Source organism: Protopterus annectens, chromosome 7.part0 (genome assembly GCF_019279795.1).
Source record: "Protopterus annectens isolate FY-2018-M chromosome 7.part0, PAN1.0, whole genome shotgun sequence".
NCBI lineage: Eukaryota > Metazoa > Chordata > Ceratodontiformes > Protopteridae > Protopterus > Protopterus annectens.
The window spans coordinates 213,106,930-213,179,018 of record NC_056739.1 but is presented as its reverse complement, the minus strand read 5'-3'; the positions used below and the strand labels follow the sequence as shown (position 1 = coordinate 213,179,018).

Below are 72,089 nucleotides of genomic sequence, written 5' to 3'. Positions count from 1 at the left end.
CTGCACTTGCCTATAATCTCTTGATGCGAGGTATTAGGATGTTTGCAGTAATCCTGGACACTTGGACATGTCTCTGTTGATTTCACCTTTCCTTTCGTCTCATACTTAACAGATTTGTTTAGATTTTTCATTCAGTGGGTGGCATATGTTTTGTGTGTCCTCATATCAATACGGCAGTCTGCTACTTCCTTTCCATGCATCCAGAAGCACACTAATGAGGGCTGCCTTCGCTGGCTTGTTAACACCAAACACAAATTCCCTGTTCTAGTGCCTTCTATTCCCTGCTACCCTTCCTTTGCTGGTAGCAGAACTGCACAGAGGGATTACCACTCTCCCCAGTGATAGGTGAACTGAAACCCAAGCCTTGCTTTTCTCCTCCCGTTGCGAGTTTCTGGAACACCCTTACCACTACTCAGGCTCACCTTTATCTATCTGTGCTTTTGAGCTGAGCACATTTGCTGGTTGTAAAATATGGAGGTAATGTGCCAAGGTATACAGCATTTCCGGGTAATTTACAATATGGTACATGGTCTTGTTTGTGTTAGAAACCACTAGGACAATATATTGCTGCTAGTCCACATTAGTATTTTAGCATGTGTATTATAAACAATTGCCCACTTATGATACTCTTTCCCCCTTGTACTAGAAAACAATCACTTGCTATTCTAAGTATTTTGTCTGCAATTTAAACCTAAGACTACCTGTTTAATTATCTCTCAATATCCCTACTTCCAAGATCAATAAAATTGAGTTGATAATGTAGGTTTATGCAGTCTTTGTTCTTAACTAGTGTGACACCACCATCCTGTTTGCTCTCCTCCTTCCTGTTCATTGGCGTTAAGCAGATCTTCTACATGCATTTTTCTGTACTGATGGCTTTGAGTGTCAACTGCCTGTACAAAGGTACAGAATTCTCAGTGGAGCTTCAAAAGCTATCCTGTCTTGGGTGGTGGACACTTCTAATAATGAAACTGTACTAATCTCAGAGGCTAAAATAAAAAAAAAGTAGAACTTTAAGGTCTTTGGGTATTCTGGTATCGCAAACTGTAGGATATTCTACAAACTGAACATTCAAAGTACGTGGATAACCATGTGTCCATTTTTTCTGGATAATTTCCACCTATCGTGCCCAAGTAAAGGTGGGTGGCAATGACCGACGCATTCTGTGACCACTTACCCAGCTTTTATATATTTATCTTAGCAGGTAGGTAATTTTGAACTCTAGGGCCCAGTTTCAGTAGTAAAATCAATGGTGCTCATCAACCCAGCTTGTGGCTGAAAGTGGTCATTGTACTGTCTCACTTAACCAGTTAAAATATAATCAATAAATAAATTAGTACAATAAAATAAAAATGCAGTTAGTACAAGAAAATGAAAATACAAGTAGTAAGAGTTAAAACTGAATGATTTTACATAGTGACAGTTGAGCAACGTAATACTAAGAAATATAAAAACAGAAACTACAATGATTAGCATAAGATAGTTATCCACATAAATTCCACTGTAATCATATTAACATTGCTCGGTTGTGAAACTTTAGAAGTTAATCCATCAGTAGAGAGTCAAAGTAGTTACTTAGCACAGCTGTTTATGTAAATCTTTGTACAACTCATGATATCAAGCTCATGTGATATGGTAAAGATGACTCAGAGGAATTACAGGAAGAGAGCAAGGTGAATGAAGAATGTAGCACTGGATTATGGATCCAGTGCATCTGCATTCCATCAGTGTTGCAGGTAGAAAGATTTAAGTTCTTTAAAGAAGGTGGGTAAAGAGAAAACAAAGCACCCTAGGAAGAGAGCTCCAGATGAAGGACCTAAAGAGGAAAAAACTTTTTGCCATAGATCAGAGAGGTGTAATAAAGTTTGTAGCACAGCAGTCGGAGGATCTAAGAAACACTGAGAATTCTTTAATGGTGAGTAAGTAATGCAAAACTTTGCAGTGACCCAAGTGTTACTGCTGACATTGACATTATAAATTAGTCTGGTAATAAGAAAATTGATTCTGAGATCCACAGGAAGCAATTTTTTGCCTATTGTATTGCTGATAATGCTTTCCTGTAAGATTTATCATAGGATCATAGGAGGTTACTAGGCTAATGGACAGAGAACCTTTGTAAGGCTAGCAATTCATGCCCCAATTTTCCCAATTATCAGTGCTCACCGGCTAGAATGGCTTTGGTATATGCCCTAACTTTAGGGCTTCTACAAACTGACCTTGTCCATAAGGGTCACGGGTGACGAGCTAAGGGTGAATTTGCAATCCATCCAATGGTCCAAAATGCATTTGAATGGGCTTGGGGAAGAGTTCTGTTTCACGTAAATGGAGGAGTCTGTTCCAGAGAAGGGGTAATCTCTGAGACGCATACCTGTCCCTCCATGTTTTGTTTATGTCACAAATGAGGTTTAGATCCTTGGATCAGGTAAGTCTGTTGCTGTTTGTTTTGTGAATGTGCAGCAGATTCATCATGGCTGGATCAGAGAATTCCTTGTATGTTAGGCATAGATCACCCCTCAATAATCTGTAGGAGATCGAGCACAGGACTTTGAGGTGGCCTGAATAGGACATATTATTTACACCCTGTATTCTTTTAGTGAGGAACATCTGTGGTCACTTCAGTTGTAGCAAATGCTTGGTCAGGTACATGTCGAAGGGTGCATTGTACTTAATTATTAGTCTAATGTAGTCTAATGAAGGCTAAGTATAGTGGGAATATGATCTCCTTAGATCTGGATGCCAAGCCCTTACTCATAAGTTGCGTCACATAGAACAGTTTTCTCACCACCATGGACATATGGTCATCAAAGTTCAGGTATTGTCAACCTGAGTTCCTAAGTCCCATATCACAGGGTCCACTCTTAGGGTATAATTATGCATTGAGTTTTCGGCCATGGTTCTGGCACCAGTTATTTGTCTGTGTCAGACCTTCCTGGGGATAGCTACATCTTTGAGGATTTAAGGATTGCACTCGGCTTGCAGTCATCAACAAATTTGGTCAGCCAAAGGATCTCTATATTTGCAGTGTCTTCAGAGACATATAGTCCAAACAGGAGAGGTCCAGTACCAAGCCCTGTGAGACACCACTAGTACCAAGTATCTTGGTGGAGGTGGATTCCCCCACCCTAACTTCATATGTCCTATCTGTGAGCCATTTGGCTATCCTTCGGCTGGCATAGGGATTTATGCCTACATTTGTGAGTTTGTCTGTAACACCCAAGTAAGGAATTGTGTCAAATGTTTTGCCAGGTAAAGGCAGACAGTATATACCATGTTGCTCTTGTCCATGGCTCTAGTGACCTTCTTGAAGAAGTCCACCAAATTTAATAGGCATGACCTGCCCTTGACAAAACCAAACTGGGATGACTCCATTGTTTGAAGATTTCTTATGTCTTTGTTTATCAGGTCCACAGTAATTCTTTCTATGGACTTGCCAATAAGACTTTCCAAACTTGTGGGTCTGTAGTTTCTTGGGTCTATTGATGGTCCCCCTTTGTGGACAGGGATGACTGTTGTAGTCCTCCATTCCCTATAGATGAAGACTGTCTGGTGGCTGTGGTTGGATAGAGATTCAAGTGGGCCATTTTTGAAGGTCATGTTTCCAGCTATTTAAGAGACATCCAGGGACATTATCAGGACCCACTGATGTAGTGTATTCAGGTCTGGAGAATGCAGTGAGGACCTGTTTAGTGATAATTAGGGGAGAATTGGTAGAAGATATTTGTGGCACATGTCTTACTTAGATTGCCACTTCCTGCATACTGAAGCACCCCAGGGCCATCTAGTTGGTAACTGCAAACCCTGTCTGTGCCTGTTACTAAGGTATGTAGCTGCATTTACTGTGTGTACAAATGTAATTTCCACAAATGTTACTGTGTGCGTAAGGTAATGCTGGATACCCACTGGAGCCCTGGCTTATTTCACCTGTACAGAACTAACAGTACATGGCTGAACACCAGTATAACATCACATAAGTTCACACCCACAATACTGTAGAGCATGCATTCATCCTGCTTAATGCTTGCTTCCTCCTCCTCAGCATGTTTGGAGGAATGCTCCAGTATAACCCTGCAAGAGGCCGCAGGATGTTTTTAGCCTTTTGTGGTGAGGAGACAAGTTGTGAGCAGCAGAGAAGGCATATCAACATCATTTGATAATAGGGAGATGAAACAGCACAGATGTACAGCTACCCTAGTGAGGGGCATAGTATAAGATGATGCAGGTGAAGTTATGACATCTAGTCCAGACGTGGGCTCCAGTGAGCAAACAATGATTGTGTCTTGTCATACGGAAAGAACATGATGATTACAACCTTAATATCAGTCTATTCTGTCAATGCAAGGTTGAGCCACACTGTATATCAACTTTCTTGTATCCACCACACAGGAGGAAAGGTGGCATGAGTCTCAGTTGCCATATGCAGAGCTGGCTTGGGATGCAATGACACACACCTGTGTGCAAAGTCTAGATGAGGAGTCATGTCACAGGAGATGGAGATGAGGGGTTTGAAGTGATGAGTACACAGCGCCATAGAACATTTCCTTCTGTGATAGAGGTGAGGATGCCACAATGTGACTGTGACCTGTGGCCATTATGATGGCTTGTTGCACTAGGACTTGTGATTCCACTCTAAACAGATGATTTGTGGCTGCTGGACCATGAAGAGTGCTGTTGATAGATATTATGTTGTGGCCTCATATAATGATCAGTTGCAAAGTATTGTACAGGTACAGGTGAGAGTTGTGAATATCATGATTAAACTCTCCACATGGACAGTCCTGGTGCTTGTACTTTACCATACCTTGACCTTGGGTAGCAGTGACAGTAAACCCACATCCAATGCAATGTACTCATATACTGCTATGGCTGCCAGGAGAGTATTGCTACAGAGGATCACCTCCTCATGTGGAGGTGGAATGTTCAGATTGTTTAGCATCAGGTACATCTATGGTTAAGATCACCCCTTCACCCTATAATGTGGGTGGATGCCCACCAAGGACAGATATAGTGTTATTCTGCCAGTAACTTGTGACTTAATGTCATTATTAGCCCTCACCATAGTACCAATATCAGCCTATTATTATGCCCCAACCTTTACAGTTTTCACCCCTACAGTGGTTCCCCCCCTGAATCCACAACAAAAAACATAACAGATTGAGCATGGGGTACATGTGCCAAAACCATGATCCCATGGTATGCATGCTATGATGATGTACAGTACATTACCAACCTATCTCTACTGCCATCCAGACATGGATGGATACCCAATATCCTTATAACAATACATAGGTTAAATATATGCTTTAGCCACTCTGTTTGTATATGCAGTGCTAATACACAGGTGTCTGCTGAATGTGATATTAGCTTTATGCTCATTAAATGAGATGCTTCAGGTGGACAGTTCCATCTTCAAAACAATGATTACAGAACCATTACTTATTTGGCTCTGTCAGAGTCTTGCTCCCAAATGACCACCTCTAAAGGCCAACCTCTCCTCTGTTGTGGAATATGCCTTTGAATTGATATTGTACAACATGTTTGTAATGTGCTTATGACATTGTTTTAATCTGTGATTGTGGTCTGTAACACCATTTGTGTCATGGACCCACTGTCAGCCACATCTGAATACTTAAGATTTAGTCAACACCCCTTCTCTTCAACTAGAACCATACATAACTAGTGCCTGGTGTAAAATATTAGGGAGCACAGATGGCAGTTGCAAATGAGGTGGAAGTGTTGTACCAGTGTTCATAAGAAGATGCAGGTGATATCATGGCTTCTTTAATGAATGCTCCTACTGTATCATATTGCTCACCATGACTGTATTAAAATAGTAACTGTTGCATTCACTTCCATACATTTCAATCTTCAGCTCTAAGAAGACTGCTTTCTATTCGGTCTCAACATTTTTGAATTTTCAGCTTTGAGAAGATTCTTTTTAACTTTGGGTTGACTTGGCGAATGACAGATAAAACAGCTATGGCTCTGTCCCCAAATAGTGTCATCCATGATTCTAGTGCCTGCAGCAGGACTTAATTGAAACTGAACATCCTCTGATGTCCACCTCATTTACTGGCCATGTAGACACTTGTGAGCACATGACACATATAAATGTAAACTACTAGAACTGATAGCAAAACAGTTATTCTAAGGGGTACTCTAGTTATGCCATGTAAGCAACATGTGGGCAGCAATGGGGTACACTATTCACTATATACAGTGACAGATATGGGAATACTTGAAGTAGTCATACATATCATATCCTCTTTCCCCACCTCCTGCACACAGATGTTGTCCCTCTGCACGACCATTTGTTTGCTCCATACATATCACACCCTCTTTCCCCACTTCCTAAACAACAGATGTTGTCCCTCTGCACGACCCTTTGTTTGCTGCATACATATCACACCCTTTTTCCCCACCTCTTGCACACAGATGATGTCCCTCTACACCACCCTTTGTTTGCTCCATACATATCACACCCTCTTTTCTCACCTCCTGTACACAGATGCTGTCCCTCTGCACGACCCTTTGTTTGCTCCATACATATCACATCCTCTTTCCCCACCTCCTGCACACAGATGTTGTCCTTATGCACGACCCTTTGTTTGCTCCATACATATCACACCCTCTTTCCCCACCTCCTGCACACAGATGTTGTCCCTCTGCATGACCCTTTGTTTGCTCCATACATATCACACCCTCTTGCCCCACCTCCTGCACACAGATGTTGTCCCTCTGCATGACCCTTTGTTTGCTCCATACATATCACACCCTCTTTCACCACCACCTGCACACAGACGTTGTCCCTCTGCACAACTGTTTGTTTGCTCCATACATATCACACCCTCTTTCCCCACCTCCTGCACACAAATGTTGTCCTTATGCACGACCCTTTGTTTGCTCCATACATATCACACCCTCTTTCCCCACCTCCTGCACACAGATGTTGTCCCTCTGCACAACCCTTTGTTTGCTCCATACATATCACACCCTCTTTCCCCACTTCCTGCACACAGATGTTGTCCTTCTGCACGACCCTTTGTTTGCTCCATACATATCACACCCTCTTTCCCCACCTCTTACACACTGATGTTGTCCTTCTGCACAACCCTTTGTTTGATCCATACATATCACACCCTCTTTCCCCATCTCCTGCACACAGATGTTGTCCCTCTGCATGACCCTTTGTTTGCTCCATACATATCACACCCTCTTGCCCCACCTCCTGCACACAGATGTTGTCCCTCTACACCACCCTTTGTTTGCTCCATACATATCACACCCTCTTTTCTCACCTCCTGTACACAGATGTTGTCCCTCTGCATGACCCTTTGTTTGCTCCATACATATCACACCCTCTTTCACCACCTCCTGCACACAGATGTTGTCCCTCTGCATGACCCTTTGTTTGCTCCATACATATCACACCCTCTTTCCCCACCTCCTGCACACAGATGTTGTCCCTCTGCACGACCCTTTGTTTGCTCCATACATATCACACCCTCTTTCCTCACTTCCTGCACACAGATGTTGTCCTTCTGCACGACCCTTTGTTTGCTCCATACATATCACACCCTCTTTCCCCACCTCTTGCACACAGATGTTGTCCCTCTGCACAACCCTTTGTTTGCTCCATACATATCACACCCTCTTTCCCCACCTCCTGCACACAGATGTTGTCCCTCTGCATGACCCTTTGTTTGCTCCATACATATCACACCCTCTTGCCCCACCTCCTGCACACAGATGTTGTCCCTCTGCATGACCCTTTGTTTGCTCCATACATATCACACCCTCTTGCCCCACCTCCTGCACACAGATGTTGTCCCTCTGCATGACCCTTTGTTTGCTCCATACATATCACACCCTCTTTCACCACCTCCTGCACACAGATGTTGTCCCTCTGCATGACCCTTTGTTTGCTCCATACATATCACACCCTCTTTCCCCACCTCCTGCACACAGATGTTGTCCCTCTACACCACCCTTTGTTTGTTCTTTTTCTGACTTTCCTTTTCCTTCCATTTTATATATATTGCAAGTGAGGAGTGGGCAGGATAGTACTGCAGCTGCAAATAGGGTTGCCAACTGTCCCTCTTCATACAGGATAATACCAACTGAGGCAGTTGTGTCCTGTGGGGAAAAAAACATAAAAAATGGAATGTGTCCTCAGACTTTAGTACAGAAATTGTCCTAACTTTCTTTTAATAGTTGCTTGCAGCAATTAGTTTTTATATGAAATGTTTAAATGTTACATGAAAAGAACAAACTGCTCAAATACCGCAAAAATAAAAGTGAAGTCCATATTCTTTCTATTGATTGTGGAAATGGCTTGTTCTGCAAAATCACATTTCCATAAACAAATGTCAACTTTTGGCATATGAAAAGGCTGTAGCCATTGCAGCAAATACTGTGCAACTATGTAGTTTTCTGTGCTGCCGTGTGCTAACCTTTAAAGGAATGTACTAATATATGCAGCTTCACTATTACATGCCATACTTTATATTTCCGATGCCTCGGTCTGTTTGTTTGCCTTTTCTTTTCTTGCTAGATAGTACACTTTGGAGACTGCATGTTTTATGACTAGGCTATTGCACTTCAGAGTACAATTTTCACTGCACAGTTGCATAGTTGTGCTGCTGTTTAACTACTCTGAAACATGCCTAGCTGCACTTAAGCTCTGATTCTACTTATCTCTGTAGCTCAGGTCTCCCTGTGCTGCTATGCAGTGCTGCTAGTACAGAACGACTATATTATCACTACAACCCCTGACCACCGTATGTTGCAAGAATTTAATTTTATACTGGATAAAAGCTATGAATGTGAGAACAGTATCATTAACCAGTGCTCAAATGAAACCGCTTTTGGACGCCTTAGACTCGCATATTGTACAGATGTCAGGGCACTGGGTACACTACACCCTCTAGGGATCATGATTCACACACTCAGTGATTAATTACAGAGTTAATACTTTGCCCACTCTTAGAGGTAATGATTCACACAGGTTCAGTTCAATGATTCACATATTGGCAGAGGCAATAACTTATAAATTCATGTAGTTCATCTTCAGGGGTAAAGTGCAGCGATGAAATACGAAGCTCAAAAATAAATAAATTTGATATTTATTATTTTCAGCTGTTTGCTAATATATATACTGAATTAGATAAGTCACTTTCTGATAATTTTTGCTCACCAAAATGACTTGGAATTATAGTTACTTAAAATACAGTATGGACCTGATGGCCAGATGGCAAGAAAGACATTTATTACAAACTCAAGTCTACTACATATATCACAATTAAATAAGACATTAGGACTGAATTTTAAGTTTAATATAATAGTGCAAAACTAGCTGCATATTCTTTTTTTTTTTTTTTTTTTATAAAGAATATATGAGTACATACACAGATGCTGTTAAGTATAAATGAATTGCATGCAGTGTAATTATTAGCCAGGAAAGACATGAGAAGAAACTATCAAATCTGTAAGATGTCACACATAAGCAGCTGTAAAATCTGATGATCATAAAATAGCACACAGACATTGAAGTGAAGCTGCATCTGATTTATTTCAGTTTGGTAATATGTGCCCCTTCTGTGGCATCTACTATTTAATCTACTTTGACATTAAGTTGAACATTACCTTGTTACAAACTGTCTTCCTGCTCATGAAATACATTTTTTCACACCATAATATCCATGAGCTACTCGTCCCCTGATGATGTGAGTGTAGAGTCCAGCTGACACATTTTGAGCAACAGAAAGCTGCTGTAACTTGTTATGCAAATACACCAAAGCCCTATATTGGTAAGGCAAAAGAAGTTCTAACCTTCAGATGTAATAACTCTTGCATAGGAGTGGACTGTCCTCATTTCAGTATAGTGAAATAAGTGAAAACCTAATAGTGAGGGGGTAGTTTGTCGGTTGATGATGTCCAAACACTGTTCCTGATAGGACATCACATGTTCTGAGCATGACAATGCAAAGCCAAGTTCATTTCCCAGTATTGATGGTGATAATTCACCTCATGGTGACCATCGACCAGATGTGACCACTGAGTCAACCATGATGACATTACTATCTAATGGTTGGTATAAAATGTCTAGATGTAATGTATTCCATTTGTATAGCCTAATAATAATGCTAAATATATGACAGCAAGGGTGAACTTAAACTGGTTCCAACAAACTATTGCCAGGTTATATTGCATGTTTTATAGGTTTTGATGCTATGAAATTTATTCTGTGCATGTCCTCGCATGCAACTATATATGTGATGTCCATAGTCTATAGTTCATGTGTGTATGTGCTATGTTGTATGTATAACAAAAGCATTAAGTTTAAATAAACCAAAGATGAATGGATGTAATGATGTGATTTATAGTGTTAGTTTGTCTTTAAGAATCTCGTAAGACTGTGGTGTATACAGGATGTCATGTGATTCTGTCTAGCTTAAATAAGTGATTTCATGTCAGTAGAGAGAGTGCTTGCTAACTTCATAGATCCTGTTGTCAGTGTCTGTTTTTGAAGTTGTAAGATGTGTACAAAGTGTTACTGAATCCACAGAATAGCATGGGGGCCACTTAGGTGATAATGTAATTAATAAATAAAAATGACACAATACTGAATACCATATTAAATATAAGTAGATGTGTGGGCATTACTTAGGCAGCACACTTAGCTTGTGGATGTTGTTTATAGTACATGACTATGATGCAGATTCTTGCCTCAGTAAGCAAAAAGTGTTACATTGGTAGCCCTTCATTTAATGTCTTTATATGACTAATAACATTGGTTTATAATAAGATGCTTTTGTGAATCTGAAAATAATGAAAATTGTATTATATGAAACGCCATATCTTCATTTCCATTCGAATGGTACTAATTCTTACTGCATTCCTAACATTGCACTCAATAATAGCAAGCATTAGATGCTAACTTAAACTTACATTACTGGATTGTTTTACAGATGATTATTTTGCGTGTTTCTGAATACCAGCACTGCTGTGTTCTTGTAACATTCCACCTATTTGCCTCTCAGAAAAGGCTAATAGATCAGAAGGCCTCACAAATAAAACTATTGTTTAGAAGCCATTCTTGCTTCTCAGTTATCTGCTGAGGAAGAAGGAAATGACCAATATTTTACTGCCTCCCCTACCTCATGGAATGTAGAGTGGAAAAGGTGTTTTGGGTCAGTATCACATTACCTCTGTGGTAAGGGGTTCAGTATCTAACAAAAATTACTTGGGGCAACAGAATCAAACATTCACAATGGAATTCATGATTGATGTCACTGAACATTGCGTGTAGGGCATAAAAACAAAAAAAAAGGTTGTTCTTGTCATCAATATGCACTGGATCCCTGGATCTCCCATCAAGCTCTGGATACTGGACTGTGTCTGTGGAGAAAGTTTCCTTAAGGTACATGGAGGTTGAGAAGGAGCACCTGTAGCAGCTTGTGGGACTTCTGTAGGAGGGGAAGCTGCCAGAAAAATGCATAAATCCAGATAAGTAAAACACCTAATGAAAGAGACCATTTACAAATATACAGCAATGCAGTCACACATCTTTCCCACAGTTCACTTGCCTTCAGATGCCGACATTTCAAGCGGCATGGTAGGACACACAGACATTTGCTAACATTGTATTATTACAATGGAAAAAGAAATGTATTTTAGTGTACTTAATCCTCCATCTTGGTCTCTGTATACCCAGTTCTTGGATGATATTTTTATCATTTGGAAAGGTTCTGTACAGGAAGTTAAGGAATTTATATTTTATTTAAACATGACCATCCCCTTTCTGAAGTTTACTTTTTCTAATCATGACACCTACATATATTATTTAGATGTGGCAATTTGGATAGATTCCTGTGGGCAAAGAAGAGTTAGTACCATTTTTAGGAAGCCCACATATTCAAATAGTTTATTACATTATTTCAGTTATCACCCTGAACATCAGACGAAAGGTATAGTGAAAGGGCAATATGTGAGGTTGGCTCAGATGGTGTCAGAAGAAGAACAATTTCATGTGGAGTGTTTTAAGTTAAAACAAATGTTTATGTCAAGGGGCCATCCAGAGATATTAGGGATTATATATTCCATTGTTGAGGAAAAAATCACATTCCCAGAGGTTGACTAACAAGGAAATAATGGTGGATGATTTCTCTAGATCTTTTGTTACTACCCATACTGGTGCCCATTTAGATATTGTTTAGATTTTAAAGAAAAATTGGGAGTATTTTTTCTTGTTTTAACAATCTTACAGATATTTTGGGGGAATTTCCTGTTATTGTTTTCAGAAAAGGGAGATCTTTTAAAGATATTTTTGACAAAACTGACAGAGCCACTTTGAATGTTAATAAGAGGAGTGAGGGGACCTACACATGTAGATTTTACCCCCAATGCAAACACATATTTGAAAATAGTAATGTGATCATTAAAAAGAACAAAATAATTAAGGAACACTATACATGTAATTCAGGGGGGCTGTATGCCAGCATTGCAGTGGATTTTATATAGAGAAAACAAAAAGGTGACATAGGGATTGGATTTATGAACATCGTTTAGGAATTAAAAATAAAAATAAGAATATTTCCGTGTGTGTGTGTGTGTGTGTGTGTGTGTGTGTGTGTGTGTGTGTGTGTGTGTGTGTGTGTGTGTATATATATGTGTATATATATATATATATATATATATATATAAATATATATATATATACACATACACACATACATACACACACACACACACACACACACACACACATATATATATATATATATATATATATATATATATATATATATATATGGTTTCACTTCAGAATCCTGAAATATCACAATCCTGATCTTCATAATCTGGAACTCAAAATCCTAAAAATTCAAAATCCTTAAAACTCAAAACCCTGAATCACAAAATACTGAACATATACAGGACACAAACAATGACAATATTCCAGTACAAGGACACAGAGAAACACATACAAGACAAAGGATAGCACTTTTCACCAAGTATGAGCCCCCACCCACACCCCCCAGCCCCTGCTAATTAAATTTATAAACTCCAAGATTGCAGTCCACAGAACAAATGGCAAACATACCATCACACGTGTTCATGACTGCCGGTTGTAATCTTAGTAACATTCCCTTTTAACTTGCTATACTACAACATAACTCATTATAGTGTAGTGAAGTGTAATCTTGGAGTTGATATAGTTAAGTAGCAGGGGGTGCAGGGAGTGTTGCCCCCTTTCTTATATTTGGTGGAATGTAATCTGGTTTGTGTTCTCTATAGTCAGTATATGTATCCTGTGTTAATTCAGTCTTTTGGGATTCAGGATTCTGAGTTTTCAGGATTATTGGCTTCCAGATTATGAAGTTTTATGAAATTCAGGATTGTGATATTTCAGGATTCTGAAGTGAAACCATATATATATATATATATATATATATATATATATATATATATACACACACACACACACACACACACATACATACATACATATTTTGCAGTTTCAGGATCATCAGTTCAAGTTTTTTGTTATAGGTATGTTCATATAAAAGTGGCATGGAGGGGCCCTTAGAAGCTTGTGAACTGCGGTGGCAAATAAAGTTAAGTGCCATGATCTTCCTGGGCTTGAATGACCATTTATCTATATCCAGGAATTTAAGATTACAGTCCTTCATTGTTCAAGTATAAAATAAAATGTTTATAGATATTGGGGGGCAAAACAAGGGGGTGGATATTTCATCCTATTTTATTTTATTTTCCATTTTATTTCATTCTATTTTATTTCTGCTTAACTGTTTGTTTCTTGTGATTGTTTTTTAGACATCATGTGATCATTTGTAAGGATATTTTAATTGGTTATGGATTGCATGTTCTTTTACTCTGAAGAAGTCCATTGTCCATTCAGATGAAAGTGCTTAATCTAATAAAAGTAATTCAGTGTGTCCACATTGGTTGCTGTGCTGCTTTCCAGTGCTGTGTTTCAAATGATGACTTTTCTTCCAATTCACAATGAATTTCCTTCATGCAGACTTACTGCTACCTATGATGAGTACACAGAGGCTGTGTGCACCTTAAAGCAACACTTTGTTTTTTTTTCCACCCTGTGAATGCCACTATTTGAGTTTTTTCTACAACAGTGCACATGTGTTATTCATTGTAGGGGTGAGAGCTGATCAAGGCATAGCTTAATTTAATCAGCCATAAGGATTATTTTCCATTTTATAGTGATAATCCCTCCCCTGCTGCCCAACATGTAAGCATGCAGATGTAAAGGCTATCTATCTATACCTTCCTGTAGGAGTGTGCATATTCCATCTGTGCTTAATGAAGGCCATAACAAGGATGCAATTGGCATCAACACACACTTGAGTGTCCCTGGCCCCTACACTGTGTTATGCCTTTCTCTGTCCAGTAGATACCAGCATTATACCAGGCTAGACCTCCACCCTCTCATTAGAATTCATGTGTCAGCATTGGCCATTCACTAACAGTCTCATTCATCACTTCCTGCAATGTCCAAGTCTCTAGATGATTATTCAGTTTCCTGGGATACTGAGCTTCATTCCATTGTATTTTGTGGCAGCTTAAATGTCATTTTAAGTACAACACACACAACTTGAGTACATCATTCAGTAAAAGCAGAAATATTTTTAGTGGGATGCAGACCTGTCTACACCTCAAGGACCTGTATCACATGCACCTCATTAAGCACTACAACCAAATCCAAAGTTTCCATACTTTGGCTAAAGAAGATATTATCCTACAGAGTGTAATGGAAAAATTATGAGACACCTTTTTGACTAAATTTGGGTTCCTTAAATTACCTGTATTTCCACTGGTCTCATTGCCTGGTGTATAAAGAGATTCTTGTTCAAAAAACAAGGATATTATAAAAAGCTGTACATGATGGTAATGAACCTCTGAACTGAGCCAAAGTAGCAGTAACTGTGATTTAATGCATTTTAAGAATTATGCATGGCTGACTGCAAATCCATGTGATCAGACTGCATTAAATTTAAATGTATGTCTCTGAGCAGCTTGTTGTCTGGCATGTGGTTGAGCATTAATACATGCCATGAGGGGTCCATGTCCATGAATGAGTGTGGGCCATGCACATGGCCTGCCAGAGTAAGTGTTAATATTTTCTTTTTATTTTTCCAAGAGAGATACTGGAAGCCATTTTGGTGGATTACTTACTGGTGTGCAATGTGTCTTTAGTTGATCTTTAGCTCCCTGATCCTGATTCCCTAATGACAAAGCCCCTCTGCGGTTATCATATCTGAAAGATGCCCCCTCCCATACCTAAATATTCTAACTCTTTATTTTGGCAACCATGGGAAAATAACTTACCCTAAAAAGGTAAAAAATGGTTTGATTTCAGGGTAAAGCTGATTAATGCAAAGACAATAGACTTCTAGTAAATTATGGGAGTTGTTTTCTGAAAGTTTGAATTCTAAGTTAAAGTTCAATAAATGGTAGCCATTCCTTTCAAACATCATTGTCAGAGGATTTCATACTACTACAGTGGAAGCAACTATGGTAATGTTTTCTCAGAGAGACAATAAACTTATACGTTATAGACCAATTAGTCAGATTTCAGTAATATTATTGAAATATTTATGAAAATTATAATGTCTCTGTCTTTAAATATATTATCAGTATCAGTCAGCATAATTACATTCAAAGAAGATCACATCCTACCATTTTGATTGCATTTTATGCCAATGTATTATAAGCAATGGGTTTATATATACTGTATCTTTCACAAGCATTTAACTCTGTTCTTTCTAATGATTTACTACTTTCTTTGGGTAAGTTTGATGCTAACAGTTAAAGTGTAAACTGAATTATGAACTGGGTGTCCAGTCATGCACTTTGACAACCAGTGGTAGAAAATATTCAAAATTATATAATCTGCAGTCACATGAAGCTATCTATTAAAATCCATATTTTTTATCTTATATCAGAAGAAAAATGTCAAATGGGGAATATGGATATCAGAATTTACTAGCAATTATAAATCTGTACCTTTCCCATTATATACTGTCACATAATACAGTGTTTCCTAATCACTATGTACTTTTTCATTTTACTAATTACATTTTCTGTAAATAAGCTCAACTACAACTCCTCATACAAATTTGCTCCCTTTACCCCTCTGTCTCCTATCTTAATGTCAATTTTTCAATAATTTTAGCTCAGTTACTCTCCAATACTTCACTTTCCTGTTGTAAATGTAACTATATTTTTAAACGCACTCAATGTCACTGCTTTTTCTGATTCTTGTAAATATGTAAATACAATTTTTGTATCATGTTGCTTTATTGTGTAAATTTGCTGTACTTTCTGACTCTCATTTTAACTTGAGCGTATCACTTTATAACTTTAGCTAAACCTGCAATTGGTCAATCTTAAGTAATGCCCTACTCTGGTAACCAAACTTAAATACCTCATCAGAGATGCTGTCAATGTCCAACATTTCTTGGATGATTTTATTTTTTAAAGAAATAATAATGTGAGCTTTAATACAAGTAGACACTCTTTAAAACATTTCAGTAAATTCCATAGAAAATACCCTAATGTTTTCTAAGAACTAGTAAAAAAACTTTAAGTATGTAGATACATAAGTAGAATGTGATTTGTTTTCATCATACCACTGTCATCCTCAAAAAATGTTTTAGAAAAATAAGCAATTGTTCAGTTATACAGGACGGCAGGTATTCCTACCTGTTTATAACAGTGTGTTTAAAGCAATCATCATATTTTATGCTTTTACTTTTTTATCAAACTGCAGTGTAAACTGAATTTTGTGAAATGGACTAGGTTTCCTCACCCAGACTAAGCATGTAATATGTCCCAAGGGAATTCCTACTCTAATCTAAACATAATATTTAGCTTTGTGATTACTTGATTGAAGACATCTGCAGACTAAAATCTATTTAAGCCTAACTACTTATTATACAGCTAGAACTTCTTATTGTAACAATTGTTAATATCTGTTATGTACTTCACAGATGATAAAGACTCTAGTTGTCTATTGATGTACTATGTTCTTCATCTGTAACTATCTAACTATGTTTGTAATGTTTAATTCCTATGTTGATCAAATTGTTAATTGCTATGTAAAGCCAATGTAACTACTGTCTGTATATTTTAACTGTGGAGCTTTTCTTCCGGGCCTCCACTGAAAATGGACCTACGTCCAGTCGGACACTCCCGGTCAACAAATGTAAATAAATAAATAAATTTAGCTATAATTTCATAATGAAAATATGTGGCAACTCTAGTTACTTGTGTACCAAATGACTTAAAAACATTTATTGTATAATATTAGAATATTAAGGGGATGTTTAAAATCATTCATAATGTAAACCTATGAATTACCTTCAATAAGTATGGTACTAGTTACAAAGGCTGTATTGTGTATGGTAATAGGTGCTTCCATAATTTTAAATCAGAATTTTTTATCACAGATGGAGGTATTCTAGAACTGCCTGTCACTCTTATGTGAATTAAGAAGATGTTGAGGCTTGGGTGTTCGTTTGAGTAGTTTATTGTATACAAATACATCAGGATGTATAGCAGGAACATTAAAATTCAACAAACTGACTGACTACGTACTTGCATGCTCTCACTATGGCTGCTAACTCAAAATGGCACCGTTGCCTGCACGTGCTCAGTACTTATATGCATGTGCTGACTCATTGGAAAGCTTCTTTAATGTAAATCACACACTCTGATCTACACTAACTACTGCTGTGCTTGAGAAATTTGACTAATTGTCAGCTTTTGAGAGAGAAATTGGTAATATGTGTATTAAGATACAAGATTCTTGATGTTTCAGATAGAAACTGTATCTGTTCAGCCAACTTACAATGAAGAAAAGCATGTAAGATTTTCCTTTTCTTTACACTGAGCAGTGTGCAGGTGATGGCAACTGCTGTTTTGTGCAGTCTGCTTGGGCTCTGCTATGTCCCGTATGTCCAGTAGGGGTGATGAGTGGGGGTACACCTTGTTTAACTATTGTAAGCATTTCATTTGGTACATTAAACACTTTACTTAGTGTGCCTTCAAGAACTCTTATTAATGGAAGCCAAAGGGTATACTGTGAATTTAGGGATACGCCACTAGCATCAATTTTTTAATGAAAACTAATTCAATCAGATGAAGCAATGACGTGCTAAAACTGTAGGCTAAGGCAACTGTACAATGCTGCACAGGCACACCTCCGTTAAGCACAGATCGTGCATAATTGTCCTTAATTTTGTATTATGGTTTGTAGCAATTCAAGTTGTATAGCAACATAATAAAGAACAGTAGGCATTCAGATGTCAGAGCCCTAACATTTATCCCTGTCTTGATTTCCTGTTAATAATATAACTCTTACCCATCCCTGTTATGTTCTTGTACAATAGTATTTGTGCATTCACCCCATCACATGACTCACTGTTCAGACACTCAGCTCCGTCATGACTCTTGTCCATCTCTCACAACTGTCCATTCTAGAATGTGAGTAGTTAAACTTTTCCATCTATGGGCATTCATATCTTTCATTTCCCTTAAATACAGGAAGCATGTTTTTCATTTTAACTCTCAGAACTTCTCCCCAAATAAGGTAAGATAGAACACAGCTACAAAAAATACTGGATTCATTACCACATGTTTATTTAAAAAATTAAGCATGCCACAAAAACTGTTACAGAATAATATGAATTATCTGTAATTATACAAACCAAATAAATTCTGATACAAATTAAGTCCAAATCATTTTATTTTAGAACACCATACCGTGTCTTTGATGACAAACTGCATTTAACAAAAACAACTAGGTTGTGATAATGGCATCACCTGACTTCTAAGTCACCTTTTGGCAGTGATATTTTATGAAGTCATTGGTCTGCAGTTTGGCTTTAAGTGTTTTTTAAACAGTCTAGTGCAGCATTTAATCTTGTTGTTGCTTGAAGATTCCTTTCAAAATTTAGAATATGAAAATGTGACCTTTGACTAATGTTCCAGTGTCAATCTTTCAATTTCACTTAAGGAACCAGGTTGCTTGAGGATTATGATCTATAAATACTGAAGTATTTTGTGTTGTCCGCTGTGTTCAGTCACCATTTAAGGTGATTAGGATTGTGTTGTTAGTATTGCTGTCCTCATTTTCGACATAAGAATACCATGAAGATCGCATTCAGTGTATCTTGAGTTACTGGCTTTTATGTGGACTTAAGTCCATATTTTAGTATAGGCATTTCAATATGGCTGCAGTCTTGTGTTTTGATTGCATTAAGTACAATGGTCACTTTTGTTTAAAATTCAAAATGTTGCCTACTATGCTCCATGAGAAAAACAGGCTGGTTTGTGATTTGACATTAGTATAACAAAACCTAGGCATGCATTTGTTTACTATGTTGCCCTTGAAGACTTCAGAAAGCTGATTACACCTGTTCAAATCTTTAAAATATTTTAATTGCAAAAAATGAACAGTTCATTGTGGACTTCACAGCCCCTTTGACAAAACAAATCAAAATAATTATGAATAAAAATACTACAGCCCATCTTTGGTAGCATAGCTTGGATCTACCCAGCAATCATTAAATGGAAAGACAGGTCTTTCAGTGGCTGATGTTTTCCCAGATTAAAATCTAATTTGTATTGGTTGCTTTCAAAATGTACGTATCATGCAGAAAATCTATACAGTATTTATATATTTTCTACTTCTCCTTTCTGCAAACATAATTACTTTAACTTGTTACTTATATTTTTAATACCAAAGTTACTCATTTGCTAGTCTGGCTGTGCAGTTGTTTAATTTGCAATAATTGATTTGATAATCCTGTGCTTTGATGTCCTTCAAGATGTAATGACAAAAGTAGAAATCCAGAAGTGATGTAATCAAAATGTAATATCAAAAATTATTGATTTTTCTATAATATGCTGAAACTTTTGGAATACCTTAACACTGCAGTGTGGATACGGAGATTATAAATGTAAGAGTGAATATATTGTCATTTAGTAAGGCATTTAATATAGTCATTGAAACAACAGGAAATTGGAGGGCATCGTAAGACTATAAGATAAACACCTCAAGTATTCCTGCTGACTATGTTAAGAAGGAAGTTGTTGAATATGTTTGGTAAATTGCATATGTTGAGGAGGCTTGGATATTATGTTTACTGAGGATGATACCAAATTGCGTGATAACTTTCTTATACAAGATGGGTTTGCGAAACCTATAGTACCCTAAATAGTGAAAATGAGTTACAATGGGAAACTTAGTAAGCCACACTCACACAATATCCTGGGCAAACCAGAGAGCACAAGTACTCTCAGGGTATTTTAGAAAGCCCGCATGATGTGTATACCAGGTTCAATACCTATGCAGAAAAGCAAAATTAGTAAAGAAGCACAGGGTACCCTGAGTGAGTACAAAATTCTGTGTATTGTGGTAAGTAGGGTAAGAGAAGCATACTGAGATTTGTCACAATAAGGGAACACTTTTATAGAAATATAATAGCAAAATTAGTAAAGAAGCACAGGGTACCCTGAGTGAGTAAAACATTCTGTTTATCATGGATAGTTATGGTAAGAGAGGTGTACTGAGATTGTCATACTGAGATTTGTCATAATAAGAGAACACTTTTATAGTAATATAATAGCAAAATTAGTAAAGAAGCACAGGGTACCATGAGTGAGTACAACATTCTATGTATTATAGGTAAATATGGTAAGAAAGGTATACTGAGACTGTCAAACTGAGATTTGTCATAATAAGGGAAGACTTTTATAGAAATATAATAACAGAAGAATAACCAGCTGGTCAGCCGATCACATGCACTGTAACACTTCTGATTACGTCTTTCTAAGTGGATGAAAGCGCTGACTAGCTGGTTGTTCTTCTATTACTGGATTTTGTTTCTACCAATTCCAGAAACTTGCTTGCGTTTTTTTTGGATTTTTACAGAAATACATTAAAACATCTGTGCAGCTGTAGCAGAGTCAAGTTGTGGCTCAAATCTGGGTCTTCTTTACTGAGGTACTAGATTAACTAAACTTGCTATCAGCAAGGCATTTCCAACAAAGACTGTTGATTTATACACAAAATCTGACATTTGATAACTGCAGCCATAGTTCAGGAATTGCCTACAAGACTGGATGATAATTTTCGTGTGTGCCCCTGACAACTTTGAGCCAGGAAGATGGATGCTGGGAGTAACACCATGTTGAATGTGACCAGAGCACTGAGTTGCATACAGTAATGTGTTTAATTTCATGTTTAATGTTGCATATCTTCCATTTGATGTGTGTGCATGAATCAAAAGATACAGGGTAACTGTTTGTAGTTATTTCAACTTGTTGGTGTTGTGTTCACTGTCTGGTCCATGATATGGTAATGCAGCAAGGCTGTCTAACTGCAGATAATATGGTGGAAGGGAATAGACTTTCCCTGTGAAGGCAGTATTGTAGAAAGGAGACTTTGCATATCATTCAGAAGAAAGACACCAAGTCCTAAAATTATTTGGTTAGTGAGGAGATTTTATTGTTAGAAAATCTAAAATGTTCTGCTTTATGGCCACAAAATTCAGATTGAGCAAGTGTATCATTCTGGAAGAATCAAATATCTGTTCAGCATTCTTTTTTTAATTTAATCTTGTTTAGATATTTTTACAACCAGACACAAAGACCAGTCAGTTCCCATATATTTATTACAATGCATGACCACTTCGGTCATCTTCTCCATCTTTCTTAATAATGATTGCAGACCGTGTTGCTGTTTCTAAGATGGAGTCCGATATCTTCCATGACATCACAGTGGAAGTGATCATGCAGCATGTTCTAGAACACCATATGTCATGCTGTTTGCACTGAGCGTGGTAGCATTGACTTGATTTATGGAGACACTAGTGTATGGTCTACAAGCATTTCATACCAAAAGCAAAATGGCAGTATCTTCCCAGTGTCTGCTTTGTACCCTTCTGTTGGAACCCCATAATACAGCATGAAAGTGCTCACTCTGGCAATGTGTCTAAAGCTAATCTTGGGTGTGAGGCACAAAGTATAAACTCCTAGGTGAGGAAAGGACAAATACAAATTTGGGTGGATTTCTTAACATCTGTGTCTCTTACAAATAGTAAGAACTTCGTGTACCTTATAAAGTAATACTGTGCTATAGCAGTTTACAAATCTTTGACATTCCAAATATTCTTTCTTTCATCAATGAACCAGGCAACTTTTGATGTCATTGTTGGGCTTGGTTTTCTGTCTTAACAAGTTAAGATACATCATCAAACTGGGACACACTTTGACTCGTAAATTCAGAAATTAAACACTCATAGACTGAAGGAAAAATTACTTAATGTCCATGTTTCTAGGTCGAAGCAGTGTGATCATGTATAAAGTCTGTTGAACAAGTAATTTAAGAAAAAGGTAAAATGTCAGTTGCAAAAGGCTTTGAATTATCTGGATGTTCAGTTCAAGTAACTTTAACTTTGATCACAGGATATTTCCTAGCATCCATATATATTAGACAAGGGAACAAAGATCAAAGGTATGGGAAACAAATTTCTTCTCTGCCAGTGAGAAAAACAGTCCAACATGAAAGAAGACAATTCACATCTTGGATAGGGGAGATTTTGCACTGTGATCAAGAATAATGTCATCATCATCTTCAATGACAACTGAAAAAAAAGGACAAAAAAAAACAAAAGTTATTCTTAATTCATTTGCTCTCTGCAGCACATACAGTTTCATTCCCACCCTTACAACTGCCATGTATATCATCCCTTTTTCATTTTTTTCCACAGCATGTTCCATCATTAAAAAGTCTGATGTATCACTGGAAGATCCCTAGATAGTTTAGCCTTTTTATTTCTGTATCAACAGTTTCTTCATATGTAAGTGAGAGCTAAAGAAATCCTCATCTTCTCAAAATATAGCTGTGTGCATGTACCTTCATGTGCAGGGACATTAATGGAACATATGCTCAGACCTTATTAATCTGGGCATTGAAAATCCGATAACCCTGGACCCCAATCAGTTTGGATTTGCCTATGGAAGGTCCTACACATTGACCTCATTAATTTCTTTGAAAAAATCTTTAAAGCAGTGGATAGAGGTTATGCATCATATACAGCATATATTTACCTGGATAAGACCTTTGGCACTATTCCCCATGTACACATCATTGAAAGACTTGTAAATACTTTTGCTATGTGGTGGATAGCCAACGGGTAAGTCTGATAGATTTCATGTTGTTAAGAGTTGCAGGACCCACTTCAAAAAGCATAAAACAAGTTATCAATGGTATACTACAGGACTCATTGCTTGGCTTTCTCCTATTTGGCAACTTATTTCTCAGATCTTTAAGCCAACACTCCTGGACTGTGGCTATCTAAGTTTGCAGATAACTGTAAATTAGGAGTTACCATTCAGTTCTATACTGACTCACAGTTGCTCCAACAGGAGTTAAACAATGTTAACAACTGGGACAACATCATTCTTAAATCTAAAAAATGTAAAATATCTAATTTTGGTAAACAAAATATGTTCCTATACATATAGGTGACACACCCTCCAATCACAAACCATCATTCTTGGTAATTCCTAATCTTTTGATCATAGTGTCACTGCAGTAGGTAGGAAGGGCTTGTATTTAGCTCACCTAATTTCCGAAGGTATCTCCTCTAGCTCCAAAGGCATCCTAATTCTTGAGAGACCTCATTGGTTCCTAACTAAAAGAACAGTGACCTCAAAAATCTTTATCATGACAGACTGGTAGTCGTCTATCGCTATTCAATTGCTGGCAGGATCAGGCACAATGATGTTGTCGTTGTGTCTTTCGGCTTTTCCTGGTTAGGGGTTGCCACAGCAGAACTCCGGTCTGCTATTGATTGGCAGTAGATTTTTACGTGCCGAGTTGCCGGCCCTGACACACAACCTTCAACGAAGGTATGCCCATTCACGCATGTCACCACACAGAAGACGCTATAGCTGAGAATCGAACAGGACAACATCTTACTGTGAGGTGACAACACTACCGCAGCACCACCACCACAGTTATAAGATCAGGCACAATGATGATCTTTATATATTAAGGGCCAGATCCATCACAAGGTGTCCTCGGCATCTGACTAGAGCCTGGTGCTGGCTGGGGGACCTAATCATACAACACTGATTAATCTTATACTTTTCATCTTTTTTTCTAATTAAAAAAAGAATATTCCTACTCTTGGTGTCTTGCTCTAATTTCCTGCTCTTTGTGCCACCTCCAGTCTCATTGGCTCAAAGCCAATGAAAGAGACTGGAGATAGCACTTAAAGCAAATGAGACTTCCAGGAATTGGTGTGAGTTTTGAGTGGAGTGCAGCACACTCATATTGAAGTGGAGATGGAGGTTTATGTTTTTGCATCAAACACCAACCTGTAGTAACATAACAGGCCAAAGATGTGCTACATTAAGATTGAATTAAACAAGATGATGTGAACTAGGGAACATTCTGCAGGTGGACTGTTGTAAAGTTAAACTTGTTTTTTTTTTCTTTAACAGTTGACCCCTTTTTTTAATCTTCAGAATCAGTAATGCATTACTGATTTTGTGTGTGTGTGTGTGTGTGTGTGTGTGTGTGTGTGTGTGTGTGTGTGTGTGTGTGTGTGTGTGTAATGCCCCAGTTAGTTAATTGGCTTCCTCAAAATCAAATCCTATACCTTAGGTACAGAAAGCAAGAGCCTTTATCAAACTGCTAGATCCCCATTAACTTTTTTCCCATTTGATAAATCACTTTGGATTACTGTCAGTCACTGTGGATTACAGTCAAGTCACAGTTATTGTGGTTCACAAAATACATGTTGATACAAAACCCGTTCTGTCAACTAATAAAGTGACATAAAGTACTCTGCTCTTATTTGTCCACAGTTTTGCAGAACATGTTTGATTTTTGTCTCATAATGATGCCCTGTCTCCGAGTAAGTCACTTAACCAGACAGTGCTTTGGGACAAATGGAAATTTAGGATAGGCTCCTCAGTGGTCTTCTGGACTGCAAACCTAGTAACTATCCATGAACCAGAGTAGTTATGGTGTAAAGGAAGGTCACTGATTGTAGTAAACAGGAGCATTATCATATGAGCCATGTTATTTAGGTGTTTTGTTTGTTTATTATTTAGCTGTGAATAAATTGGAATGAATGAAGTCTATGAATTTAATGTTATTATTTTAACTATGAATGCATTTTAATTTAGCTCATTTTTGCAGGTGCAAGTGTGAATTGCACTGTTTGGGCCACAACAGTTTGTCTAGCACATAGTGCAAATGTGTAAGGTTGAATTGTTAAAGAGCTCCTTCCTGCAGTACATGGTTTGATCCCCTAAGCCTTCATTTGTGTTCTGTGTGGCTCTGCCAAGATACCTCAGCAAACAGTACTCCTGGGTTGCTCCTGAACGTGTGTCCGGTGGGCTGTCCCAGGCTTTTAGCCAATGTGTTATACATTTGCCTTTTTAATTCCTGCACTCTTCACAGATATGCTAATTAGTCATTTTATTGTATGCTATTTGAGTATGAATTCCAGCACATCTCTTATAGTTTAATGAGTTGCCAGACATTTTCACTAAATGTGAGATTTAAGGGAAGTTTACTGTTTCAATTATTTTCAATATGAGAGACTTTTATTCATTAAAATGTCTGTCAATGTTTCTTTCTATAAAAATTGAAATAAAGGTTTTAAAAGAAATCCAGATCTCCAAGAAAATTGTAAAAGTAAAGAAGAAATTACTATATACACTGACTGTTTGAACAGCGTTTATGGTAATTAGGGAAAGACAGACAAGTAATAGGTTAGTGGCATGGCTAGCAGGGGGCCTGATTCATTACCATGCATAAGGCCCCATTTGTCCACAATTCAGTACTGTTGACTGGTGTCATATGCTGCAGCAACAGAGCATGATTAGCCATTCAAGTAGGCCAGACCTGTACTGAGTAATGTCCAAGGGAATAGCTATTCTTGATGACAGAGAAGACAAGCATGTAACCTTCCCATAAGAAGTATGCTATATGCAAAAACATTTAAATGTGGGTTGTTAAACAAAAGCGACCACAGAGTTTATATTAGTAATTGTTTTGCTTTATTCATTTCTATAGTCTAAACTTGTTGCATTTTAATATATTTTTCAGTACCTTCTTTAAATGCAGTTCATCCAAAGCTACAAATAACTAAACATTGCTACAGATATTTTGCTATGTGTGTTTTATTTAACAAGAAACGATCATATGTGATAAGCATAGGATATGGATTATCACTAGGAAAAAAATATTTACTGCGGTGATGGGTGCTAATAAAAATGTCTCTGATGTATCTTCCAACAATGGACTTTTTGAGCTAATTAAATATGTATTACGTTGTTTGTTGATTTTGTTTTTTACCTTTTTGTGTACACATAGATTGATTTTATACATACATATATATATACTTACACATACATAAATCAATCATGTACGGTCTTCAGTATGGGGTAGGTATTGAGTCTTGTTTCTCCATGATGGGTACATGGCTTCTGAGCCACAGAAAACAGAAAACAAGCTTCACATATTGTAGAATAATTTAAAGGGACAGGGAGAAAATTCTCAACTGTAAAATGAATATTATAGCTTTCATAGAAATAAACAAATTATTCTATGTTATGATACTGGAGTTTTCAAATGCAATATTATAACGTCTATATTAAACTCCGTGCAAGAACTGGGCAGAGGAAGTGATCACTGAACTGAAGAGAGAACATGGTTTAGGCTAGAAAATCATTAAGCCATTCTTCATGTGAGAAGGATTATGGTCGAGGCCTGATGGCATTTCAACAGGCATAAGGAGCAGATGTCACTAACTACTAAAGGTGACCTGTATAATCATAATTTCCTTTGTACCAAGAATGAACATATTGTCACTTGTTATAAGATCCACTTACCAAAATTTTTAATGATAGCTAGTCACAAAGGACAACTGTTGAAATTCCAGCCACTATTAAGCCTCAATACAGTGACATAAAAATGTGAATATGAGTAATGTATACAAAGTCCAAGCATAAAATGTCCCAGAGTATTCCCTTACTTCCATGGACTGCAAACTCAGATTTGGAATGTAAGCAGTATACAGTTTTCACTTTGTTCTGTATCACTCAGCCCATGTCATGTTACCATGTTGTTTTGTTTTAACACCCTGGAGGTTTGAAAGGTGCCCTTTAGAACTGAGTATACATTATCAGAACAGAGATCTTGATAATTATTCAGCTCTGCAATTTCACGTAACACATTAACATACTTATAAAGCTATTGTACACACAACACCATCCAGCGTAACAGCCAACAGCAACTAAAAGTCAGACCACTGCTGAAATATCCAAAAGCAGGTTTAATAGTAGAACAACTGAAGAAGTGGTGTTTGAGACCACAAAAGCACTAACTATATTCACTGTTTTTACCAGTTGTTCTACTATTAAACCTGCTTTGGGATATTTCAGCAGTGGTCTGACTTTTTGTTACTGTTGGCTGTTATTTCTTCATAACAATAAGGGATGTACACAGTGGCTATAACTCTGTAGATAAAAGTACTTCATGTCTATAACAGTAAATGTCTTTCTCTTCACTGTTGGAGTATTCGATGTTACTATAACAGTAAATGTCTTTCTCTTCACTGTTGGAGTATTCGATGTTACTATAACAGTAAATGTCTTTCTCTTCACTGTTGGAGTATTCGATGTTACTATAACAGTAAATGTCTTTATCTTCACTGTTGGAGTATTCGATCCATCCCTCCGTCTCCCTTTATCTTTTGGGTTTTGATTTGTTCACCATCCTGGCCAAGGATCCCCATTTTCCAACTGTTTTTTCTCCCCTTGGATGTGCATAGCCTTTTTTTGTCCTATGTAGACTGTTCTCCACTGAAGAAATTAAATTCCGGGTAAGTGAATCCATACATCATATTTATGCCCTATGTCCTGTGCAGGAGCATACATGTGATGTACGGTGCATACAGGATCGAAAGGCTTTGGTATACTGGCCATATGTTGGGCTATCCTTGCCAGGAGATCCCTGAAGTAAAGAATACCACAACAGTGAAGAGGAGGACATCTACTATTATGGTAAGATTTTACAAAACTGTACTTTATCAGGGTACTGTATGCCCCCCCAAAATGACAACCAAGCCTTCTTTGCAGGTTTTTTCATGTACTTTTTTATTTTAATTAATCTTTATTTGTTAACAAGGTAAGCCACTGGCCAAATGTTTCCCTTTTTAGGGGTGACCCATGAACACTGTCTGGTTAAGTGACTTGCTCCATCACACAATGTGCTAATGGAGGTAGGAGCCAAACCCTGTACCCTTTACTATGTGAAACTGCTCATTAACAGCTCAGAACCTTAATCCTCTGTGCTAATTTCCAGATCTTACAATCTTTGTAAGATGGGACTTAATATTACCACAGATTCAGTACTTGAGAGAGCTGACTCAAAGGCAGAACAACACATTTGTGATGAATATTCTGAAAGCTAGCTTGCAGCATAACAAAGGGTGATTCTTGGAAGTTAATAAGATTCTTGGAAGTTAATAAACCATAGTGATGCAGGCTATACTACTTCTATATCTAGTAAATCATCACATTTCATTTATTTTTGTTAATCGGGTAAGCCCACCAGACAAAAGCACCCCTTTACAGGATTAATCTGGAAACATGGTCTGGTTAATTGACTTGCTCAAAGTCATACAGTAGGCAAATGGAGGTTGAGGGAATCAAACTCTGGACTACAGTAAGCAGCACATTAACAGTTCATAGCATTATTTGAATCCAAGCAGTATATGCTAATCCTACTCCAAGGATGTTAACAGGCTGCACTATTTCTTACCCTCATTCACCTGTTGAAGTGCACAAGATAGGGATGCCCCATTTCCTGTTTCTGTTTATCTCTTCTTATGTTTGAGCTCCAAATCCAATTGATTAGGGAGATGCCTAATTTCAGAGGTAGAGACTTGTACTGTACATAAGTTAGAGTACTCAGGTTTGCTGTTGATTGCTCTGTCCTTTCCAGCTAGGATGTCTTAGTAGTAGAAAGCCTTTCTGACACCTTTTACAAACTTTCAGGCTTGTATCAACATATCCTTGGCAGGCCAGTTTCTAACTAGAAAGCAACAGATCACCATCAATTATTAAATGGTTTGTCTCCCCCCACCAACCACCACCATTATTCCACAAGTACTAAGACATAAGGCTGCACCCAGACAGATGCACACTTCAACTGCGACATAAACCCTATGGCAAGAACTTTATTGTCTGATAAATGCCTTAGTTGAATAGGTAGGATACATGTAGTAAAAATGATATACTATCCAAAATGGCATGTACATTATGCCACACTTAATACCAGCACTCCTCATTGGCTGGGCTAACCTAGTAATGCGATTTGTATGACATGGTAAAAGACACAAAAATAGCTCAAAGGGCTCATACAGTTCCCATTAAGCTTTGGAGCAGAATACTGCCAGACTTACAAGCACATTTTACATTGCAAAATGCTGTCTACTTCTGCACTGGATCCCCCTTTCTGCATGGGTATCGGAAACGCACACTTTAGGTAGTACCTCACTTAAAGCAGTGAGGTCATAAGGATAAGCATTCTAGCTCATTGTAAATCATGGTCCTGCATCCTTTCTACCTTCTGTACTCTAGTTATGCTCAGAAATATCTAGCGCAGTCCCTTTATCTGCAGAGCAGACACTTCAATCCTACAGGATCTGTGTTTTAATACCGATGACAAACCCCTCTGGTGGCCATTGTGCGAACTATAGGTATACTATAATTATTGCAGTTAATCCAAAAAAGTAGAAACCTTTTACACATTTTCCTTCACTGAGTATTTCAAGAAATTATTCATTTCCCTACCCTCAGATTGCTGGAGGTGTTTAATGTCACATGATCACATCTCAGCCTCTCAGAAAAGGGACCTATATCATGTTATCGTAAAATCAAAATGTCGAATGACACAACAATGAAAGTGCCAAAATGATGAGGGTCCATTTTTGAGATCACAGTACAGTGAAGATTGGGATATTTGCCCTTTCCTCACTGTAGTGGGATCTCGGAGTTGGAATATACATTTAGCAGGGGTATGGGGTGCCCAGCCCCCCACAATGCTGAATTTGAGTTTCGGCATTTTCGCTCTTGTGAGCGTTTGACATTTTGTGTCTTCAGTGCTATGATATAGACACCAGAACTGTAGCTCAAACAAACCTGATCTTTATCATTTAATTGTATAAGAATTTATCTAAATTAGGACATTTTTTTAGTGGGGGGGGCAAAGATTCATGAATTTGTAACTTGCTCTTAGAACCACACATCAAAGAACTTAAATTAATTCTGATAGCAAAGTCTTTGTATGGTAACAGTGACTTGGTAATTGCAGTGGAGATAAGTGGGATACAAGCGATACTCCCAGCTATTGAATCACTAACTACCATCTAAAAGTTTCCATGATGGTAAATGGACGCTGCACAGAAGTAAGATATTAGGTTGTTGATGGTAAATGGACTCTGTACAGAAGTAAGATATTAGGTTGTAGTAATAATGGTGTGTAATGCAGCTGTGGTGGTCTCAGAGCCAACTGTTTTCATAAATTTTGGGGCTGTGTAATGGACCAGCCTCTGTGGAGTTTTACGGTCATAACTGCCTTTGAGATGCCTGTTGCTGGTCTTTCATTCCAACCTGATACCTAGATTGTCTGGGAATTTCCGGTGATTAATATATTACCAAGGCTTAAGTTTACTATGGTTGCCAATTTTTATTAGACTCTATATCCTACATGAATGGGAACCCCCCCCCCCCCAGAGATGTCTCAATGATCATTACAAGGACTTCTTTTTTTTCTGAAGTCAGAGTTAAACTGAGTGTGCCAGTTTTAGAATCACCCAAAGAATACTCTTAAGTCTGTATGTTTTATCAGACTTTGGAAAGACTACCTGCCATTCTTTTTTCAGAAGTACCTCCATAACTGATGTGTTGTGTATACCTGATTTTGAAATCAGCTTCTTACTCTTACTTACTTTACAGGGTGACATGATGAGCTCTTAATTATTATATTTAACCAAACAGAACTATTTCTTCAAGTGGAGGCTATAATTTTTGAGAGCCTTTCTCCCTAAATTTTGCTACTGTGTCATATTGTTATTGCTCCTGGGGTATCTAGCTGATGTTAGCATTCCTCATTCTTATTTTACAAAATAAACAGCAATTCCACTGGCATGCTAACTGCTTTAGGCTTACAATTCCCTTAAGGAAGTATTTGTCAATGTACTTTTAGAGAGAAGCATATCCAAAAAGTGGTGATACTTGCAGGAAAAACAAACAACTCAAGGAGCTTATGAAGTAGGCTTCATATTACTGCAGTTTTAAGCAAACCTCTGTGTAGCCAACACCTTTATTAGTATCCCTACACTTTGCTTAATCTGAAATTTCAGTTAGAAGCCTTCTTACAATAAATTCTTAGTTTTTTTGTGTCTAATACACATGGTTGTAAAAAGGAACCTGTATTTCCAGCACTTGATGAGGCAAACGATCCATGCGTTGCACTTAAGTTCCTTTCCTCCTTACAACTTGATGAGGCAAACGATCCATGTGTTGCACTTAAGTTCCTTTCCTCCTTACAACTTGATGAGGCAAACAATCCATGCATTGCACTTAAGTTCCTTTCCTCCTTTCCCTCAATTTCTTAGTCTGTTCATTTGTCTTTATACATATCATCTCCACATTTCCATCTCCTGAGGTAAGGAGTTTGTATAGTGTCTCTATCCATTCTTAAATATTCTCAAAATTATGTATAGTAGCTCACTTATTATTTTTACAGGCTGGTTAACTGGCCAGTGATCCCTTTCAAATGCAAAGTTTATACACAAAAGTATTCAATAGCAGCAAACAGTGCTCTTTGCAATACATTCCACAGTCACTGTTTAGTTGAAACAAACATTTTTTTCTTGGATAAATGGACATAGAAACTTTTGTACCCATAACCTGTGCCACACAGAGCACTATACATCAACAAAATAAAATCTGACAGTAAAAATGTAATTACATATCTAAACATTTAATATATTAATATAATTTATGTATTTTAATTTATTTTTACCTCCCCAGCTCCAACCGTTAGCTTCCGCTCAGTAAGTCTCACCTCATTCATTCCCCATCAATGACATTATGGTCTCTGACTTTGGTGAGATTCAATAGCTGTGAGTCATCATCTAGACAGCCATGAAGGCTGCTTGATCCTGGCTGTCCATGGACTATCACCTTCCGTGCAACCTTCTGCCACAGATTATCATGGTCAGCTGTCCAAGAGCTCATGACAGAGTTGCTATCACTGTCAGGCCTTCTGTGCAGCCTTAAAGGTTATCAAATGACTTACCACTACTCTGATCAGCCAGAGGGCAGAAGGCCTCAACACAGACAGTTTGGAATTTCCATTAATTCCTAAGCCTGCTCCCACTTTTGCTGACATTAACACCTTTGTCACCACAGATATATTCTGTACCTTCTGGATACTGTCATCAGCTTGGCTGTGCCAAAACCACACTTTAGTCCAATCCACTTTCAGTGCCTTGGAAACCTTTGCTTTCATGGTTGTAGTCCAATCACAAGAACTACCTCTCCCTCCCCACTTGCCTAAGATGGGTGATGGCTCCTAACTCCCATCCCACCTATACCCCCTTCAGATCCAGTGTTCCAAGTTATTATGAGCTTGGGTCATATGGGTTGCATTCAGACCTTTGTCCCTGTACACCACAGAGCTAAGCTGGGTGATGCATTTCTAATATGAAACTCCCAATGAAGACTGCAGAAAATCAAGTGGTCTGCCTTTCACATTCTTAGTGGCCTTATAGTGGAACATACATAGGTTGTACAGCAGAATGTTTAAGCCCTCTTGGACCTGTAGATAAATAGGGAGGCTGATTCATTTAATGGGTGTCTCTTTTAATAAATTTAGCTTTAAACATGAGTTTTTCTAAGGTTAGAAAATCAGGATGATTTAAGTTCCCTACCACATATATAAAGTTTGACATGCTTGTGGGACTGTAGTTTTCTAGCAAGAACACAGTTAATATAGATCTGTAGAAGCCACAACTTTTTTTTAATAGAAATTCACCTGGACTATATAACACTTCACAGTACTAATACGAAATTAGGTGTTTTATGTGCAGATCCGCTACTATGTTTAGAATTAATCCCCCTCTGTCTATGTTGCCAGAAAGATTTGTGGCCACAGTTAATTCAGATTCCAGATGAGAAAGAAACCAATGGGAATACATTGGCTTCAAGTTCTGCACTGTTGATTGAATAGATACCCACATATTTACTTCTAAAAAAAATATAGGCCATCTGTTGCGGAGTAGGTACAATTATAGGCTCTCCAAACCTGATGGAGTGGCTGGTTCTCCCCACGACCAAGAAGTAAAAAAGAAAGGAAAAGGCTTCTTTATTTGACATGATCTGGTTTTGTTTTCCAGCAGGTATTCTGTAGGCGTACAGCTGACCAGAGTAGAATGCACATGTTCTCTAAACCAAGTAATAACATCATGAAACCATCCACCTTTCAGCTTTATGTTGTCCAGTTTAAATAACCTTAAACAAGGGTGTGAGGTGGAAAAGAGTTCTAATGACTGGGGGTAAAGCTGTGGTTCCTGACTGGCTGATAGGTGAGGCCAAATCACTAATTAGAATAAGAGTCATGGATTGGCAAATAGTCAGGCAACAGAGTTATTTAAACAACTAGAACTGTAAAGGGAAGAAACATTGTATCAGATCAAGTATGATAGATGAAAGCACTCATCACCTTAAATAAACTGGGCAACTTAAAGCTCAAAGGAAGATTGCTTCATGTTTTTATTACTTGATTTTGAGAACATTTACATTCTACTCTAGATAACTATCCACCTGCAAAATACCTACAGGAATACAATAATGGATCACTTCAAATAAAGAGGTTTTTCCTTTTCTTTTCACATATGTATTTCTGGGGAATGCAGAGCAATCCTCACTAAGGAGAACGACAAATCCATCCATTGAAATCATCGCACTACTGGCTAGTGCCTATATGGTAACCCAGACTGCCGGCCTACTAAGAATTCGTTGCATTTTACGAATCATACGACTTGTATTAATAAAGGCTGCCATAAGGACTTTGTTTGGACAAAGGGAATTTTGATGGTTACTAATGATGATAAAATCAGTAGCGCAACAGATGGAATTTATTGCCCTGAAGGAAGAGGGTTGGTTGCTGTTTGTGAAAGGATTCAGGGAATACAGTTGTTGAACTCCTCTTTGCCTAAAATATTATTCTGAAGAACATGTTTTATTTTTAACTTGAATTTTCCATTGACATTGCATTTCAAGTGTCACACCAAAATATGGATTATCTGCAAACAAGGCTGAGCAAAGGAAAGACTTGTGATTCAAGATGTAGTGGTTATGTAAACCTGGAAACTTTGAGTTGCAGTTTGCTTGCATGATTTGAAAGATTGTAAATTACCCCGAGGCCTTTCCAAATGACCTTTTTCTTTCTTGCTAACAGCACAGAAAACTTTAGGTGCAATAAGTTATTGCTTTGCTAAACAATTAAGGAAAATGTGCATCTGCATTTGGGAAAATGTACATCTGCATATGCTTTTGTGAGAAGCAGACAGTATGCATTACATTTCTAAGAGAGGCTTGAAAACCTTTCATTAAACTGCTTAATTAAAAGCCAACAAACAAATACAAATGGTGCAGTCCTTGTGTGTTACATACATTTGACCTTTCAGGACAACCCTGTTAATGTACATATTAAATGACAGAACCAAAGAGAACATTCAGATCTCTAATATTCAATGGTATGCAGTACATATTTCACCCAAATGAGCCAAAATGGAAGTTTTGGATTGCATTATTTACACATGTATTTTTACACAAAGGATATGTTGAATAAAAGGTGCACTCATATTGACTTTTGAAGTATTACAGAACTGACAGGACAGGCATCACATTTTTTTTTTGGATATGTCCAAATCGTTCTCAGTTTCTTCAAGATCTGCAAGATATAAACTTGTACTGGGATATGAGTAGAGAACAGCCCAAGAATATTTCTTGTTACCCTATACAGAGTATCTCCAAGAACCAGTCTGTATTAACACTTTGATGAAATTGGTTCTTTTGGTTTCTAAAAAAAAAAGTTGTCGGTATAAAATGGAAGACTTATCAGACTCCCCAAATTAAGTACCTATTAGAAATAAGGAGTTCTTTAAACATAATGGAGAATGAGAGAAAAGAAGGAAAGAATAATATATTTATTAGAAATAAGTGAAATCTGTTTACAAACAATATTCACTGGACAAATGCTAAATAAGATACATTTTTGGTATAACAGTTAACACACACACCTTTAGTGCTGGAGGACCAGTACACTGTGGGTTCTGCTCTCACTCCAGGTCATTGGATTGTTGACACTACACTGCAGCATTAGTGGGTGTTGCATTCCTGAGTGTGCTGTCCTTCAAATAAGATGTTAAACCAAAGTCCCATCTTTTTGAGTTGGTGGTAGCTCAGGTGGATGTAAAAGATCCCGTGGCATATATCAAAAACTTAAAGGAAGTTCCCTGATGCCTGGGACAAATTTCTCTCTAGTAATATAAATACCACATTGGCCCCCTGAAAAGAGGCCACTAGCCTTTATGACTAACCTGGGTGACAAAGGCAAAGGATCAATAAAAATAAATGACAGAAGAATTTCAACATAGTTAAACATAATTCAGTGAAGAAAAAATGTTTTCTTTTTTTTTTGTGTGTACACCCAGTTACTCTGCTTTTACAGCTTTTACAGTATAATGCATTGGTAGTGTAACTCCAAACATATTCTGTATTGATGCTAAGAGCCATTACTGTTTTTTTTTTATGGTCTTTGAAATCAAATGAATCCCTCTTTAAAGCTATGCAAATAAATGCAGTCATTATGTAGGAAAAAGCTCAAGATAGAGGACTCTTGAAAGCTATGAAGAAATCCTTTACTTGATGAAGCTATGCATATCATATTTAAAATGATAATGCATTATTACTTGCATCATCACTGTGTAAAATCCCAGAAGTCTGTATTAACACACTTAATCATCTTAGTATGTGCTTTAAAATGATTAAATAAAACGCTAAATTACCTGAATATGTCTTGCAGTTGCATTACAGATTAAGTACACGTCTTCCTGATGTAATGAAAATACAGTTATTTTCATTCTTTGAGATAATCTTTTAGTCCTTGTGATAGTCATTTATATGGTTCTATTTAATTACATCAGATGACCCAAATGTCGACATGCCTAAGATCGACTCAAGATTGTCAACATCACATACATCAACATTCTACTACATATGGGCTGAGCAGCAGTCTAGGCACATGTAAATTAAAAAAAACACACAAAGAGGAAAACATTTTTGGCAGGTGGAAATTGCCCCTTCACTGCCTGCTAATTAGACAGAGTAAATCCAAGATCTCAGTACTCTCGGAAGGTAGATATTCCCCAATCCTGAGAATCATCCTATCTCTCACACCAGCTGACACCTGTTGACCATCTGCTTAGTCGACCAAATTCGGTTGATTAAACAAATGTCACCAAAAACATGGTTTGACAAAAGGAACAGATATATAAATAAATAAATGAGATAATACCTTCACTGTAACTAGCAGCATTGTAAGAATTACAAAGATGCTTTATTTTTTGTGTGAAATGATGCTGTTTACTATAATATATTTACATTATTAAAATGTTTACTGAGCTAGTTAATATTTAAAGATTTCTTAATCTTAAGGTGGCACATAAGTCTTTGATTTGGCAGGGAAGAGCCCTGAGTGCACTAGATTGTACTGGATGAAAGAGGTAAATCTGACATGGCTGGTCAGGGCTACCAATCTATCCTGCCCACTACCATGAGATCATCTAGACTTGAGAGTCAGTAGGGAAAAAAAATTAAGCCCATACACTAATGTAAAATATCAACAGTCAGCATTAAATGCTTCTTAACAGGATAACTGACTGCTCAGATACAAAACTACCACAGTAGGAAACAGAAGAGAAGTCTACAGTCCTGGTTATTATTATTTTTTTTTGGGGGGGGGGTGATACCACTTTTACTTTCAAGTTAGAACAGCCTGGTTAAATCAGCTTTTAGCTGATATTTAAGAACTCTTGCTTCCTTAGCCTTTAGGAAAAGCTAAGCAGGTTATGCAGAAACAGTATACCCCACTTCTAAGAAACTGTTCCACACTTGCTTATAGAGGCTTCAATAAAAGCTAGACAAGGTCAGCAACCATAGGGAATGCTGCTGTTGAGGTCTGTTTTGTTGTGTTCATTATGGAAGACCTTTGTTGTGGGCATAAATATAATGGTAACAAAATTTTTAGATGGCAGTAAACAAAAATGGTCAACATGAATAGGATAAAAAAAATAAATATAAAAGTAAATATTCTCTCCTGGACAGAGTTCAGGAAGAGACTTCTGAAAAGCTGAAACTTCTGGAACCTTCTAATGGAAGTCTTATTGTTCTACACGGGAATCAGGGAAGATACCCAGTTTTAAAGGATGAGGGCAAAGAAAGCAAAATATAACCTGCTTGGGGTGGGGTGGAGAATTTGCTAGTGTTTGACTTCTTAAGTCCTTCTCAAAACATCACAACTCAAGCATTACTGGGTTGGTGTTAACTAATCTTAGATTCATGAAAATGTGTTGCATGTTTATTACTTTGTCCCTTTTCTTTGAGCTTGTGTGATCTTGGAGTTTGTGTGTATGTATGAGCATATATACATAGTGTGTGTGTGTGTGTGTGTGTGTGTGTGTGTGTGTGTGTGTGTGTGTGTGTGTGTGTGTGTGTGTGTGTGTGTGTGTGGATCTACTTTTAAATGTTGAAATCACAAATGATAGAATTTCACTTGTTTGAGACCAGGAAGCCGAACATGTAAACTGCTGAAAGTGTAAATGATCACAGCTTGAAATGTCAAATGTTTTCTTATGTGTATGTGTGTAAGTAGTGTGCTGTTTCTTTAAAAGTTTGTTTGTCAGGAAGGAAGATGGCAGACATTCAGTGTAACGTTGGTGGAAGTTTGGTTGCATGGAATACAACAATGGTAGGCAGAGAAAAGTAAGGAAATGATTTTATAGAGAGATAAATTAGTGATTTTGTATATTTAGTTCATGTTATTATTTTGTATTCAAGCATTAGTTGCTCATTGGGGATGTTAAAACTGTTACAGCATTTTTGTACCTGCTATTTTCCCACAATGTACTGCGATCTCAGAGGTGGTATATTTAACTTGCAGGGGATGTGGAAGGGTGCAGGGGTGGAGCAGCCCCCCCCCCTGCAAAAATGGGTAATCTCCAGGTGTAGTACCTCGCAGTCAGTTCTGTGCAGCTTTGGGCGTGGACTGGGTGTGGCTTACATGATTGGCAGGGGAAAGCCGAGTATGAGTGACAGTCATGCTAATTAACACAGACTTAAAACATTACATTAACTAAGTACCGTCACACGCATATGAAACTGCAAAAAATTATAAAACAGTCCCATAACATAATAACACGTTTGAATCAAACAGAATAGCCACCAAAAAAAATAAAGCGGTCCCAGTCACACATTTGACGTTAACATTATAAGCACAATCACATCTGTTTAATACACCCCTCATCATATGAAACCGCAAACATAATAAAACAGTCCAGGTCACACGTTTGACTGTAACATAATAACATGCTTGAATCAAACAGAATAGCCACAACAATAATAAAGCGATCCCAATCACACATTTGACTGTAACATAATAAGCATAATCACACCTATCTGATACACCCCTCAGTACTACAAAAAATATGTTTAACTGATGCCGGTATAATTCTATCATGCCCATCAACAGAATAATGCTTTTACGCATTATTATCACCTTCTTAATCTCTGGACAGCACAATGCACTCTTTAGTTATAAAAGGATGGATGCCATTGCAAACCTCTTCGGTAATTTCAGCTTAAACTACATGGACATGAACAGAATGGATGACAGCTACCTGTTCTGCATAACATCTTCTCTGCCGTCTGCCATTGGCTTCCTCCACTCTTTGCAATGGTTTTCAATTAATGGTACAATTGTGTGCATTGTTATGGTTTGACTCATCATACTAATACGGCAGGAGCAAAATTAATACTCATGTGGGTGCGGGCTGGAGGCATGTTTGGGGCGGGATTTGCTACTGCGCATCCTGCGAGGTACTACACTTGGAGATTACCCAAAAATGTAAAAAAAGAAGTTGTTTTGGGTTGTGGGTTTGTGTGTTTGTACTTTTCGATATTCTGATCTTCGGCATTGTAACATTTCAGTGTTATGCATGCATTTGGGATTTCGACATATGAAAGTAGATATGCGTCTGTGTGTGTGTGTGTGTGTGTGTGTGTGTGTGTGTGTGTGTGTGTGTGTATATATATATATATATATAATATATATATGTATTTATACACACACATGTATGTATGTGTATATAAACACATGCGTGTGCACACAACTATAGATATAGTTTAGGAATTTATGGCTTATTCACACTTCTGGCAATACTGGAGGTTTACACCCTGGAAAAAAAATTACCACCCTGGTGAGTGTTGCTGGTTTTGTGGCCTCACAAAGTCTTAGATATTTTGGGCTTGTTTAATTTTTTAAATGGCATCCAATATTTCATACAGTAGCTCTTCTTTACAAAGTTTTAGCTATTTTGCCTTAATTAATTGCATTTTGATTAAATTGCATGCAGTAGCTCTTTACAAAGCTTTAGAAATTTTGAGCTTGATTATGTTTTGATTAAATAACATGTAGTATTTTATACAGTAGCCGCTCTTTATCCATCTTTCTCCTCTCCCTGTCCTCCTTCGTTGCATAGATTTTCATAGACTGCAACTGATATCACTGCCAACTTATCAGTAGTTGACATGTATGCTATTTTAATGCATCTGAAATACAACCATGTACTTCAGTTTTCTGAAAAGTGAAAAGTACGTTTCCAGCCATCCATGTACCACCCCTTTTGCCCACTTTTAGGTATGGGTTGGGATGTCACATCAACAGTGACAATTTCCTACAGCCAATGGTCATATCTAGGTGACTAGCACTGATGGTCATTCACTGCACATCTCCTCCTATGCCCACCAAGTATGCTCCCTTTTTTCTTTTATTTTATATTTTTATTCTTGATTTTCTAAAGAAAGCACCAATATGAACAAATACAAAAAAATAAAGCTTCAAAGCAATTTTAGCAACTGTGGCATTAATTGATTTGCAAAAAAACACATCACAGTAGATCTATTAGTTGTATATACAACTAAATTCTTAGTACACACTAACAACTTTCACACATTTTAAGCTTCTTTAAGTTGTAGGTGAAATAGAAATGATTTGTCATTATGCATTCTGAGGTGGCAGCCTTTTTAATTATTATTCAACTTAAATTCTTATACTTTTGATAACTTTTATATCATACATGGGGATAATACATCAAGTAGGGCTATTCTTACAGGTTTAAACACTCATTTTCTCTTCAGATCTGATTTGTAAGTAACTTAAATGTTTCTATTTTCAAGACAGGAGTGATTTTATTGTTTTTTCATAGTCAAACAGTTGGTTTCTACATGGAAATATATTCAAGTGTTCTACTCTTATGCTATGTAATCCATTGTTGACAGTACACAATGTTGCCCTAATCTGAAATTGCTCAGAAAACCAAGAACTGTTTGTGTCATTCAAGCATGAAATACCTTCTTATATTCTTGTCACTTGTTTCCATACAATAGTTACCCTCCGACAAGTCCAAAACAAATGTAGCAAGTCTGGCTTTTGAGATTTTCATACCCAGCATGTGCCATCTTTTATCCTTTCCTCCTCGTGAAACCTTTTAGGGGTCAAATACCACCTAAGAAGCAGTAACATATATTAACCTCCCAACATTGTCCATTTTTATAGATCTGTCTGTAAACCATATATCCCTCCAAGATGATTTTATCTTCTGAAGTTCCTTCCACCTGATGTGTGTCTCCATCTGATCTGCCATCTTTCTTCTATTAAATCTTTGTAGATTGTGACTCCTTGCCACATTTTAGTTCTTACCCATTTTTTTCATGGTAAATTCCATTATTCTTCCCAATAAGTAAAGTTCTTTAGTGATTTCACATAGCTTTTGAAATGACTTTAATTGGTTGGATATTAAACTTGTACTATTTGGTAGTGTTAGGAAATATTGTATTAAACATTCATTAAACTTTGATTATTTAGGCTTATACATATACTCCTAATTCCAGATTTAGCTCAGGGTATTCACTCTTTCTCTGATTTTTTTTGTATACGACTTTCTGGTATATCCAGATATTTATGGAGGGGGGGGGTAAAAATCCCCACAGCTTATTTCCTTATCTTCTACCTTAGTCTTGCTATATCTCCATCTACAACTCTGAAATTAGCTTTTCTATGTTTAATGGTCCCTCCTTGGTGTAGCTGTACACATGATTGACATTGGGCTTAGCAACCTATGCAAGATGTACACAAAGCGTAAGTTGCTCTGTGTAGTATTTCCCAGCCTTGTTGGGACATTGGCGTAATTTATGCCATGGATTTACAGTTTAGGGTTCTCCTTTAGTCATTTCATTTATACTTGCTGTGATCTAGTGTATTCTCCCATGATTCCCATTTAAAGCCTAAATATAGGGGGAAATTAAATTCTTTTGATGTTCTATAACAATTCCCACTTCTCTTTAGACCTAGTCTCGCTACGACCATTTTGCTTTCATTGCATCTTAAGTCAAATATTTAGTCAACATTTATTGAATAAATGCAGAAATGGCCCTATTATCTGCTCTGTCTGCTCTCCTGAAAAAACACAGTTATCTGTAAACATTTGAAACAATCCCATTCCTTTGCCTTCTTCTTCAATATTTTTTGATGGAAAGTTTTACATTATTTGGCAGTGCCTTCATAACTAACGCACAAAGACCTGATGGTGATAGATATCACTGCCTCACTTTCTCCTGATATAACTGAGACCCCCCATTTGTTTCTAAAGCAAACTTTGAGTCCATGTATAGATTGTTTAAATCCTCACATAAATGTCTTATCATATCCTCTTATGTAATATGTGAAATAGAAAAGACCATTCTAACGATTTTTTTAAATGTCAGGGTAATTGAGTCTTCTATATGTATTTGTTTCATCTCACATGATGCTACACTCCATTTGTCTAAGATCTGATCCAGCTGAACAACTAGGCTAGCAATGAGTCTACAAACAATGTTACTGCTAGACCAAACACTGTGAAATGATTTTTAATGAAAGACGCTTCTGTTTGGGTCAAGCCCTCTGCACCCCTAGCATATCTAGCTTATAGCTTTTGGCCCTCTTCAAAAGGAACCTTGATGATTGGATGGGAGAAAGGAAATTCACCCCGGGGATCACGTCAGTCACCCTGCTAGACAGGGGTCCAGGGAAGTAAATAGTGTGGGAAGAAATAGCCAGGGAATTGTTATGGCTTGGCTTGTATAGGCCCTAGGGCCGATAGCCTAGTATCAACCTATGAACCTATATAGATATGAGCTCCACAGAAAGCTCTCAAAGAGATGTTGTGTTCTGAACAACTCCCCCTTTTCCCCAGATTACCCTTGACTTTGACACCAACAACTTATAAATCCCAAATTTCATCCGTATAGTTTGTTTGCTCTTTTTCTTCCAGGCTTTCAGTCTCTTAACTTGCACCTCACGTTTCATTCTCACATCTTTAAATCTTGTAGCTTAACAGATTCCAGCTCATTTTGTCTCAGTCTATGCACACTATTCCCTTGTTTAATAGGATTATTCAGACTTCACATAAATCCCTCCCATGTATACTCAATCATCCTTTAGATGAAAAGTCACCTCTACTACCACATTTAGCCTTGACCCTTCAGTATATAAATACAGCAAGAGTCTGTTCAATAAGATTTTTAATCATGATTTTTAAAAACACTGAGTGCTAAAAGCATAACTTTAACTCTGAATTGCCTGCCCTTGAAGCTTGCTGAGCTTATATTGTTTGTAGTTATATGCTTTTTATTTCCTAAGGGAATACCTCAGAATTATACTCTGTTAATGGTAACAGCATATGTAGAACTTCTACAAACCAAGCATATTTCCTAACTTAATCTCATTTAAAATGTTGCTTGCTCTACTGATAGGGAATATAAAATATACATTAACTTTTATTTCTTATGCACTTACCTTCCCATGCATCTGTACTAACTATGGAATCTCAGTAGCATTTGCCCTGTTACTTTTTTGTTGTGTCTTTCGGCTTTTCCCTGTTAATCCGCTAATGATTGGCAGTAGATTTTTAGTGCCGAGTTGCCAGCCCTGCCTTCAGGTACACCCATTCACGCATGTCTCCAGACAGAAGATGCTTTAGCTGAAAATCGAATGGGACAACGTCTTACTGTGAGGCGACAGCGCTACCGCAGCAATACCAAGCATCTGAATTATTGTTAAAATAATGAAATTGTATATATATTTTGTTTCAGAATCTATTCTAAAGACCATTTGATATGCATATAGGTTCATAGGTGTGTACTAGGCAAACTGCCCTGGAGCCTTTAAAGCCTAGCCCATAGAAGTGCCCTGGCATCATGCCACCATTAGTTCCCGATGCCTCTATCAAGTAGAGCCACTGGAGTGATCCCCGGGGTGAACTTTCTATTTCCCATCCACTCATCAAGATTTCTCTTGAAAAGGGCCAGTGAAGTCTCTGCTTGACATGTATGGGAAGTCTATTCCAGAGAATGGGCAGTCTCTCTTATGAACCCCTGTCCTCAGCATGTTGTGTTTGTTGTTGTGTAAAAGTCCCTTGAGCATGTGGAGCATGTGATTTGGAGGGTTCTTTAGATGTAGCATTTCTAACAGAGCTGGGTCAGACATGGATTTGTAAGTCAAGCAGAGATCACCTCTTAATAGACGATATGAGACAGACAAGTAAGTCAAGCAGAGATCACCTCTTAATGAGCGATGAGAGACAGAGAAAAGCTGGAGTTTTTTTAGTCTGTCCATGTAGGGCATGTGTTTAAAGCTTAGGATCCTCTTTGTGAGGTACTTTTGTGGCCTTCCCAGCTGTTGCAGGTGTTTAGTGAGGTACATGCCAAATATGGCATTATACTTGATAATTGGTCTAATGAGGGAAGAATAGAGAGAGAGAGAGAGAGATGATGACGTCTTTCTTCCTGGATGCAAAACCCTTGGTAATGAGATGTGCCACAGAGGACTTTCTGTCCACAGTGGCAATGTGTCAGGTCAAGGAAGGTTGCTGTTGCTGTGTGTCGAGATCTCTCTCTTATAACACCTTAGGTGTTCAGTGGGCTACCATCAATGTGGTAATTGGTGGAAACTGAGTTTTCCAAAAAGGAATGACGACGCATTTTTTTGGCATTAAGCTTACGGCCATGGTTTCGACACCAGTCATTGGTCTCAGTGAGGTCTTTCTGTAGGATGTCTACATCTCTTGGGGAGTTAATAATGGCTCCCAGCTTGCAATCGTTGGCAAACTTGGTCAGCCAGAGTCCCTCCATGTTGGCCTGGACTTCTGAGAAGTACTGTAGATGTCAAACAGGAGAGGACCCAGGACCAATCCCTGTGGGACGTCACTCGTGACTGGTCGGCAGTCTGACTTGGACTCTGCTACTTTCACACTGAGGGTTCCATCTGTGAGCCAGTTTGCAACCCACCTAGTAATATAGGGGTTGATGCCTAGTTTGGTGAGTCTCTCAATAATTCCTGAGTGGGAAATAGTATCAAAGGCTTTGGCCAGACTGAGGTAGGCTGTATGAACTGCCTTTCCCTCATTCACAGCCCTGGTGACTGACTCAAAGAAGTCAACCAGGATGAGCAGACATGATCTACCCTTCACAAAACCAAATTGCATGGGATCCGGAGTTTGGAGATTCCCTATATCCTTGTTAATTAGGTCCATGATGATGTGCTCCATAGCCTTACATATCAGACTCATCGGGCTAATGGGGCAATAATTCCCAGGATCTGTAGTCACTCCCCCTTTATGGAGAGGGCTGACCATAGCAGTGCTCCATTCTGTAGGGACAAAGCCTGAGATGAGGCTGTGATTGAACAGGGCACACAGGTGTGGTGTCAGTTCACTTTGTAGTTCATGTAGAACACAGCCAGGGATATTGTCGGGTTCCATGGAAACTGTATTCTTGGTCTTGGACAATGTGACTTTAACCTGTTCTGTAGTAATGCTGGGTGCCTTGCATTCTTCTGGTATTGTGATTGGTCCTTTAGGAGAGGCGAGAGGGGTAAAGTTGGCAATGAATCTGTCAGCCAGTATGTTGGCAATATCTGCTGGCTCAGTATAGGAGGTACCATTGTGCAGTAACTCAGAGCAAATCTGGGTATTTTCGTGGAGATTCTTGATATAACTATAGAAGGATTTGTGGTTGTTTTTAGTGTCTGCCGCAATTCTGCCTTCATAGCTAGCTTTAGAGGTTTTGATGAGAGATCTTAACTTTTTGTTGAGGCTAATAAGGGAGTTTTTCCAGTCTTGGGACTTCACCTTTTTCTGCAACACTTTCTTCCTTCTGTTGTAGAGTTTGTTAATGGCTGGGGACCACCAGATTGGCTTCCTTTTCTTTAGAGGAGAGCATCTTGGTTCTGTTGGGTATGGCTAGTTCCATGCATTTATGTACGTGTTCGTACAGTGCATTGGTGTATGATTCGGCAGTCATGCACCTGTTTTCTATTTGCATGAGTGCTGTGAAGTTAGCCACCTCTGTTTTTAGGAGCCCAAAGTCAGCTTTGGAGAAGTTTTTCATGGTGATTACTTTTGCTAGTGGTGTGGGTAGATGTGGATTTCCATGGTAATTAGTTTGTGGTCAGATCTAACCAGGGAGGAATTGACTATTGGTGTTGAGCAATGGTTGCCCATGTTAGTAATAACCAGGTCAAGGATGTTGCTTCCTCTAGTTGGGGTAAGAATGAGCTGGTCCAGCGCATTGGAATTAATGAATTCCAGGAAGCGTTTGGCAAGTGTATTGGTGCATGAGTAGTTTTCCCAGTTGATGGAGGGGTAGTTGAAGTCACCCAGAGTGAGAGTGTTGGGTTGGACCCTAATAGTTTCCAGGGTGCTTAGGAATGTTGAATGAGAATCTTGGCACGTGGTTGGGGACTTATCATGGTTACGGATTCATCAGAAGAAAAGAATGGTATGTATGGGATATAAACGGGTCTATATCAGCATTTCGAACACTGACAATATCAAATACAATTTGTCATGTCGAGAATGCTGAAATGCAGAAACATCGACTGTAATAATGGAAATCTCCATAAGGGAGATTTCCGTTTATTCAATGTAGTGCAGTCTCGGAGTTCAGATATTTAAGGGGGGTGCAGGGCCTGCCCTACCTGCCTTTAGTTTCTTTTTTTTGTTGTTTTATCGGCATTCGAAAATTTAATAGGTCGATTATTTCAGTTCGACATTTAGTGATTTGACCTATTAAATGTTCGAAATGCTGATATAGACCCAATATAAACATTTAAATAATCACCTGGAAACCATATATGCTGTAGTTTGAAATGAGTAGTTTTCGCTGAGGAGAGAATTGGTTTTATCCAAGGTAAAACTCTCTCTAGAAAACATCACTTCAACCTTCCATATTTACCTTTTTGTTCCTACTATCATTCAGAAATGTTTAATAACTTCAGGAAATTAAATTTATTTATTTGGTAGAATAAAGCCAACAAAGCAAATTGAAATTATACAAAATGCCCTTCTTAAGTAAATAAACAATAAAAGCTTATTGCGCTAGTTCTGTTGGCATAGAGGGCTAAAACCCTTACTGTGACCAACACACCCAGATTTGTTTAGTAGCTCGGGCTTGTTTGGGAGCTGGCATGGGGAATGGCTATGCCTGGCTTTGAGTAGTGGGACACAGCAGGATGCCACAATCTTTTCAGAAAGGGGCAACAGATACCAGTGTGACCAGAGGTCACTAAGCTACCGAGGCAGTAATTGGGCATGAAAGTGCCCACTCACACTAGAAGCTGGGTAGGCTGTATGAACTGCCTTTCCTCATTCACAGCCCTGGTGACTGACTCAAAGAAGTCAACCAGGATGAGCAGGCATGATCTACCCTTCACAAAACCAAATTGCATGGGATCCAGAGTTTGGAGATTCCCTATATCCTTGTTAATTAGGTCCATGATGATGTGCTCCATAGCCTTACATATCAGACTCATCGGGCTCTGTTTTTAGGAGCCCAAAGTCAGCTTTGGAGAAGTTTTTCATGGTGATTACTTTTGCTGGTGGTGTGGGTAAATGTGGATTTCCATGGTAATTAGTTTGTGGTCAGATCTAACCAGGAGGAATTGACTATTGGTGTTGAGCAATGGTTGCCCATGTTAGTAATAACCAGGTCTAGGATGTTGCTTCCTCTAGCTGGGGTAAGAATGAGCTGGTCCAGCGCATTGGAATTAATGAATTCCAGGAAGTGTTTGGCAAGTGTATTGGTGCATGAGTAGTTTTCCCAGTTGATGGAGGGGTAGTTGAAGTCACCCAGAGTGAGAGTGTTGGGTTGGACCCTAATAGTTTCCAGGGTGCGTCGGAATGTGGAATGAGAATCTTGCCACGTGCGTGGGCAGTTATCATCGTTACGGATTCATCAGAAGAAAAGTATGGTATGTATGGGATATAAACGGGTCTATATCAGCATTTCAACACTGACAATATCAAAAAAATGCAGAACATCGACTGGTTAATGGAAATCTCCATAAGGGGATTTCTGTTTACTTCAATGTAGTGCAGTCTCGAGTTCAGATATTTAAGTAGCGGGGGTGCAGGGGCCTGCCCCTCTTTTTGTTGTTTTATCGGCATTCGAAAATTTAATATTATTTCAGTTCGACATTTGGTGATTTAACCTATTAAATGTTCGAAATGCTGATATAGACCCAATACATTTAAATAATCACCTGGAAACCATATATGCTGTAGTTTGAAATGAGTAGTTTTCTGCTGCTGAGGAGAGAATTGGTTTTATCCAAGGTAAAACTCTCTCTATATGAGAAAACATCACTTCAACCTTCCATATTTACCTTTTTGTTCCTACTATCATTCAGAAATGTTTAATAACTTCAGGAAATTAAATTTATTTATTTGGTAGAATAAAGCCAACAAAGCAAATTGAAATTATACAAAATGCCCTTCTTAAGTAAATAAACAATAAAAGCTTATTGCGCTAGTTCTGTTGGCATAGAGGGCTAAAACCCTTACTGTGACCAACACACCCAGATTTGTTTAGTAGCTCGGGCTTGTTTGGGAGCTGGCATGGGGGGAATGGCTATGCCTGGCTTTGAGTAGTGGGACACAGCAGGATGCCACAATCTTTTCCAGAAAGGGGCAACAGATACCAGTGTGACCAGAGGTCACTAAGCTACCGATAGGCAGTAACATTCGTTGCAGGGGCATGAAAGTGCCCACTCACACTAGGAAGCTGCGGTAGGCTGTATGAACTGCCTTTCCCTCATTCACAGCCCTGGTGACTGACTCAAAGAAGTCAACCAGGATGAGCAGGCATGATCTACCCTTCACAAAACCAAATTGCATGGGATCCAGAGTTTGGAGATTCCCTATATCCTTGTTAATTAGGTCCATGATGATGTGCTCCATAGCCTTACATATCAGACTCATCGGGCTCTGTTTTTAGGAGCCCAAAGTCAGCTTTGGAGAAGTTTTTCATGGTGATTACTTTTGCTGGTGGTGTGGGTAAATGTGGATTTCCATGGTAATTAGTTTGTGGTCAGATCTAACCAGGGAGGAATTGACTATTGGTGTTGAGCAATGGTTGCCCATGTTAGTAATAACCAGGTCTAGGATGTTGCTTCCTCTAGCTGGGGTAAGAATGAGCTGGTCCAGCGCATTGGAATTAATGAATTCCAGGAAGTGTTTGGCAAGTGTATTGGTGCATGAGTAGTTTTCCCAGTTGATGGAGGGGTAGTTGAAGTCACCCAGAGTGAGAGTGTTGGGTTGGACCCTAATAGTTTCCAGGGTGCTTAGGAATGTGGAATGAGAATCTTGGCACGTGGTTGGGGACTTATCATGGTTACGGATTCATCAGAAGAAAAGTATGGTATGTATGGGATATAAACGGGTCTATATCAGCATTTCGAACACTGACAATATCAAATACAATATTGTCATGTCGAGAATGCTGAAAATGCAGAACATCGACTGGGTTAATGGAAATCTCCATAAGGGGAGATTTCCGTTTACTTCAATGTAGTGCAGTCTCGGAGTTCGTATATTTAAGTAGCGGGGGGTGCAGGGGGGCCTGCCCCCTGCCTACACCCTTTAGTTTCTTTTTTTTGTTGTTTTATCGGCATTCGAAAATTTAATAGGTCGATTATTTCAGTTCGACATTTAGTGATTTGACCTATTAAATGTTCGAAATGCTGATATAGACCCAATATAAACATTTAAATAATCACCTGGAAACCATATATGCTGTAGTTTGAAATGAGTAGTTTTCTGCTGCTGAGGAGAGAATTGGTTTTATCCAAGGTAAAACTCTCTCTATGAGAAAACATCACTTCAACCTTCCATATTTACCTTTTTGTTCCTACTATCATTCAGAAATGTTTAATAACTTCAGGAAATTAAATTTATTTATTTGGTAGAATAAAGCCAACAAAGCAAATTGAAATTATACAAAATGCCCTTCTTAAGTAAATAAACAATAAAAGCTTATTGCGCTAGTTCTGTTGGCATAGAGGGCTAAAACCCTTACTGTGACCAACACACCCAGATTTGTTTAGTAGCTCGGGCTTGTTTGGGAGCTGGCATGGGGAGAATGGCTATGCCTGGCTTTGAGTAGTGGGTCACAGCAGGATGCCACAATCTTTTCCAGAAAGGGGCAACAGATACCAGTGTGACCAGAGGTCACTAAGCTACCGATAGGCAGTAACATTCGTTGCAGGGGCATGAAAGTGCCCACTCACACTAGGAAGCTGTGGTCTCCACTGTGATGCAAGTTGCATGTCGCTCACCACTGGGGTAGGGTTGGGCCCATACAAAAAAAATTCTGATGGCTGCCTTTACAATGACTGCTACAGCTGATTGTCAAGTATGAGGAATGAATTGGCTGTCTAGAGTACAGGACAGCTGACAGTCAACTTGCAACATGGGAGAAAAAAATAGATGTAAGGAAAATGAAAAAAACATCCTCCAAAATAACAGTAGAGGGTTATGATGGCCCACACTTGTAGCTTTTTTGTGCCAATAACTAAGCCTTAAACTTCGTACAAGTAAAAACAGCTTCTGAAATTAGTTTATTGGTTTGACTACATTTAAATGGCAGAATATTTAACCCATACGCATAAAACAGAATGCTACAGATGAAACTACAAAGGATTTTTTATCTAGACCGGTGTCATTCCAAACTGACTATGTGTATGTCTCTTTTTCTCTCTCTCTCTCATGCCTCTGTCTGTATGTGCATTTTCTCTCTCTCTAGTAATTGTGTTTGTGTGTGTGTGTGTCTCTCTCTCTCTCTTGTGCCTGTGCATCTTTATTTCTCTCTCTCGTGCCTAAGTATGCATGTTTCATTCTCTCTCTCTCTCTCATGCCTGCATGTGTTTGTGTGTGTCTCTCACTCTTTCTCATTCCCCTGTGTGTGTATCTCTCTCTCTTTCGTGTCTCTCTCATGCCTCCGCGTCTCTCTCTTTCCTCTGTGTGTCTCTCTCGTTCCTCTGTGTCCCTCTCATTCCTCTGTGTCTCTCTCATTCCTCTGTGTGTCTCTCTCTCTCATACCTGTGTGTGTGTGTGTGTGTGTGTGTGTGTGTGTGTGTGTGTGTGTGTGTGTGTGTGTGTGTGTGTGTGTGTGTGTGTGTGTGTGTGTGTGTCTCTTGCTCTGTCTTGTGCCTGTGTATGCATGTCTTTTTCTCTGTCTCATGACTGTATGTGTATTTTTCTTTCTCTCTCTCTCTCTGTCTCTCTCATACTTGTGTGTGTCTCTATAGCTCTGTCTCTCATGACTAGACTGTGTGCGTCTCTGTCTGTCTGTCTCTCTCTGTCTCTAGTACCTGTGTGTTTGTCTTTCTCTCTCTGTCTCATGTCTCTGTGTGTGTCTTTCTCTCTCATGCGTGTCTGTGCATATGTTGGTCTCTCTCTTGTGCCTGAGTATGTGTCTCTCTCTCTCTCTCTCTCTCTGTCATGTCCCATTGTCTATTTATCTCTCATACCTGCGTGTGTGTGTGTGTGTGTGTGTGTGTGTGTGTGTGTGTGCGTGTGTGCGTGTGTGTGTGTGTGTGTGTGTGTGTGTGTGTGTGTGTGTGTGTGTGTGTGTGTGTGTGTGTGTGTGTCTGGATCCCCCCACCTTTTCTCTCATGCCTGTGTGTGTTTTTTCTCCCTCCCTCTTTCTGTTGTGCGTGCCTCTTTCTTTATCTCTCTCTCTCATGCCTGTGTGTGTATGTCTTTCTCTCCCTTTATCTCTCCCCCATGCCTGCATATGTGTGTTTGTTTTTCTCTCTCATGTGTTTACGTGCATCTCTCTCTTGTGCTAGACTGTTGTTCAATTCAGGATTTCCAAGACTGACTCTCCACCTTATGCCTGTTGCTCGCTGGACAGAATCTGGCTTTCTGTGATGCAGATTTGAGCAAGCAGGTAAAAAATAGAGCAATTTACCTAGTTAAACAGAGATTTATTGAGGTTGTTTGTGGAAGGCAGTCATTTTTGGGACTATGTCAGTAGATCAGCAGTTTCTGCAACTGCCATTTCACCAAAAATGTTTCACTGAAAGCTTTCCAATTCCCTTTTCTCCACTGTTGTGTATCCTCGGAGTAGATATAATTAAGTCAGAGTGCATGTCCTCCAAGTCCCCTGAAAAAAAATTGTTCCCAGATCTCTGAACATGATTCTATATTTTTGTGGTTAGCAAAACTGTTGTGAATGGTATTAAATTATATGCTCTGCTACTTAGTAATTCTCAGGTTATGTGCACATATGCAAGTGTACTTATGAAGCTAAATATGTGCTTGCTTAGAGTTTTATTTTGCATACTTAATGCACTTTAAAAGAGTAATGGTGGTCTTTTCTTTTGAACTGTAAAATAAGGCTGTGTAGATAAGAGGAGTCTCAGCTTGTTCAGAAGCAGATAGTAAAATGATCGCAGTACTTGGTAAAAAAGAGTACATCATGTTGTATTAAAAATACACACAAAGTTCTGAACATGAAGTTCATCTGAAAATAACGAGTTCAAATTCTCATATCTGTTTTAGCAAAATAAGCCTTTTTCATTTATGCACACTGTGAAAATGCAAAATATAATGTATTCACATTTTCTGTCAAATTACAATATTATCCCTAACTTCTATAATAACATTAATTAATTTTTTTCACTTTTCTGTTATATGACCTTGATCGTAAATTTAAATGCACAAACCATTTGTTTCTGTCATATTCTATGACATTATATTCTATTATAATACAACTCCCATATCTATCTGACTATAACTTCTATACATTATACTGTTGTCATTGCCCTCTGCTGTTTCATCACACTATGCAAATAATCCTTATGTTAACACATGTTGCTATCTTCCCCAAAATGTTAAGCATATTTTCTTTTCTAATTCACCCCAAAAGTCTTTCATGTCACAACTTAAAAGCACTGTTGTGTTTTTTTTTTCAGTTCTGTATAATTTGTTATTATCAGAATAAATTCTCCAGCTGCTTAAAATTAGGAAGAGTCAGATGAAATATAAATATACAAACCTTCAACAAAAGAATCCCATACCTTACCATCTACTGTTCTTTCCCTTGTTTATATTTTTTGTAATTCTTATTTTTTTTTTTTGCTCACTTTCCATAAAATGTTTTACTTTCTCATTGTACACACCCTTCCCTTTGTACTTACTCTTCCATTTTCTATGTCATGCTGTACTTTCCTTTTACCTTCTTCCCTTTTTTGCTTGTTTACTAAATTCCTAATATGACAGCTCCCCCCCCCCACAGAAGTGAACAATGCTATTGGCTATATTACTCAAAACCCACCTCACACTACTACTTCTCTATACAATATACTGTCTTACTAGGATTCATTTTTTACCCAATGAGACCCTCACAAAAAGGGAATCTCTTTAATTTATCTATCTTCTGTAACACATTACACTCCCATTACACAACTTCCTAGTACATGGTTTATCCATAAAAGTGTGTTATTTAACTATCAAATAACTTTGCAGTGTTCCTCATTTTATTTAACACCCAACTTCTCTCTGTTAATTAATCTTCTCCAAAGCTTACAGCTTATACCATAAACCTTTTTATAATTCATATCTCTTCATTTGTCTGAATTTATCAATTTTTTTATTAATACTTATGTGGCACCCTTCCTCTGGACCTGTAATCAAAGAGCCTGAATCCTCACCACTGACACCAGTCACCATTGACACCAATGGGTCATTCACTCGGAACAAAAATAGATGCACACAGTATTTCCAGATGCAGGTCTCTGCATCAAGCACAGTTTTGCCTAAGAGCATGCAGGTAACATCATCAATCTGGAGGCTGGATTTTCCACTCTCTCTCTCTAGGCCCTCAATAAGATGCCTCACTGGCACTGCTGTAGAGTTGAGTCCTCAGCTGAGTGTCCATGCCATGTCCTCTAACACCCTCTCTGTGAAACCAGCGCTCTGTGTCTCTGCTCCAAGTAGCTGACACACACACACACACTCACACACACACACACACACACACACACACACACACACACACACACACACACACACACACACACACCTGGAAAAGGCTGGCACAGATTTACTAGATATGCCCCTTCTACCCAGACTATAAGGTAGTTAGTTCCACCAGGACACTCCAAAGCTAGCTACTCTAAGGCCCTTACAAGGGTAACCAATTATACTTAGTAAAATTAGTATTAATACAAATGGTAGTGTTTGATCAATGCAGTTAGGCTTTCAGGAGTGGTTAACAAAGGTTAAAATATTCTCTAAACGACCAGCCGCAATGAAAAATATAAATATATTTAATAATAAATACTAAAAGAGCATGAAAATACTAAATATCTCTTTACAATAAACAAATGTTTAAATCACAGGAAATTAATAACACATATGAATAGATTCACACAGATACAGAAAACAGTACTTAATTAATCTCACTATATTTTCCTGACTGATCTAAAGAATTACTGTTCCCTACTTACTTAATAAAGCAAGGCAAGATGAAGTGGGTGAGAGATCCTTCTTTGTCAGGTTACAAAAACAGACTGCCATGAGACTTCAGTCTCATCTAATATTCAAACATCATTTCAGTCCTGGATTATAAAATGGCATCACACGCTTCTTGTCATCTGGCATCTGGTTCCCATACTACCCCCTTACTAGAAACTGAACCAGATTCTCACACATATGTGTGTCATCATACACACAGTGCTTTGCCAAGACATGTTATAGCATCTGGAAGCCATGAAACCATTTCAACACTTCCACCTTTCCAGGGTAACTATTAGTTCACTGCCAAGGACAACACACATTAAGTCTCTGGCTGCAATCAGAACTGTAAGATTCTATGGTCTACCAGGTAATTTAATTTCAAACTATTGTTCAAAGTTAGCTGGACTGAGATTGACCTCTTCTCTTCCAATATCTTCTGTTACACTATATTAATTTCTACAGTTACAATACAGTCTAAACTACAGATGTATTTTGTTTTTCTGTCCAGCAGGACCAACTGTTGATATATTTTTTTTAAACACAAGCAACTTTACAAATACCCTTTTCAACACAAACATCTGTACAAATCAGTTTGATATACAAATGACATATTTACAAAAGCTCCAACTAGTTATGCACATCCACTGCCCTCCTTCTTCTGGCATAGCTGGCAATACCTCACATCAACACAACTTAAACCCAATTTCATATAACTTTTCCTAAAACTTCCAGTTTGTCTTATATTTCCCTTTCACATATATGCATAAATACCATTATTTATGCACCTATTGATCTGTAGTACCTTGCAGCCTCTGCATAGTTTCTGTCCTTTCTGTTGATTCTCATACCTTCTTAACAATTGTAACCATGTATTAAAAAAAACAGAAAGGGTTTAACAGCATTATTGTTTTGCTACTTTTCTAGTTGCAAATTTTTCTGCTAGGAATCCATTTACTGTGACTTCATACAGATTCTTGCATATATATATATATATATATATATATATATATATATATATATTTATCCACTGACATTCTTTCTTAACCACACCTATCACATTTACCACTTTTAATAACTCATTTATATAGTACATTACCATGTGCCTTTTCTAAATCCAAAGTCAAGCCCATTTGTTCTTTCCACTCTGTTATCTCTCTAACCTATAAAAGCTCTCTCATAGTCTATTTCCTAAAAATAACTGCTGCTTTTTCTACCCTTTTAACATATTTTGCTATACAGTGTTAGTCTTAGTAAAGAGTAAAGGAGTTTCCTCTACTTCCGGGGAAAACTACTCCTTGCCTTTATGAATACCACAATCGGTCACCTTTGAAAATAGACCCCAATTCTAGTAAAACTAACTTTGCCAACAAAGAAGCAATGACATTAGCCTTGGTGGTGCTTGTAATATGTAACACAATGCCATTAGCCTTGGTGGTGCTTGTAATATGTAGCACAATGCCATTAGCAGCAAAGGTCAAAATATAGTGGGCTGTAATAAAAGTTAAGGTGGCCTCAAAGAAACATGACTATAATTATCCCACTGCTGTGATATTGTACACAGATAGAAACACCTTTGAGAACAATCCAGTTTGGTAGAGGTTATACAGGAGAGAAGTCCAACTGGAGAAGGGAAGTGAGACACTGGTGTATGAATAAAGGCCATAGGTTTTGAGTAGTACATGGTTGAGGACACAGCAAGACATGATATTGGGTCAGTATATATTCCCAGGAGGGAAAGTGGCATGGGAGGATCAGAGACAAATATAAGTAAGGAGGAGTCATACGTGATGGGGCAACCATCATCTGAGGTTTTATGGGAAGCTGGCATGATATAAGAGCCTTGCCAGGTAGTGTGTTTAAACTGTAGCTCAATATAATAAATCAAGAGGAGCCTGAGATAATAGGAGGCAGGACATCAACTAAATTAGTATATGCTACACAAGTCAGGCATAGGAATCTGAGATAGTAGAGATAAGATAATCAGTCGCACACCTCTCAACCATCCCTACTTTGGAGGAATGTACCTATTTTCAGACCTGATTTACTCCTGCAAATGATGTACCTCTTTTTGGAGGCTTGTCCCTATTTTCAGGCTTGTTTTAGCCCTTAATACAATTTTCTGAATCCTCACTCATCACATGTGATTTTTAAAGCTGTCTAGTATACAGAAAAGTGACACTACATGGTCAACATGCTAGTGCCACCAAAATTTAAAGAAAGCAAACACACATCTTACATCTCTCTTTTTCAGAAGCAAAAATAAATTACATTGTGTGGTAGAATTTAGCAGTACAATTCATTAAAGTCTACAGATTTTATATTGTCTCTGATAATGTGTTTATAATTTCCATATTTTTGTCCCACTCTGTTTTTTAAACATATTTGAGTAGTATCCCAAATTCCTACTGGAAGCAAGGAAGAGTTGCATGCTATTTGTTGTTCAAATTTTATGCTAATTAGACACCAGATTATTGGCTGGACATACCTACTTTTTTAGGGACTTTGTACCTGTTTTCATTGCCTGTAAGTGGAGAGAGAGAGATGACAATGTACCAAGTAGGAGAAGCCTGAGGTGGGATATCAGCTACGCTAGCCTACAATACAAGACCCGAACCTAATGAACTTGCTGCATATCTGTAATAAAATGGGTCTAGGGCTACCCATTCCAGAGGCTTAAATATGCCCTGTGACTTAAATAGGATATGTTGGAGGGACAAATTTATCTCCCAGTGACTGCAACATCTTTGGAACAGGCTATCAATTCATGTGAAATAGAGCACCTCTATGACAGTTCAAGAGTAACCTGAATGAGTGGATGGGACATCATAAATTCTTACCAGTGATAGTAGCTACAACCCTCCTGCATATAGGCAGTTATCACTAAATGCAACCCTGGGTATTGACTAGCACTGACTACATTTGGTTGAAATGGCTAAGCTTCAAATGACCTCTGGGTTGATAGCCTAGTAATCTCCTGTGACCCTATAGTGTATGCTACATCAGCCAGGAAGACTTGATTGTTCATTGATAATCTTTCATTTTTTTCCTTTGAATACTGATTTGTGCATACTAAGGGTACCAGGCTGAGTGAAAATTGCAGTATACCTGTGTTGAAGCATAGGCAAGGGAAAATAACAAATAAACACTGGCTGAATTAGTGAGGAATCACTGAATACTAGACAAAGAGTATGCAGAAGATCATATGTTACCATTAATTGCAATCCTTGCAGGAAATGAACAAGATCATGGATATAGTAAATATAATCACAGAACTGACTATGTAGCTTGAAATTTCAGAATTCAAAAATGTCTAATACTGATTGCTTAAACTATGCTACAGTTACATTGTTTATTGGAATGTTTTAAGTTAATAATTCAAGCTTAAAGAAAAAAAGGTTTTGTGACCATAGATGCAAGGCAGATGAAAGTGTGTGTGATTATATTGCTAAGTTAAGCACTTATTTCTTAGATGGATGAGTAGGTGTCAGGTCACCACTTTTGAAGGGCTGGCAGACCTTTTGGTGAAGGAACAAACCCTTAGCCACTTTGCCTGAGGACATGAGAATCTGGTTGACAGGGAATGCAACTCTGCAGATGAGCTGGGGAAAAGCAGGGGATCTCTACCTAGCAAGCAGGGCATCCCCACATAGGAAGGGGATACACAGTGCTGCACATGAATATAAGGGAACCCATGGGGGCATCCTAAACCACCTCAACAGAGTTCACCAGTAACAGGGGAAGCCACTAGTTCAGTTAAAAGGCCAGGATCAAGGGTTAAATGTTTTAAATGTAATGAGTGGGGGCATGTAGCATATAGATGTCCATGTAGGTAAGGTGGGGAACAAAAGGTGAGGGAGCCAGTGAGTGGGAATAACAGCATTCCAGTGGTAAGTTGTCTGGAGACAAAAGGGGTACCAAACTACTTCCAGAGTTTGTATCCTATCTTGTTGGGTGGAAATCAGGCCACTGCCAAGAGAGACACAGCCTCTGATATAATCATTGTGAAGCCTGCAGTGGTTAAAGAGGAGTACTTGCTTGGGCAGTCCACTCCAGTTAGAGATTTATGAGGGATTCCATTCCAAATGCCTTTGGCCAGGATTTACCTTGACTGGAAGGGTGGAAAAGGAAGCAAGCAAGAAGGTATATTTGAGGATATCCATGCAGATTTCTTGATAGGGACTGATTTTGAAAATGCAATACCTTGTGTGCATGCAGTGACACACAGTCAGGCTTGGAGACAGGCATGTGGGTCTGGTAACCTGGGGGATTCCCAGAGAGACTGCATCCCTGAAACCAGGACTGGTGATGTGGCTAATTCAGGGAGCAAGCTGCTCTGTGGCAGTGAGCTTGAAGATGATCCACAGCCGCTGGTGGGTACTGATGTCCCCTTGGATAGGGTGACTGCAAGGGCAGATGTGAGTAGCATTACCCAGGCTGACAGTGCAGCACCGTTGTCAGAAGATACCAGACTTCCTGTCGAAGGGGTGTTGGGAAAAGTCACAAAGATAGAGTTGAGACAGGTTTAGCTCTCAGACCATGCATTACAAAGCTTCAGGGAGGTAGCTAGGCAGGTGCCTGATTCTCAACGAAAAAGGGCATCTGTATACTGGAACAAAGGGTTACTGTATAGAGAGTTGACCACTGAGGGAGGCCTAGAAGATGAGATAATACAGCATTTGGTAGTGCCCAGAGCCTACCAGCTGGCACTTCTAGTCATAGCACATGACATTCCTTATGCAGGTCATATGGGCATAAAGCATACCGAGAGACATATTTTGCAGAACTTTTATTGGCCTGGGATTGCCAAGGATATTACTGGGTACTGCTGGACCTGTGAACAGTGTCAAAAAGTAGGCGAGGCAGGAGACAAGGTCAAAGCTCCTTTGATGCCTTTGCCTGTGATAAAGGAGCCATTTTCAAGGGTGGCTGTGGATATTGTGGGGTCTCTGAGTACCCCAAGTTCAACAGGGACGATGTATATCCTAGTGGCAGTAGATTTATGTTACTAGATACCCTGAGGCAGTGGCTCTGTCCTCCATTGAGGTAGAGAAGGTGGCAAATGCTTTGCTAAAGATTTTCAGCAGGGTAGGTTTATGAAGAGAAATACTGACTGACTGAGGTGCCAATTTTATGTCAGATCTGCTAGCTTGTCTGTGGTAGCACTGTGGAGTGAAGCACCTAAAGACAAACTAATGGTCTTGTGTAGGGGTTAAACTCTGCACTGCAGACCAAGCTACAGGCCTTTTCAGACCAGTTTGAGAGAGATTGGAACAAATATTTGTCCCATCTGTTTGGTTACAGAGACTTACCCAAGAATCCACGTTTTTCACCCTTTGAATTTCTGTATAAGCATATGGTGAGGTGACCCTTAAATTTGATTCATAAAGAGTGGAAGGTTGAGTGTGAATCCCACAAGGAGTCTGTTTTGGCATATGTCCTAAACCTCAGGACATGGCTTAGGAGATCATGGGCTTGGCCCAGGAGAACCTGGCAGGAGCCCAACAGCAAAAAAAGGACTGGTATGACAGGAATGCTCAAACCAGAGAGTATTCTGTAGGACAGCAAGTGATGGTGCTCATTCCTGACTAAAATAAGCATCAGGGCAGCTTGGGAGGGACCCTTCAAAGTGGTAAGGAAGGTCAGAGATGTTAACTGCATGGTACAAGCAGTATGCAGACAATGAGAGCCAGTGAGCCCTGAAATATTCCAATGTGTGCTTTAAATCAAACCAAGGAAGTAAACTGTTTTAAATAGGAAATCTTACATGACATCACTTCCTGGATTAGTGAAAACCACTCCCAAGTCTGAAACAGTCTTCTGGAACAGACATCTGAAATACTGCACATAAATGTTTCAGCACAAAACAGTATAAATATCAAAATATAAAAATATATAAAAAAATATAAAAACTACATATATGCGACAATTTTCTTGGTGGATTGTGCATTTTTCATCTTTAACTACATGGTAGAACTGCTAGGCAGGAGGAAGGGGCACAGATTGTACAATGTTAACATGAAGCCTTACCATGACAGGGAGTTTCTTGTGCTGAGTATTTGCAGTGGATGGCAGGAGGAGTCTGAGGGGGATCTGGTGACTCATTGAGGCTCAGACTGGCACCTAATTGGAAGGGAAAGACAGACACTGAGAGAAAAGATACTGGAGATGTTGAAACTGGGAGTAATCCAGGATTCCAACAGTACCTGGGCCTCCCCAGTGGTGCTGGTACTAAAGAAGGATGGCAGCACCAGGCTCTGTGTGGACTACAGAAGACTAAATAGTCACACAGAGTCAGATGTCTACATCATTCCTAGGACAGATGAAGCCTTAGAGAAGCTGAGTGGAGCTAAGTATCTGACTACTATTGATCTGACCAAGGGCTACTGCTAGGTGCCCTTGACTCCCAAGGCTAGAGAGAGGTCAGCCTTTGTGACTCCTTTTGGCTTGTATGAGTTCACAAAGATGCCCTTTAGGATGAAAAATGCCCCAGCAACTTTCCAGAGGCTGGTAGATCATACCCTAGCAGGAGCAGGAGATTATGCCCTTGCTTACCTGGATGATATTACCATCTACAGCCATTCCTGGCAAGAGCACCTTCACAATGTCAGGGAGGTGCTGGACAGATTGCATCAAGCAGGGTTAACCATTAAGCCCAGTAAGTGTCAGGTGGGTATGGCAGCAGTCTCCTACCTAGGACATAGAGTGGGGAGTGGTAAGATCAGGCCAGAACCTTCCAAACTGAAAGCCATTCAGGCATGGACTGTCCCTGTTACTAAAAATCAGGTGACGGCATTCTTAGGGACAGTGGGGGTTCTATAGAAAGTCTGTTCCCAATTATAGTATAATAGCTGCTCCCCTCACACACCTGCTAAGGTAAAACAGGCCAGATAAGGTACTGTGGACCCCAGTATGTATGCAGGCATTCCAAAACCTTAAAGGAGCTTTGGGAGGACCCCCTGTGTTATCCTGTCCAGATTACAGCAAATAATTTGTTGTGCAGGTGGATGCTTCAAACCATGGGGTGGGTGCTGTACTTAGCCAGGTTTCTTCAGAAGGAGAATAGCACCCATTGGTATATCTCAGCTGTAGACTCCAACCTAGGGAGGAATGTTATACAGGTGTAGAAAAAGAGTGTCTAGCCATAGTATGGGTACTGCAGAAACTTCAGCCTTATCTTTATGGAAAGAAATTAACTGTAATTACAGACCACTATCCCTTAACATGGCTGCATAAATCCAGCCAGCAAAATGCCAATTTATTAAGTAGAGCTTAGGATTGCAGGCATATGATATAACAGTACAGCACCATGGGCTCTCAAGACAGGGAATGGGGTAACATATTCCCAAATAGACTTATTTCTCAAGCCACATTTCTCAAGGGTCACTTGAAAAACTACCTTGCATCTTCAAGGCAGGGGGGAGATGTGATGATATGGGCTAGTGCCAGCATAGCTACCTGGAGTTTTGTAAAGAATGATATCCGTTGAATATCACACTGATGTGTACAAGATGCTTGTGTTGCAAATGTATTGGAAATGTATGGCATTTTAATATCAAACTGATTTGTATAGATGCTTATGTTACAAATGTATTACAACTGTATGCATATACGTTAGCAAAGGACCCTGGAAGAGAAGCAGTTAACCTTAGTCCAGGTTAGTTTTGGAAAATCCTTGAAATTAAATTAGCTGTTAAGCCATAAACATGGCACCCCACTGTGCTCAATAGGACCAGAGACAGTATGTCTGGAAGAAGTCTTTGTTCATTAGCTCAGTAAAAAGAGGGGAAGCCCCAGGCACTGCCATAAACATTTAGATATGTATTGTAGCCATTTATGCTAAATTCCTGTCTCAGCTTCAAAGGGGGGTACTGTGAGAATCTAGAGTCAGGTGACTAGATGAGGTCATTCTGCCAGCCATCTTGGAAATTATGTCTTGGATATTGCAGAGCATGTTCTCTCAGTATTGAGTATTCTGTTTTGGGGAACCTGACTAGAAAGACTGCTCAGGTATTTCATTGTGCATTGCTCTATCAAGTAAGTTATTAGGGAATAGTAATTCTCCTACATTCAGTCAGGAATATAATGAAGCTTAGTTTAGCAATTGTTTTTCTTTATTTGTATGAGTCTGTCCATCTATATTATTTTCAATATTTCTTGGGGATTTTTACTCTGTTGTTTACTGTGAATGTATATTTAGTATTTTCTTGTTATTTTATTATTTATTAAATATATTTAAACTTTTCATTATGTCTGGTCCTTTTTAGAAAATATTTAAGCTTTGAGAGTGCTTATATTTACTTGGTGACACCGTGTGGGCCACTCCAGAAGGCATAGCTGTCTTGGTCAACTACTACCGTTTGTATTAGTATTAATATTACACAGTATAATTGGACATCCTTTAAGGGCTTTAGACTAGCTGATTGTGGAGTGTCTGGTAGCAGTGATAACTACCTTATACTCTGGGCAGAAGGGGGCATAGCAGGTAAATCTGTGATGACCTTTCCCAGGTCTTTATGTGTGGAAAATCAAATCTTATTGACCTGCATCTGGAAATACTGAGTGTATCTGTTTGTATTCCAAGTGAACGTCCCTCTCCAGTGTCAGTGGTAAGGATTCAGGCTCCTTAATTACTGGCCCAGTTTGGGGACGTCACAGTCTACTTTACATTTTCTAGTAGTGCTCTTATGTTCCTTGTTAGTATGTTTCACTGTGGTCCTGGGATAAATGGATGGGGATTTCTTAAAACTTTCCTCCTTTTGTTCTATAGTTTATTAACACATGACTTCCAGCAGAGAGATTTAGTCCTAAATTTGCCATTATATTTAGGATGGATGTGTACTGAATTTTCTATGCAATTATTAAGGTGCTTGTAAAAGTCAGCTGTAGCTCTCTCAACTGAATGCATTTTCAGGTGACTGGCAGGAATTTTGCAGAGGTCTTCTACAAGCTGAAATAGCTTTACCCTAGTAAAGGCCTGAAAGACTGTCTTTGGTAGAGTGGTGTGATACACCAATAGGTCTGTCAGAAAATCACTGATCTATAGTCCTATTGAACAAGGAATGAGCAGATGCAAGGCGGAGTACAGGTGGGAGGTTGGTCAGGACAAGGTCAGGGATATTACAACCTCTAGTGAGTATCTTTACAAATTGCTCTACTGCGCTCATTTTACAAAGTCTGGGAAACATTTAGCATAAATATTTTCAGAGGTGTAAGTTTGCCAATTAAAGCTTGGGTAACTGAAACCCACTAACAAGACAGTGCTTGGCTTGATATCTAACCACTTCAGTGGTATGAAGGTAGCTTACATGATCTTTCTATGAAATTAATGGGGATCTGTAGCTAGCAATGAAATAAGAGTTGGATTTGTTTATGCTGATTTGGAGCTCCATGTTATGGTCATGGGTAATTTGAAGTGAGGTGATGGTATTTCTTACAAATACAGATGCTGCTCCCCCACAGTTTCCTAAGTGCCTGAAGGCATGATAGGTGTCAAACCCTGCTATAGAGGGAGTGCTGCCATTGTACTGAAAGTATGTCTCCATACCTACATAAATATGATACTGCTTGATTTGCAGGAGGACCTCCAGTTCAGGCATCTGTCTAATTATACTTCTACCACACCATGACATCATCCAAGTTTCAGAGTTTCATGTTGCTATGTAGGAATGCCCAGTAGGGGTACTCTACCAAAAAAAAGGCTCTGTGAGGGTAGCATAGGCTTGTAAGTGGAAACCCTGGAATTAGAGTAATCCTAGCCATGGTGGTGCAGCAGTAGCATTGTCGCCTCACAGCAAGAGGTTCTCCTGTTTGATTCTCAGCTGGAGCACCTTCTGTGTGGAGTCTGCATGTCCTCCCTGCAGTTGAGTGGTGTTCGATAGACATGCGTGAATGGGCATGCCTTCGTTGAAGGTTGGGTGTCGGGATGGCACCTCAGCACCATAAAAGTCTACTGCCAATCATTAGCAGACCAGAGTGCCGCTGTGGCGACCCCTAACCAGAAAAAGCCAAAAGAAGAACAACAACATCAATGGCAAAACAGAGAGTCTTACCTGCCATCTCATTCCAGTTTGAAACATACTCATGCCACTTAGAATGACACCAACTACTTAGCCAAATGTTAGTCAATTTTCTTTTGTGAACTGCATTCACATATTCGGTGAGTCAGTTGCTATAATCTTCTGACTATGCCCTTTTCTATCTACCCTGTCCTTCCTGTTCCAGACAATCCTTTCTCATCTCAGTGACATGACCTTGTACACCTGTATTATATCCCTTCCCATCTTTTTTGTCTCTAGTGAGAAAGGTTCCCATTCCTGAGTCTTTTTATCACATCACTTCACTTTCGCCTCCTCACCCTTCTGTTGATAACTTTCTGGATACCTTCCAGCAGCCTGACATCCCTATCCTTGTATGGCACCCCAGAATGCTACAATTCAGCAGTACCATTACCTGTTTGCTTCTGGATTTCATCCCCCTGAGCAGTGTTGGGTTGCTGGCTGTCTCTCCTCTCCCTCTTCCTGGTGTGGCACTTCAGGTTTTATAAATAACTGAAAATCCAGTTCCTGCTCGTTCCGTCTACTAATGAACTGTACAAGTGAAACGGTATTTATAATTGTCCTGAGATGTTACTACTGACTGCCTTACTGGTTATCTTAACTAAACAAGATATCAGTATATCTACCACTTATGATTGCGTCAGACCTATAAATTCTGTGGCAGTTGGGTCTACACCACAGAATTCCGCAAGTGATTGCAAAACTCTCCATTCATCTCTCAGCCATATTTCATGATAAAGCTAAAATATCCACTTATCTGTATGCTGCTGAGATCAACAACCTCTTCCCAATACAAATGAATCCACACATGGGCTTTCCCCAGGATGCATGCCAAGACAATCAGAGTTATTTATAACTTAATTTCTTTTAGAGTTTGCCAGAAGCATGCTTGACTGCCCATATTCTCTCAGCATGTACACATTAATTACTAAAGAAATCAGCAGCAGGGGTGTGTGACTCCCTAATTACACCACATGTTCAATGCAAAGTGCCTGCAGGCAAGTCACTCTGACAATTCCTTTTATGAGTTTAACTCTTGGTTTTATAGATCAAAGTGCTTACTGAAATCTATTTATTCATTCACTTCTAAGATGTTCTGATTCTAAGACTCATTTCAGACATGAACTGAACTATTAGGGAAAAAATAAGAGTCAGGAATGAATATTTGACAGAACAGTACCCAGTGAGGTTCAAACATTTTTAAGCACAATATATAAAAATATTTTGTAATACAGTAGACTTTCTCTTATCTGGCCTCACTGGGACCAGACCTTAGGTTGGATAAAAAAATGGCTGGTTAATCCAAGCAAGGATACAAAATAGCATTTATAAGTTGTAAATCAGATTAAAAAAATTATATGTTTCTTGTACTGATTACCAGGGCACTTATTTTACTTTTACTTTGTGAACGAAGTATTACATTATCTCCGGGTACAGTGCAATGTACCTTTTCCTAGAATTAGCAAAAGAAATTTGATTCATGGAAAAAAAGTCTTGACGAAAATATGGCTGGTTAAAGGGAGATAGGGTAAGAGGGAGTCCGCTGTAACAGAAATTTACAATAGCACAGCATGGTTGGTTTTTGATCAGTGCTGTGCAGCGCTGCTAAATTACTCCACTCAACTGCTTTGTATATTCTTCAATCAGAGCCAAATTTCTAATGTAACATATTTTAACACCTCTCCCACCTCTTGTGATATAATCCAGTGAGGGATGCCTTGTTGGGCCCATTACTGCATTCTAAGAGACTCAAAAAATAAACTCAGGTAGGCATAAAATTCAACATACATTTTAAAACTATTTTTGATTTGTTTTTTCCTCACAGATTTTGTTGAAGCTAAGCATTGTGTAAATTGAATATGGGTGAAATCCAAAATGAAAGCAAAAAGAGTGCCCCCACCCCACCCCATCCAGAACTGTAGAGAAACTGGAAAGCAATGACTGATAGAAATGTTAATGCCACCTTGTGGCCAAATGGGAAACATTGGGACATACCTGTAAAGTTTCATGCCTATATATGAAAGCAATTAAGTGAGGTATGTTAAAATACATATTCACTTTTCTTCTGTTGGAGGGATATATTTTATAATATCAGTAAAACTCTGATAGCACTTGTTCTATAAAGTAACAGATACCGTTCCTTATGTAGTTGGCATCATCTGACTGTAATTTAAAGATAAATTACCATGATGTGTCACATACCAAGTGAAGCAAAATAGCTTAACTGAAAACATACATGGCTTATTCTAAAATTAAAGCATCAGTGGTTTTACCTATCTGAAATGAAAACAAACATTTTCTAGCTGCAAGTGGCTGAGTCAGAGTGTATTATCAGTACTCTGCACATAGTAAAATAGTGCTGTTTTTCGTTACAAATGTGCTGCTAGGGCAGAACTAGGTACCTCTGAGTGGGCACATCAGAACACCACTGGGTTTGATTTCATTAGCCTGAAACTGCATAATATGTGGTTCAAACCATGTTAAACCACCTCAAGAGTCTACCTAAATAATTTCAGGGATCAAATTCTTCACTTCATGAGCCTTACTTTGCTTAAAAAAGTTAGGTATTTTATCCCATGCTTTGCTTTTCCTGTCATCCCACATTAGAATAGTGGGCCACCATAAGATGGCCATTGTCTCATTTTCCAGGTTTCTCTCCTTTTTTGATTCATAATGTTTTTCCCTGTGGGGTTTAGTAAGTACGGGCGACACTAATAGATTCTCAAACTGCTTTGGGGATCTGCTTTTCTGAGAATCCCCTGGATAAATGCCCATTAATGGTACTATTTAATGAGACAAGTCTTAAGTTATGAAGAGGCCATGGCCTGTATTTAGGTTGCTGAAAACTTAAATTTAACAAGGCATTTATTTTACTTGGTAAGACCCTTAACTCATTACTCAACAGATGGTGTCAGAAATGTATCCATTTAGCACAACCAATACACGCACACACACGCGTGTGCGCGCGCGCACACACACACACACACACACACACACACACACACACACACACACACTCCCTCTCTTACTGTAATGTTCACAAATCCACTGGTTAGGTCTAAGTCACCCATTTAACATTTGTGCACATCCTTTCTGAGCACTACCACCCTAAACTATTTGCAAAACACTCATCTCATTCCCTAATAGGTTTCACACAGACTGAAATTTAAATTGCAAATGAATGATTATTATATGTGGGTATATCTGTGCTCTGCAGTTAAGAACAGTAATAAAGAAACATGGTGCATCAGAGATTTGTAAAACTGTAGGCAGAAGTTCTCTAGTTGTTAAGGTGTTTGAGGTGCAGGTTTGATTCTTATCTTTGGTTACTGGATAGGCAGGCAATAATTTGCAGACTGATCGCCATGTATTTACCTTTATAAACACTATGCCTGATTTTTTTTTTCTTGACCTTGAATATCTCACTGTGGTTAGATTTCTTTTATTAGTTATTTGTAATTTTTTTTAATTATTTGTGAATTTATACATTTTTGCACCATTGTCATCTGATCTACTATACTGAAGTTATGGACAGTGTACAAGTAACCTTTAGCCCGGGATTTATTTTCTGCCACTTATGTTTACACAGAATATTAAATAGAAACTGGTTAAATATACTTTATTACAGCGGACAGATGATCCGCTGTGGCGACCCCTAACCGGGAAAAGCCGAAAGAAGAAGAAGAAGAGTCCATGGAAGTGAAGGTACTGACACTAAAACATGACACATGTTGAAAACAGTGCTGTTACAGAAGACAGCTGGCCTGCCCCTTGTCTACCACTAAATAATGCAATCCTTTCTTTTTTGCTCGTCTTCTTTTACCTTTGTCACTGGCTGCTTGCTATCTTGGCTTATCAGCCCCTTATTGTCTGGAACAAGAGTCTGGTACAAGTTAACTGCAGTTCTGCACCCATACCTCTCAACCTCTCAGTGCAATAAATCTGGACAACGCCAGAAATAATGTGGGGACAAAAGACCAAAAATAGTGACACATTTTAAATATTGCTCCTATAAACTTAGAAAGCTGATAGAATAACAGGTTTTATATTGTTATGCATTTTATGAAAGTCTGAAATTCAAATGTCTGTCATTGTTTAGTGACTTCAATTTTCAATTATTTGCCAGAAAATTGCAAATTTTATGAAGAACAGACCAAAAATATAAGACAAAAGTCTGGACAGTTGAGAGGTATGTGACTCCACTCTGTCCTCTTATCAGCACTGTTTCTCATCTGCAGTCCAGTATTGGGAAATATTGTTTAGCTGCCTCCGAGTAGGACTTCCCTTTGACTGTGCTCACCTGCAGGTGAGTGACTGCTACACATAATGGTTTGTTTGACCAGGCCATTTCCAGCACTGGAATGTGGCATTCTCAGCTCAAGCCTACCCTACACCATCCATAGGAAGGGAATGCAATATTCATTCTTCACTTCTCTACCGTTGCTAATCACTATATTTGAGAAACTATTATCATTATATTTATATTTGTCTTGTGGGCCATTTTCATAACTGACTAGCTGCTATAACTAAGCATAACAATAAAGCATTAGCCCCACTCTGCCAACAGGCAAGCATGCAAAAGAGTTTCATAAATAAAATGAGAAAATAGCCAGTGAATTACCTCTCTTAGATCTCCCAATAAGACCTAGTTTTGGAGCCCTTTTCACTGGACGCATTTGGTTTGTATTATACTGGATTTCTTCTGAACTAAAGTTCATCTTTCCCATCTGACCTGCGCTGGAACGATCTGGAAACCCAGGCATACCACTCTGGCTGTACTGCAAAACAACCTCTGACATTTTTTTTCCACACCGTTCACACTGCAAATGTTTTTTTTTCCTTTCAGATATTCTGAAATATTTAATTTGTTCAAAAACAAACGCTGATGTTATAGGCCGGCTGTTTAGTGCTGATAATTCCCGGTAACTTTGTAGTGAGAAATGTTTTACAGGTTCAGTATTTGTGCTGTTTGAAATGTGAAGATGGCACAATTCTGTCAAACAGCAAACTCCTGTTAGGGTGTGTTTTGTGTTTTATCTTTGAAACTTATCCACCAGGTTATTGCAACAATCCTTCATAAATAAAGCTCAGTATCTTTGTTTCAGGTAATTTTGGTTGCATTTGCAATTCTGTTTTACGCCGTCAGAGAAATTTGGATCCCTTTTCAATTTTCAAGAGAAAATTAGTAACAACTTTATCAGAAGTATGTAGTTTCCAGCTATTTTTCAGTTCTTAAATGAAGTTAACATTCAGCAGAAAAGACTGTAGAGAAGTTTATTTTTCCTGCTTCTGTTTTTTTTCTATAAATGTTTCTGTTTTCTGCTCTTTTTAGGTCTTGATTCTAACTCCAGGTCCGTTTCTTCTCTTTAAAAAGCTAGTGAAGTGTAGCCTCCTCCCTCTCTGACTTTCATCTCGGGAATGACACTTCTTATGGCAACAAAAATGGGTGGAGCCTTACCTGAGCAAATTCTAACAGACTCTTTTAAAGGAAAAGGTAAGCTGTGCCTCAGGGAAATAAGGAAAATGTAGATGACGCTGAGTTCTGTCAGTTTCTTACGGAGACAAAAAAGGTGAAAGGTATGTTGTAAATGAAAACCAACAGAACTGAAGAAATACAAGACACTACAAATATTTCGGATGCATTTTGATAGATTAAATCCACTTGCTGACCAAGATGCAAATTATTATTTATTTATTTATTTACATTTGTTTACCGGGAAATTTCGACTGGACGCAGGTCCTTTTTCAGCGGATGCCCGGGGAGAAAAGCTCCACATCATGTACATGATAAATAGAAATACAAAGTTGCAGCAATAGTAAACAACATCATAGGTTGTTGGCTTTAATACAATAACAAGATATTGGTTATCAACAGTATATACAGTAATAAATAAATGTTAATGACAGCAAGTAGACAGTACTTAAAACATCATCTGTATAATCTGTAGTAGATCAGTTGTGGTATGTACTAACCACTGGTGTTAAATGTAGTATAATAAGGATGTAGACAAATATAGAAATTGTGATTCTATAGTGACATATTTGGGTAAGAATGAAGGAATACCATCAACCTGAGAAAATGCACATTAATTTTATATACTGATATATTCAAAGAGTACCAAATATAAATGTCCAAAACATGCAACACTGAATAACTGTGAGGCAAACCAGTGAATAAATACTGCTAGGTCTGGAGTGAAAGCACTGAGACATGTCTGTTTTTTTTTTTTTGTTTGTTTTTTTGTTTGTGTCCTTCACAGATGAGGAGAAAACTGGACAAAGCAAGATGAGATTAGAAAAGTGCAAGGTGTCTGTAACAGTAATGCATGAGTAGCTTACAGAGATACCAAAGGTCCAAAATGTTTAATGTTCCAGTTTAAACGACTGGCATTAGAAAGTGAAACTAGAAGAGTAAAAGTTTAGAGGAACTATACAGAATAAATTATTTTCAGAAAGGGTAGTGAGTAAATGAACTACTGTTTGAGGAAATGGTGATAAAACAAATATGTGCAGAATTTAAAGCTATGCATTAGACCAAATGGAATTGTGTAAGCCAAGAGTGAAAGTGCAAAATTTACACAGAAACAAACTGAACTTGTAATACTGGGTAGAATGTATATGTCACAGAGCTTTGGGTATTGAGTTTCATACTGTAGTACTGGTATACAGGAATCAGTAATTATAGAGTTTTTGAAAGATACTGTCTGGATATCTTAGACTAAGGGTATGGTCAGGAACCCATGGCACAGAGTAATGAAGGATGTATACCAGAAACTGATCCTGAGTCTAATACTCTTACTAGTAGGTGGATGCATTAGTCAGGAAGCAGTAGATAAGTCACAAAAGGAAAATTCCAGCTAAAGCTGTTGTTTTATGCAAGGGACTTTTTGAAGAGTTAATTATGCAAAGTATGCTTTTCACTGCTGCTTACGGCATATTAAAGTAACAGGAGTGGTGTCTGTGTGAAACATGACAAAAGTGACTTAAACATAATACACTGTATTTAGTATCAGTTTTTGTACACCGAGCTGTGTCATTTGTATAACACACTGGATTTATATACAATATATATCAACTAACTTTTTCATAAGTTTTCTGCTTACAAAAACAGATTCCAAAAGTGTGAGCAACGTAAAGCATAATTCAGCACTATTATGTAATCTGTTATAAAAACAGTACTGCTGTAGTCTGTATTAAATAGACTACAAGACTTCATAAGGGATAGGGTCCCACAAATACATGCTGAGCTTATACTATCAACACACACACAAATACAGAGACAGCCCTCTGCTTAGACACTGTTAGAATCATAGAAATGAAAGTATATTATTGTAACTTATTTTGGACTTGAACTCAAGATCTTTTTTCCCTTTAGAGCTGTATCCTTTCAACTAGGAAATCCCCCAGGATGGTGATCAAGGTCAGATCACAATACATTCATCACTTGACACTGGTGATAGTGCTGTTGAACAGACAAGTGTCTCCGGACAGATAGGTGTTAAGGTTTCCTTTAAGAGTTTAAGTTTACAGCTAGGCAACCACATCAATGGTCATCAAAAGTCAAATTGCAAACACACACTGATTCTAGAAATCCTGAAACATCCTCTAAACATATTTCTCAAGTCTTTAGAAGTGCAGGTCTTTTGAGAAACTTGAGCCTGGCTTGTGTGCAGAGAGCTACATTTGTGACCTTGATGACCCAGACTTAACT

At 38.5% G+C, this 72,089-nt stretch overlaps 1 long non-coding RNA gene across 1 annotated transcript; it reads right to left on the bottom strand.

Annotated features, from left to right (window-relative positions):
* Window positions 1-18,656: 18,656 nt before the first annotated feature.
* LOC122806365 lies at window positions 18,657-69,866 on the bottom strand. The gene is made up of 2 exons (XR_006365502.1): window positions 69,000-69,866; window positions 18,657-22,688 (listed from the first exon to the last, which is right to left on the bottom strand). It is a non-coding gene; the product is annotated as an uncharacterized LOC122806365 (long non-coding RNA).
* Between the last annotated feature and the right edge of the window lie 2,223 nt (window positions 69,867-72,089).